General features: G+C 38.3%; 5 protein-coding genes across 5 annotated transcripts; all 5 read right to left on the bottom strand.

Annotated features, from left to right (window-relative positions):
* Nucleotides 1-31371: 31371 nt before the first annotated feature.
* LOC110791660 (cyclic nucleotide-gated ion channel 17) lies at nucleotides 31372-40628 on the bottom strand. Its single transcript, XM_021996426.2, has 7 exons — nucleotides 40257-40628; nucleotides 39557-40127; nucleotides 37627-37839; nucleotides 36621-36922; nucleotides 34724-34835; nucleotides 33172-33408; nucleotides 31372-32481 (listed from the first exon to the last, which is right to left on the bottom strand). Exons 1-7 carry the CDS (start codon nucleotides 40283-40285, stop codon nucleotides 31786-31788), a joined length of 2160 nt encoding a protein of 719 aa, XP_021852118.1. The 5' UTR covers nucleotides 40286-40628; the 3' UTR covers nucleotides 31372-31785.
* A 2424-nt stretch (nucleotides 40629-43052) lies between these two features.
* Nucleotides 43053-46645, bottom strand: LOC110791661 (probable alpha,alpha-trehalose-phosphate synthase [UDP-forming] 11). Its single transcript, XM_021996427.2, has 3 exons — nucleotides 44270-46645; nucleotides 43900-44173; nucleotides 43053-43590 (listed from the first exon to the last, which is right to left on the bottom strand). Exons 1-3 carry the CDS (start codon nucleotides 46246-46248, stop codon nucleotides 43270-43272), a joined length of 2574 nt encoding a protein of 857 aa, XP_021852119.1. The 5' UTR covers nucleotides 46249-46645; the 3' UTR covers nucleotides 43053-43269.
* Nucleotides 46646-48233: 1588 nt separating this feature from the next.
* Nucleotides 48234-55366, bottom strand: LOC130467822 (uncharacterized). Its single transcript, XM_056836719.1, has 10 exons — nucleotides 55241-55366; nucleotides 54544-54692; nucleotides 51701-51977; nucleotides 51514-51616; nucleotides 51308-51435; nucleotides 51149-51227; nucleotides 50957-51068; nucleotides 50088-50263; nucleotides 49886-50006; nucleotides 48234-49438 (listed from the first exon to the last, which is right to left on the bottom strand). Exons 2-10 carry the CDS (start codon nucleotides 54688-54690, stop codon nucleotides 48611-48613), a joined length of 1971 nt encoding a protein of 656 aa, XP_056692697.1. The 5' UTR covers nucleotides 54691-54692; nucleotides 55241-55366; the 3' UTR covers nucleotides 48234-48610.
* Nucleotides 55367-55664: 298 nt separating this feature from the next.
* Nucleotides 55665-62351, bottom strand: LOC130467821 (uncharacterized). The gene is made up of 5 exons (XM_056836718.1): nucleotides 61439-62351; nucleotides 58003-61329; nucleotides 57756-57894; nucleotides 57097-57171; nucleotides 55665-56248 (listed from the first exon to the last, which is right to left on the bottom strand). Exons 1-2 carry the CDS (start codon nucleotides 61857-61859, stop codon nucleotides 58010-58012), a joined length of 3741 nt encoding a protein of 1246 aa, XP_056692696.1. The 5' UTR covers nucleotides 61860-62351; the 3' UTR covers nucleotides 55665-56248; nucleotides 57097-57171; nucleotides 57756-57894; nucleotides 58003-58009.
* A 472-nt stretch (nucleotides 62352-62823) lies between these two features.
* Nucleotides 62824-68007, bottom strand: LOC130467823 (uncharacterized). Its single transcript, XM_056836720.1, has 3 exons — nucleotides 67402-68007; nucleotides 65624-65707; nucleotides 62824-64441 (listed from the first exon to the last, which is right to left on the bottom strand). The coding sequence occupies exon 3, from the start codon at nucleotides 64436-64438 to the stop codon at nucleotides 63458-63460; it is 981 nt and encodes a 326-aa protein (XP_056692698.1). The 5' UTR covers nucleotides 64439-64441; nucleotides 65624-65707; nucleotides 67402-68007; the 3' UTR covers nucleotides 62824-63457.
* Nucleotides 68008-72089: the final 4082 nt, after the last annotated feature.

Below are 72089 nucleotides of genomic sequence, written 5' to 3'. Positions count from 1 at the left end.
AATAATTTTCAAAGACTTTTGCGAACATAATAAAGTGTCGTTGGTTTAAGCTAAGTATGCGTTTATCTCAATTTCGCAAGCTAGTCAAAAGATTTCCAAATATGATTATGGGTAAAGAAAGGCACCTAACTTTTGATCAAGGCACACTTCCACATGTTACTACCTTGACCATGGCGATGTCGCATAATACGACATTTACAAGAGAAGTAGCAGGTCACTACTCGAACGTACCTCGCACTAAACGAGTCTGGTTCAAACTATTCATGATCCCTGTCACCATAAATGCATAAAAACGTATGCAAAGCATTATAGCACCAAGCCAATCCCGTAGCTACAATTGGGGGCTTGAGAAAAACACTCTAAAAATGCTCGAAACGACGATTTTATCGCAAATTCTCGACGCTAATGCTATGCATACATCATAGGGGCACAATCCTAAGCTTTAATCATGTAAAACAAAACCTTAGAATGGCTGCAACCCCTTCCAAATTCTAAGCATCACTTAGAGTATATAAAGTCACCCCACTAACAAGGGTAACTGAAAATCGCGAGTCACCGATCAAGCTACTAAACATAACGCTCGCCCTACAAGCGCCCGTTACACAGTCTACCTCGTTCCAAAGCAAAAGAAAAAAAAATCATCAAAATATACCCAGAAATCAATTTCAACGCCCAGAGCTGGTCGCCGATATCTTTAACGCCCCAGCCTGGGCGCTGAATCTTTCTGCTAGCCAAGTTTTGCCCAGATACAAAAATAAGAAAGAAACACCTATGAATCATCGCATCGAACGAAGTAATAAGCCATGCAAACCCACGCAGAAGGTGCTACACTTGTTCGAGCACCTGAACAAGGCGCGATAAAGTACTCCAATGCAAAAATAATAATGATATCCCAACGCTTGGAGGAATGTTCTAAGACACGCCGTCAGGCCACACAAGCCTACGTTGCACCATAAGTTGAACCATCCCACGGTACAAGTCTAAAAGAGAGAGAGTAAGGCATATTGCACTAACACGGGCACGACCAAGAGCACGTGTAAAAGAGGCAAAGACTACTTATCGCCCAAATTCAAAATGCAAGCCACACGACTTCTACATTAAGGATTAAAGGTAGCAAAATATTACCTACCACGAAAGGGATAGCTCGCACCTACACGAGCGGAACCCCAAGGCATCTTCCTCGAAAGAACCTACAAAATCGTACGCCAAAAGGAAGCATCCCAACATGCATACTTGGGGGCTCCAAGCTACGAAACAACCATGGCAAAATAAAAAATCTCGAAGAAAATGTTTGAACAATCAAAAGGGAACGATGTTTGAGACCACTTCATGAATGGACCTGACCCCTATCAAGCTTCTAAGCAAACTATTCAAAATCAGTCATTGCTCAAAAAAAATGATTCAAGCAAACTGATTAATGGACCGCACACAACGGCCATTCTATGAACGCTCGTTTGCACATACATATCATCATTCACGAACACGTTCAAAAAATATAAGAGCGATCAAATTCTTACACCTCAAGGTATGTTCCTCGGGCCATATAGACTCGCCTGACTATTTCAATAACTGTACACCTTAAGAGCAACAGTTCCTTAAAATAATCGTCCCAAAGCGACAAGCACCGTAGTCCACCAATCGGCTACGGCTTCTCAAGAAAATCATCACGTTCTAAAAACAAAGAAAAAAACAAAAGAAAAGAGAATACATAGAACTTCCAAGTGAAATAAACGAATGAACAAGAGGCCAACTGTGTCATCAAAAGACCAGCCCGAACAACACTTTCAACGCCCCACCTGGGCGTGAATTATTTCAACGCCCAGGCCTGGGCGCCAAAAATGTACCATACTCAAAAAAGGCCCTAACTTCTAGTGGGCCCTGCCATACTCATTCGACTTGAAAATTGCTGAAAGTCGCACCTCACGAATTTGTTAAGAGTAGCACACCACTACAAAGGTCGCTCGCACATACGAGCATGATCCCAAACAGGATTACAAGATGCGAAAAACAACCGACGAGCCCCAGTGCTTGGGGGCTCACGAAAAAAATAGACTCCAACGAGGAGCGCGCGATCAAAATCACATTCCCGGACTGCGCCATGCACCATGTCATGTTTGGATATCTCAAAAAATATATTGTTAAACAAAAATATACACAGTGTGGACCCACTTATAGGACACATCTAAAAATATTACGACCCACCAACAGGTTGTAATCACAAAATCCCTTCTACATAGACAAAATAAGAAATTCAAAATAGGCTCGCCCACCCTCAGCGGGCGGGGTCTGCGTCTCTAAGCCGCGCAGGTCCTCAGTTTTCGAAAAATAAAGTCTTCAAATTTAAAATAGGCTCGGCATCTTCAGCCGGCGGGGTCTACGGCGCAAACCACGTAGGTCCTTATTTTCCAAAAAAAAAGAAAAACAAAATAAAATTTCAAAACAGATTCGTCCACTTCTATCGGACGGGGCGTCCACCCTCAGCGGACAGGTTCGCCATCTTCAGCCGGCAGGGTCTACGTCACAAACCGCGTAGGTCCTTATTTTCAAAAAACATCAAAACAGATTCGTCCACTTCTATTGGACGGGGGGTCCACCCTCAGCGGACAGGCTCGCCCACCTTCAGCGGGCAGGGTCTGCGTCACTAACAGCGCAGGTCCTTAGTCGCTGCAGCGATAACTTTTATCGGTTTTCCCTTTTTCCGAAAATCAAAGGATCGGTTTTCCCTTTTTCCGAAAATCAAAGGATCGGTTTTCCCTTTTTCCGAAAATTAAAGGATCGGTTTTCCCTTTTTTCGAAAATCAAAGGATCGGTTTTCCCTTTTTCCGAAAATTAAAGGATTGGTTTTCCCTTTTTCCAAAAATTAAAGGATTGGTTTTCCGTTTTTCCAAAAAAGAACGATGTGCTGGATTTTCCTTCGTTTTACGTCCTATAAAAACAAGGGGGTTTTCTCGTTTAGCTAGCCCTGAAAATGAGAATCTTTAAAAAAACGTTTTACCTCGTGATTGGGCTTGGCCAGGCCCAATTACACTTTATAGCTTTGATTTCGAAAAACTCTGTAGCTACTCCCAATGACAAAGTGAGGGAGTTTCTACGCATCTTTAGATCCTTCCAATGACAAAGTGAGGAATTTTCTATAGTATCAGTTGACAAATCCCAATGACACGTGAGGGATATGTCGACACTTCAAGTGATGACCCTTAAGTCAAATGTTATCACTCGGGGGCTCGTGAGACCCTCGCAAAACAGGTCACATACACCATGGCTTGTGTGACGCACTCCGTCTAATATTTTGACCATCGTCTTACTCCAAGACTCAGTCAAAGTGGGGGCTAACTGTAGACACCTACTTTTGTCCCCGTTCCCGCAAGGGAAAGGTTCGATGATGAAAGCTTAAAAACTCCACTTGACAACGCATCTCCTATAAAATAAACGAATCTCGATTCCCCATTTCATTTCACCCAAAACCTGCTATTTATGGAAACCTGCTAAAAATAGTAACTGCCGTAAAAGGTAGCTTCTAAAAGTGGCAAATCATAAAAGATAGAAACCTGTCAGAATTAGGTGTTGCACTCCAACATAAATCCTAAATGAGATAGAAAACTGCGAGAATCCTATTCCTAATAGGATTCGGAAATAAGAGTTACGTATTAATTAAAATCCTAACGAACCTAGAGTTCGTAACGGGCCCAGACGCATTCCGTCATGAAATTGATACGCGCTAAAAGACTCGAATTAATCTCAAACTCTCCGGATTCTAGGAATCCGAATCTGACAAAGAAACGGCCCAAACAGCAATTTCAACGCCCAGCCCTGGGCGCTGAAATTGCCTGGATCATATTTTCAACGCCCAGAGCTGGGCGCCGAAATCTTTGGCGCCCAGGCCTGGGCGCTGAAAATACCTGGGTACGTGTTTTTTCCTAATTCTTTGCGGATTAGAACTCTGCAATTCTATCTTTCCACGAACTCTTCCCTATAAATAGGCCCCTAGTTTCGACGTGAAAGAACACACAACAACACATAATATATTCTGAGTATTGACTCTAAACCCCTTAGCCTAAGCCTCTCGCTGCGAAACTGTTCACGCGTTCTGTCGCAATCGATCCATAAATCGAACAGAACGTATCCTGTCCCATAATTGAGATTCGTTAAATAAAAAGGAGAAAGTCAAAGTGGTTAGTTTTCTGAGAACCGTGACGCACCTCTCAAGGGTGCGTCGTAATGTGTCCCTTTTCGATGATTTAACTGCTTTCCTCGCCCTTTTTATGAACTGTTAAACTAACCTAATATGATTGTTCTATCATGCCTAACAAATATAATATTTTTGGGAAATCGGATTATCATGCTAGGTCCCTTAATGCTATATAAATCAGATAATCACGATCGAATTAGTATTATATGTTGCATATTGCTAAAATCAATTCAGATTAGTTTAAAAGTTAACGCATGTCCCTTCAATTATTTATGCTGAGCTAGTAAGGATATCCTGCCTCTGGAGTTATCGACGAGCGATTTACTCCTCTCGGTAGTTACAGTCCCCCGAACCCTCAATCTCTACCTTGCGGGTGTATATTGAGAGATCCCCACACCAGGGATCACAAGGGAACCTACGGTCGTCGTGGTCAAACATAATTGCACTCCCTTTATGTCACGATAACCGGGTTTTGTCAGTTTTTCTCATTGTCGTTAAAAACTGAATGGCGACTCCTATATTACTAGTCAATTGGGTGTATACTCACAGGAAATCCAATTACACTTGATTGAATAAAAAGAATCGTCACACCCACGAGGGATAAGGTCACGCATTAGCCTCGCGCTTTTTCGACCCCCTCACAGGGTTGGCTCTGCAGACACGTATCCACCAACAATTCTCTTCCCCATCTTCTCCATCAACAATAGGAACGATAGCCACCACTCCCAATCCATGTCTCGGGAGGTACAAAATAAATTTCATCCCCAATCATCACCCCCCCCCCCCCCCGGTATACCCACACCCGCCTCAAACCCATCCTTAGGTTCAACTCTTTTTTTTATAAGAGTTTTTTTAAAATATATATAATAATCAATTAGATGAAGATTAACGACGCAGACAGGTCCAATCTAAAATCCACCATCGCCCCGTCGTCACCTGTGACGAATTCATTTTTTAACCCCGTCACCCACCAAACTTTCTTCAACCCCGCCCCACTTGGGAAGGATGCACGAGGGGATCTCCCAAAAAACCCACTGACATCCCCATATTCGATAAATAATCCACTTTTCCTTTCAACTAACTTTTAAATATATTGACATAAGTTTATTACGAAGTATTAAAATTGATTGTTTTAGCTATAATATTGATGAAAATATAAAAAAGTGACATACATAATTAGGAGGTGAGTGTTCTCAAATCCAATCGATTCAAACTCGCTCCATTCGATGCACGATTTATGATATGAATATTAAATTTGCATATCTAAACTATAACTATAGACAATTATCATCGAAATAGAGCTTATAGATAATTTTCTTCTTAAACTAATGATTGCTCGGTATGTTACTGCTCATTCCATGTCTTATTTATTTAACAAATTCAAAAAATTAAAATAAGGGCACGTAGATAGATTTACGTTCTTCCTCTTTCATAACAAACCATGTCAAACATAAATTTATTCGCATCCATTCTTTACTTCGATAGTCATACCCACTTAATTCATAAATCATCTAAATCATTACCCGATCATTTAACACCTACCCCACCATATATTTTATTCAGCTAGAGATATCTTCGAAGCGGGGTGATGCTGGTCCCTCAACACAACCTGAAATTCTCATTCACATGCCCGTCACCACGATAGGTGTCATACTCATCCCAGTCCCAATTCCCGCCTCGTAAGCAAAAAATTAAATTAACCCCGCTTCATCCCCGTCCGTGTATCTACACCCGCCTCAAACCAAGCCCTGGACGGCTTGACCCGACATTATTTTTTGATAAGAGAGCTTTGAATTTTAAAACTCTAAGAGTATTAGACAATTTGGTTGTCTGGTTACATTATACTTTAGACACATATAACTTATAGATATTTTCCTAATTAATTAAAATTAATGATGGATAAATTTTTTATTCACTATTCGGTGTCTTATTTATTTAAAAAAAGAACCAAATAAGGGTACATAGACAAAATTATTTTCCTCCATATTCATCACACGTGTCAAACCTACCCCTAGACGACTGAACCCGACATTATTTTTTGGTAGGAGAGTTTATTTTAAAACTCTATTCTAGAGAATTTGACAATATTGTTGTCTGATTACATTAAAATTTGGACACATATAGCTTATGGACATTCTCCTAATTAAAACTAATGATGGATAAATTTTTATTGCCCATTTGGTCTTACTTATTAAAAAATAAAAACAAATAAAGGTACATAGAACAAATTATTTTCATCCCCACTCATCACATGTGTCAAACCTAGCCCTAAACGGCTGAACTCAACATTATGTTTTGGTAAGAGAGTTTTGAATTTTAAAACTCAAATCTCAATTTGGTTATCTGGTTACACTATACTTTGGACACAACCTTATAGATATTCTCTTAATTAAAAATAATGATGAATTTTTTTTCTATTTCCCCATTCGGTATCTTGTTTATCATAAAAATAAAGTCAAATAAAGGTACATAAACAAAGTTATTTTCATCTTTATTCATCACATGTGTCAATCATAGTGTTATTCTCATCCATCCTTTACTTTGATGGTCACATGTGTCAATCATAGTGTTATTCTCATCCATCTTTACTTTGATAGTCATATTTATATCATTATCCGAGCACTTAACAACTACTCCACTATTTTATTTATTCAGTTAGTCATGACTTTGAAGTTGGTCGGAGTCTCCACACTCGTACTCGTCCAAAATTCTTATCTCTATTCCCGTCACCCACGATGGGAAAAGTACTCACCCCTCCCAATCTCCTTCTAACGGGTTAAAAGTAAAACTCATCCCCAATCTATCACCTACACGTGTATCCACACTATCCTCAAACTCACTCCATTACTCAATTTTTTTTGGTAAGAGAGTTTTGATTTTTAAAATCCTACTACGAGTCTTCTTCAATTGCAGTATCTTATTAGAATAATTGATTAAATAAACAAAACATTATAATATGTACTCTCTCCGTCCGGATTTAATTGTTGTAATAGTATATTCACGGAGTTTTATGCGATAAGTTATTGTAAGATTATATTATATAATCTAATAGGAAAATAGGTATGATGGAATATAGTGAATATTTTTTTTATATAGAATAAAGTATAAGATAGGGAGTTAGAGAGAGAGACATTTTTATATAGAACAATTTCTTTTTTCAATAAGCATCTTTTACAAAACCTTGATAAATACTACTTTGAATATTAAAGGAAAGATAAATATTCGTTATACATATCCACGGTCAATATAAGACACATATTTTAAATAAAAATTGACAATATATACATACAGTTAGTCATTTTATTAAATTTTTATTATGATATGGGTATTAAATTTGTATTATGTAAGTATTATGTAAATATTTAGACAAATCCAACAAAATGATACGGATTACATGACTATGTTCATCATCTATATTAAAATTCACCAAATAACATTAAAATTACAGAGATGTGTGAATTTAGTAGTTAGTGTAAAAACAAAAGAGTTGCAAAATTTTAAAAATTGAGGAGTTACATAGTAGAGTAGTAGATAGATAAGGTTACGCAAGTTTTTCTCGTGTTTAAGGAAGTTACAATACTCCGCACTTTCTTTTTTAAAGTAATAAAATATTACTTATAATTATCAAATTTAGTTGTTAAAATATTATATAGTATTATAGTAACCTTTTTTATACTATATTCATACTTCGTTGTTTTTCTAATTTATTTGTATTCTAATTATGTAAGTACAAATCGGTAGATTACATTAATTATATTTTGTAAATATCCTACTACGTAATCCGTAAAATGGATTAATTTTTTTAATAAAAATATAAGAATATATTGTTATATTTGTTACCAAAATATAAAAACAGATTTTATATAGTATTCCTCATGTATAGAATGATATCTTTTTTTTAAGAAAATAGAATCAAATCTTTATTGGGTAAAAAAGTAACAAAATAATTTACAATCAATTATTTTATTTTTTAATTTTTTTATATCTAAAAGAGAGGTCAATCAATGAGTGACATTTGTCATCACCACATTGATTTCCTCTCTTTTAGTATAATATATAGATTGGACTTGACCTTAATCTTAGGAACAAAATCATTTGTTGGCAACATGCTTGTAACACCCTAATAATTCCTTACTAGAATTAACCCTTTTTCCAACTCCAAATAAGGAATTACTAAAGTATTACCGCCACCTTGTTAACGGTTAAGACTATTTACCAAAGTTACGCAGCGGAATAAATAAACTTTGAAAACAATAAAAGATAGTTAACGGTCTCCATACAAGCTGGAACTATCACGGCCCAAACCAAATACCGCAAAACCAACTCTATTAACTAATTAAAACATTATATTTTAGGCAAATGAAAATAAATATAATTTGAAACGATGCAAGAGAAAATGAAACTCGCTCAACCAGCCCCGTGCAAGATAACTTCTCTTGCAAGTCATCTCTACCAACCTGTTATCAAATTTCTACTCTCCAACAATGCGAATGCAATTGAAGGATAAGCATAGGGTCATTAAGGGATAGGCCATGACCAAACACAAAGCACGTATTCAGCAAAACATGAGTACAAACAAGCTTGAATGAAATCCTATACTAACATGCTTCATTCCAACAATAAATACACCACATGCAAAAGACAATCAATAAACAATTGATCATGATGACAAGACACGACTCTCGACTCGACTCTTGACTTGTAGATTAATTAGAATAAGGTTCGAACGGACCCAAAGAAAATGTCCAAACGATAGGTGTTGGGAGCCAACCCACACCAAAGTAATAAGAAATTGTCGGACCATAAAGAATGAAACAACGTCTTGTATCATTCATAGGAGTATAAGTTTTCCGGCAAGACTCCCCCGATGTTCATACTCGAGCTATATACGATCCAAGAGTTTTGAAGCTTGTTCTGGTTGCACTTTACGTTTATTAATATTTTATTCACAAAGGTGACTCAAGGCACAGTCAAGCAAGGCATTTAATAAACGGACAACCAAACAAAACTCCCCTTTTTAATTCATTAGGACTTGTGATCAATCATTCAAGACGCAAGTGAAATTACTCCCATTGTTCCTTCTCAACACTGTTGAGTATCCACGACATGCACATTAACATGCGGGTTATGCACTAGGCACGAAAGAATCCTTAATTCAATTCGCATCGACTCGAAAGTCTACGCTACATATGCGGTGGCTAACGAGAGCGTACCCTTCATATGTGGTAAATAACAATAGTGCAACTAGGTGATAGAGTATAAAACTAATCGTAGGGTTGAGTTGGTCCTTTGACATAACCAAAATCTTAAGTTGGTCCTTTGACATGGTATTGGAGCCTGTGTGAGGCAAAGGTCACGGGTTTAAATCTCATCCACCCCTCCTTTCAAAGTGGAATATTTTGCGCTAGGTATGAGGAGGCCTATGTTGCATCCACATTTCAAGCTCAAAGGGTTGTTATGTGACGGGGCGTGATAGAGTATAAAACTAATCTTGGTGCTTCAACCATCAGCTTAACCTTTTGGTTGAGTTGGTCCTTTGACACTAGGCACGATAACTTGGCTCAAAACATACCAGACATTACGTACAATAGCATAAACCATTCTTTGCCTGTGAATAATCATACATGCATAATCATACTTGGAAAACATGTATGTTATTAAAATTCAACAAACATAACCAATCATAATATGCTTTTCACTTCAATTCAACAAACATAAACCATAGCCATGACATGCTTGTTCACACAATCAAACATGAATCCACTAATTTCATGCTCAAAACCATTAAAATTTGACACTTTATGTCACAAATCTGAAATTTATAATCGAATACCATAATTAAAATTGTCATCAAATCATGCTAATCAATTAGCCATAAGGTTTAGGGCAAAACCCTAACCCTAAATCATCATTAAAATCATCAAAAATCCATAAAGATTGAAACTTTATTCATAATCAAATATGATAATTACTACTCTTCAATCAAAAATAATCCTCAACATTCTAATCACAAAAATCCTTAACTTTGGTGTTCATAACCAATCCCAAATACAATAATAATCAATATCCATCATCAAACATAATAAAAATCTAAGCTTTAAATAGAGAAGGTTAGGAAGAAGAGAAATATACCAACCGTCCTATAGCACGATACGATTACTAATTTGAGGTAATCGGGCGTAAATGGGAAAGCAACACGAGTAAAGGAGTGCACGAGCAAGAGCAGCGAGCTCCGTGTTTGCTTGCGGGCTTGCGACATCAACTGGGCACGAGGGGAAAAGGGTTGTGCGCGGCTGGGCAAGCGAGGGAGAGAGAGTGAGAGCTGTGCGCGGGGACGGGCAACAACGCCCACGACGAGCGCGGGGACGCGAGGAAACAGCCACGAGATGGAGAGCTAGGCTAGACACGCACGCACACGAGAAAAAGAGAGAAAAAGAGAAATCTTGGAGAGGAAGAAAGAAAATAGGAGAGAGAGAGAGAGAGAGAGAGAAAGAGCTCTCAAAATATGTGGGAAAATGTGGGGTTTCTCAAGGTACTTATAGAGTGGGAATCCTTGAGGATTGGGGTTAAGGAAATTTCCTAGAAGTTTCATTTAACCAAAGTTGGGTTTCCTTGAGTTGAAGGGGAAGCTACCTTGAAGTTTCCCTAATCTTGGGTTAGGTGTTCTTTAGTTTAAGGAAGTTTCCTTGGAATTTCCTACACTTAAGTTGGGCTTCTTCTTGGATTGGGCTTTGAGTTGAGTTTTAATATGCTTCTTGAATTCTTCAAATTGTTTTAATTTCCAAACCCAAATAAATACTCAACTTAAAAACTAAATTCTCTTTATAATTAATTAAAATAATAAATAATTTTAATTAATTAAATACATTTAAATAGCTTATTTAAATGTGATTCAAATTCAAAAAATCCCAAAATGCTTAATGTTGTGGGATCTTTTTCGGTGATGACGTGTCACACGTTCCTCGGAGGCATCGAGTATGCGCTGGCACGATCCTCTGGCAACCTGCAAAACAAGAATATTCCCGTAGGAATATTCCCTCCGATGCTTAAGTAAGTATAAGCTAGAGAGAGGAGTAATTTGTAGAGAGAATGGAGAGCAAAGATAGTTTAAGGTAGGTGGGAATGAATTGAATGCCCCCTTTTACCTTGGGATCTGAACTATTTATAGGGCTATGGTTCCTTGGGAATTGATCCCATAACCCTAGCTGTAAGATGTGATGCCTGTTGGGGATTTGGAACACGTGTCCAGGAGAATAGAACCTGATGGACCCTTTTGGACTTGGGCCTGGCCACGAATCAAGTGGGCTTTGATAAAGAGGACGTCCTTTTATTTCTTAAGTGATGGGGCCTAGGCCATCATTCAGCCCTTGGACCCACGTGCCACCTGCAGGTGGGTTGTACTAATCATTTAGACCTTGGGCCTTTATTGTGGAAGCATCCAAGCCCACATCATTTACCCCTCATGAGGAGTGAAAACGGTTGTTAATTTTTACTACTCTTGGGTTATCTTGTACAGTGATGACGCGTGGCAAGGGTAATCATTTCTTACCCCTCTATAAATAAGTGGCTGATTCAAGTGATTTTCCCCCTCATTTCTAAAAATCGTTTGAGAGCCACAAAGGGAAGGCGATTTCTGGCGTCCATCAACCACCAAGGAGCACTGTTTTAGGTTATGATTCATATGACAAAACATAAATCATGCGGAAAAACCATAAAGCCAGGAAAGCATATTATTTACACATAATCATTTAGCATAGTTTAGATGCATACACTTTGTTGCGTGCCCTCCCTAGCTGCGCCCGAACCAAACAAGAACAAGTCTTTAGGACTCCAAGTGTCGTCCCTCCGTAGATAGTCCACAGCACGTCCGGATCCGCCTTAAGCTTGACCAACTAGAATCGCCCTTAATGTAGCTTAGGAATTTCGGCTATTAGGTGCAAGTGTATGGCTGATTTTTCTTCAAAATCTTACCTTTAGAATACTTCACTTGTTTCTATAAATTATGACCCTAGGCTCCTATTTATAGAGGTATGGAAAAGGAATTATAATCCTAATAGGATTTGGATTTATTAATTAGAATCCAACTTGAACTCTAAATAATAAACTTAATCTATTAGGATTAGGATTTAATCATATATCGAATCCTGATAGCTTTAGGATTCGTATAGCACGCACACGAGCACCGCACACTCGCGCAGGCCTTGCGGCCCACGCTGAGCGCACAACGCTAGGCCCATGCTCGCTGCCTGTATCCGCGCGCGCGCCCAAGGCCTTGGTTGGGCCTGGCCTTGCACTGGGCCTGGTCGAGGCTTGGCGTGTGATGGTGATGCGTGTGGCTTGCTGGGCGATGGCCTGGCTTCGTGCTGGGCCTTCGTCTAGCGAGCCTCGTCCAATGCTAATTCGTACGATACGCTTTCGATTAAATTCCCGATTCCGGAATTCATTTCCGATACGAACAATATTTAATATTTCCGATTCCGAAATTAATTTCCGTTTCGAACAAATATTTAATATTTCCGTTTCCGGAATTATTTTCCGATTCCGATAACATTTCCGATTCTGACAATATTTCCGTTTCCGGCAATATTTCCGATTCCGGTATTATTTCCATTTCCGATAATATTTTCCGACACGTACCATGTTTCCGTTTCCGGCAACATCTACGACTTGGATAATATTTATATTTCCGATACGATCCATATTTCCGTTTCCGGCAATATCATCGTTTCCGGAGTATTCATTTCTTGCTTGTGACGATCTTAGCTCCCACTGAAACCAAGATCCGTCGATTCCGAATATCCATAGATGGAGTATTTAATGCCATTAAATACTTGATCCATTTACGTACTATTTGTGTGACCCTACGGGTTCAGTCAAGAGTAAGCTGTGGATTAATATCATTAATTCCACTTGAACTGAAGCGGCCTCTAGCTAGGCATTCAGCTCACTTGATCTCACTGAATTATTAACTTGTTAATTAATACTGAACCGCATTTATTAGACTTAATATTATATGCATAATTGGACCAAGGGCATTATTTCCTTCACACTGTAGAACCACCGTGGTCTTCAAACCCTTGTTCTTGAAGTTCTTCATCTTTGGGAATTGAATTTCTTTGGAAGTTCCCTTTGTCATCCAACAGGTAATATTTATTTTGGGGGAATTTGTTTGTTGATTTATGTTAATTTTGTTCTCCTTTCCTGTCTATGGTATGTTGATCTAGTCAAATTTTGAGGACGGCGACCTGTTATTTTGACGTCTTCATTTCCCAAGTTATGCCCCCATCTTGAGCCAATTCTTAAGCCTGTGCAGGATATATGGTGCAGATAGAAGAAGTCTCCAATGGAGTCGAATATCTCCAATGGAGTCTTTCGTGTTTGATTTAGTAAATGCCATTACTTAATCCAAAACATTAATATAAGATCTTTGTAAATAAATCTTAATACCCAGTATGTACTAAGTTTCTCCTTGGTCCATCATTGATGAATAATTTGAAATCTAAGTCATTAGCATTTGAATGTTATTTCACAATAGAGAGATATGTGTGTGATACACATAGGACCAATTAAGTTTTTATGTACTCCCACTAAACTTCTTATACATCTATAAGAATCATGTACATTTTATGAAATTAAAATGCTTATTAGCTTCACTAAAATACAGTTCCAATTCCCAATTGCTTGCTTAAATCTGTACTTAGATTTCATAAGCTAGCCTTCATTTTCAAGCATTTATTTGGATCCACAAATCCTATTACATGCCATGTACATAGTTTTCTTCCAACATTTGATTGAGGAATACGTTTTGTCATCCAATTTCCATATGTACCAATATGCAATCATTGCTTGAATTATAGACTTAAGCATTACGATTTTGCATGAGGCTTCAACACAATCTACGTCGTGAATTTGCTTGTAACCTTTAGCAATTAATCTAGCTTTGTGTGTGAACACAATTCCATGTTTGATGGTTTTTATCCTTAAAACAAACTTGCAACCAATAGGTGTGAAACTATTCTTGCAAATCAACAAAATTTCAGTTTTGTCATCAAAACATTGAGTATGTTTTATGGCCTCTAACCATTTAAAACATTTGAGTCTATATATGGCCTCTAACCTTTTTAGGGAATCTGGGTTTCGTCATAGCTTTCTCACAGGTCACAAACTCACGATAATAGTTTGACTGCAAGTTGTAGGTTTCTTCACTATCTAATAGAAGAATCGCATAGCTTCAGTGACTTGAACTCCATGTTTCTTCACTATCTAATAGAAGAATCTCATAGTTTTAGTGACTTTAACTCTATGCCTACATGGGTATAGAACATCAAACAATAGAATATCAATAGCCACTTGAAAGTCCTTTGAATATTTGTTCTCCTTGAAGCACTTGTAAAGTCTTCTAAGAGATGTCTATTCTTTAAAAGCCACTTCTAAAGTCCTTAAAGAATAAGTTCGGATTTTCTGAAGCACTTCAAAAAGCCTCCGGAATGTCCGTTTATGTTTGTTGTTCGCCTCGAAGACTTTTGAGGTCTATTTTCTCCCACTTGTGATTTTGGAAAGAATCTCCAAAAGGACATTATTTCGAGCAAACAAACATTATGTTCTCAAAATTCGTGGTAGAAACAATACCCTTGTGTCTCATTTGAATAAATCACAATAAAACATATATCTATACTTGGGCCTTAGTTTGTTGAATAACAAACACTAAGCTCCCACTGAGTTTAGCAACTCTTTAGATATATATAATTGAAAAGATATCCTGAAATTACTTTTCAATAGCTTTGACGAATTTGGTTTAGTTTGGTGGTAGTTGAGCATTTTGTTTTAGAAATCATAGGAAAAGTCTTTATGATTCATCATTGATCGAATCAAGTACTAATTGACTTCGATCATTCCACTTAGATATGCCATATCTCATGGAGCTAGATTGTGAAATTACAACATACAACCATTGATGATCATTTTTGGTCTCAAGCAATCATTAACATGATCTATCCTAGATCTTTATGATTTCTTACCAAGTGGGATTTATACTTTTGAATCTTTGAACTAGCCAAACAGATTCAAACTTATATCACATTGAGTAAATAAACCTATATTCACTCAAATCTGTGTGAAATAATAAAGTCATAAAACCTTTCTTTAGCTTTAAACTCTATTGTCTAGGCGTTCTAACAATAGTTCATATCTTTTGTTACTTTCAACAAGTAAGACTAGTTGTCTTAAATTGATTTAGAAATCAATGAACTTTCAAAAGTCCATCAAAATAGAGCTTTTGAATGTTAACTTGTTGATATGGTCTAAGCAACAATGCTAAAGGTTAGTGGAACTCAAATCAAGAGATTGATTTGAACCTAGTAAAGTTTTATTGTTAAAGATTTGTTTGTTTTAATCAAGCATATTGACTCAACCCGTAAATGACCATTTCATTCAAATAAACAAACAAACAAACATTGTTTTTGTTCTTCTGAATGTGAGTCTTTCTGTGTTTGAAAACAGAAATTTAGGTATGCTGATTATGGAACAAAATAGTCATTAAGTTCCAGCCTTTGAAAGGACTTAAAACAAACCAGATGACCCTACAACTAATGTAGCATTGCCATGCTTCATTTCCCACTTGTAGGCCATTAGTGTAGCCTAGCTTCCATTGTTTGAGTTATTACCGAAGTAAGAACCTCAAGCTGTATATGATACCAAGGAAGTTTGATTGCTAGGTCACTTTTCTTTAAACATAAACTTTAAGGTAGAAACGGAACTGTAAATTCCTTTCATTTGTTCCTTGTTTTCCTATTTCTTGTACCCTTTCTTATAGCCTTAAGAATTGAATTCTCTAGTGTCGACTTTTATACTTTGTTTAGACATGTTCAATGTCACTCCAACAAGGTTCTTACCATTTTATTTATGTTGAATGTTTTGCTTCAACTAGATGATCTTACCAGAAGCTTCTAAAGTTCTCTAAGCATCAATCTATTCGAATGTCTAGGGACTAGAGTCATTCGAGAATTAAATGGACAAAGATATTAGGTTGTTAACCACTGGTAAAGCTGAGCGTTTAAACTTAATGCTTTATGATCTCAAAACTACATTGTATTTTGAATTCACAAGCACCAATCGGTTCGCCATTCGACTTTGATACTCGAAAACAACCATAAAAGTCGCTAAAAGAAACGTACATTTTAAATTGCTCACATCTCTCATTTCCGTGAATCGTTCTTGGATTCACTACCAATTGAGGAAATTTATTGTTACCTTTCTAAAAGGATTTACTGCAGTGCAAGATATTTAATTATAAACAATAATTAAAACATACATTGAAGCATGCAAAGTCTAAACATTTATCATGAGTAATAACTTGAAAATTAAAGCAATCATGCAATTCAAACAAGTTATTAGCATTTTATTCGATTTTATTGTTCCGGCACGTGTGAATAAAATGATTCCAAGACCCTAAAACCATTGAAGAATTAAGCACATTATGTATTTTGACTCAATTCTAAAACATTTTAGGTAAGCAAAAACCTTTTGCTAATAGTCTAGAAACTACTCTTGGTTGATAGGTACGTCTAAGAACTTATTAGGTAAACCTATCGATTTTTCCACGACATAAAAGGACTCCTTACTTATATCGTTGAGTTTCACCAAAACTAACATGTACTCACAATTATTTGTGTACCTTACCCCTTTAGGACCAATAAGTAACACCTCGCTGAGCGAAAACTATTACTAGATTGATGTAAAGGATATCCAAGCAAGTGTTTATTTTGGCATGGCACCTTTTAACTCAATTTTTAAGTTTGGAACTTAAGGCTCTTACTATGTTGGTTAGATTTTAAGTGAACTAAAATCCTTAATCATGCAACATAATCAAGCCACAATCTCATGCATAATTAAGACATATTTAAAGCAATAAATAACTTAAAGCATGCATAAGATAAATGTGATCTAGTATGGCCCGACTTCTTCTTGAAGCTTCAACTTCAAAGTCCGTCTCGAAAATGGTAACTTCGTCTTGAATTTCACCGTGGGAGGCGCCATTTTCTTCAAATAGGATAAGCTATAATTAAACTAATTACAACTATTTGATGGTACGCAGACCATATTCAAATTGAAAAACAAATTTGGTGCATTAGACCAATTACATTCAAATTAATGGTGCGCAGACCATATTTTCTATCCTATTTGGGCCATAATAGTCACTCCATAACCTGCAAAACAGTACATATACAATATATACCATTCACCCATTCATTATCATGAATGACCCACATAGCTGGTTAGTAAAACACGTTATGCATCACATAAATATTTGCAGAAATTAATTAAGGGCACCAATAATCTACCAATTATTCAGTCCTTATTAATTCTAATCAAGTTGTTTAACCTTAAGGGATTTATAGACCTAATCAAGAGTTTATGACTAAAAATGCTCCCACTTAAACCAATAAATTCATATGCTTTACTAATTTTAAACATAAAAATGTATTTCTAGTCTAACCGGAAACATACAAATTTAATTAAAATTTAAAGCTCATATAAATTTATAATTGAATCCACTTATTTAATTTATTTTCAGTCGAATTTAAATTAATTCAAGGTTTTTAATTTTAGTAAAATAATTAGAATACATTAAAATTTATAATAATTATAATATTCAAAATTAAAATCCAAGAAAACAATTTAAAATATTAATTTTAAATTTAATTAAAATTACATGAACTGAAAATCTCAAATTAAAATTTAAAACTCGACAATCGTAACATGACGAGCACTTGGGCTTGCGCCCAAGCCCCGTCATGCGCACGACCTATCGCTGGCCCATGGCTCATCGCAGCAGCAGCCACGCGCAAACGCAGCAAGCCAAGCCACACTTGCGCGCAGCCTGCTTGCTTGCATGCATCGCAGCAGCTACGATGGGAGCGCTCGCTCGCTCGCGCGCAAGCAAGCCCTCGAGGCCACGCGTGTTGGTGCGCGGAGCAGCGATCGCTGGGCGACCAGCTCTCGCCCTCGCGCGCGCGCGCCCCTCTCCTCGTGCCACGCCTTCGCCCTTCGCCCATCGCCACAGCACACACGCACACACGCACAGGCTCCCTTGCCTCGTGCGCTCGCCATGCGCTAGGTTGCTCGCTGCATTCGTACCGCACGGCCGACGAGCTACCTTGCTCGTTGTCGCGTGCCCGCACTATACAACACCCCTTAAGGGTAACACGTAGCTTCCATTGCTTTGTGCGTGCAACATTAATGAGCGTTTTCATAAAAAATTAAAATTTTTAATTCAAAATTAATGACAAATTAATAAAACATATTAATTTCATAATTTTAGGGCGAAAAATCAAAAATTTATTAATCAATTAATTTCCGATTAACATGGATTCAAATCTAGGTCATAAAAATTAAAATTTTAACATAAATTAACAATTTTTATGGTGGATTTTAATCATGGAAACCTAATTAAATTATTAATTAATCATGAAAATCAAATCAATTCTAAATTATTCGAATTTCAACAAATTAATCATAATTACAAATTAGGTTGTATAATTAACAAGTCTAGGCATTCATAATTGTTAAATATATACAGTAGGTCAATCAAAAACTCAAGATTTATCAACAAGAATCGCAAATACTTAATTTAACATCTTAAATTTACAAACTTTTGCGTTCGAAAAACTAAAACCTCCGAAACGTCATAGTTAAGCTTCGAATTTGGGAATTCTGGGTTTCAGCGAAAAATAACTATTTTTGTCAAAATTTTAGAATGCCTTTTACATGCGGAATTGACACAAAAATCACTCGATTTGGATGAGTAACGAAGAAATTGCCGAAAAACTGCGTACATATAATTAAATAAACGCAATTTGCAATTAATTAACAATTACGAAAATTAATCACCCCTTTTAATTCCTTGCAAATTTGTAATATTTAACCATGTTTATGCAATTTAGATTATGAAAATAATAAGAGGCTCGTGATACCACTTTTAGGTTATGATTCATATGACAAAACATAAATCATGCGGAAAAACCATAAAGCCAGGAAAGCATATTATTTACACATAATCATTTAACATAGTTTAGATGCATACACTTTGTTGCGTGCCCTCCCTAGCTGCGCCCGAACCGAACAAGAACAAGTCTTTAGGACCCCAAGTGTCGTCCCTCCGTAGATAGTCCACAGCACGTCCGGATCCGCCTTAAGCTTGACCAACTAGAATCGCCCTTAAGGTAGCTTAGGAATTTCGGCTATTAGGTGCAAGTGTATGGCTGATTTTTCTTCAAAATCTTACCTTTAGAATACTTAAATTGTTTCTATAAATTATGACCCTAGGCTCCTATTTATAGAGGTATGGAAAAGGAATTATAATCCTACTAGGATTTGGATTTATTAATTAGAATCCAACTTGAACTCTAAATAATAAACTTAATCTATTAGGATTAGGATTTAATCATATATCGAATCCTAATAGCTTTAGGATTCGTATAGCACGCACACGAGCATCGCACGAGCACCGCACACTCGCGCAGGCCTTGCGGCCCACGCTGAGCGCACAGCGCTAGGCCCATGCTCGCTGCCTGTGTCCGCACGCGCGCCTAAGGCCTTGGTTGGGCCTGGCCTTGCACTGGGCCTGGTCGAGGCTTGGCGTGTGATGGTGATGCGTGTGGCTTGCTGGGCGATGGCCTGGCTTCGTGCTGGGCCTTCGTCTAGCGAGCCTCGTCCGATGCTAATTCGTACGATACGCTTTCGATTAAATTCCCGATTCCGGAATTCATTTCCGATACGAACAATATTTAATATTTCCGATTCCGAAATTAATTTCCGTTTCGAACAAATATTTAATATTTCCGTTTCCGGAATTATTTTCCGATTCCGATAACATTTCCGATTCTGACAATATTTCCGTTTCCGGCAATATTTCCGATTCCGGTAATATTTCCATTTCCGATAATATTTTCCAACACGTACCATGTTTCCGTTTCCGGCAACATCTACGGCTTGGATAATATTTATATTTCCGATACGATCCATATTTCCGTTTCCGGAGTATTCATTTCTTGCTTGTGACGATCTTAGCTCCCACTGAAACCAAGATCCGTCGATTCCGAATATCCATAGATGGAGTATTTAATGCCATTAAATACTTGATCCGTTTATATACTATTTGTGTGACCCTACGGGTTCAGTCAAGAGTAAGCTGTGGATTAATATCATTAATTCCACTTGAACTGAAGCGGCCTCTAGCTAGGCATTCAGCTCACTTGATCTCACTGAATTATTAACTTGTTAATTAATACTGAACCGCATTTATTAGACTTAATATTATATGCATACTTGGACCAAGGGCATTATTTCCTTCACACTGTAGAACCACCGTGGTCTTCAAACCCTTGTTCTTGAAGTTCTTCATCTTTGGGAATTGAATTTCTTTGGAAGTTCCCTTTTTCATCCAACAGGTAATATTTATTTTGGGGGAATTTGTTTGTTGATTTATGTTAATTTTGTTCTCCTTTCCTTTCTATGGTATGTTGATCTAGTCAAATTTTGAGGACGGCGACCTGTTATTTTGACGTCTTCATTTCCCAAGTTATGCCCCCATCTTGAGCCAATTCTTAAGCCTGTGCAGGATATATGGTGCAGATAGAAGAAGATCCATGTTTCGAGGGGGAATCTTCTTCTCCCATGGAGGAGGACACCCCCATAAACGAGCGTGTAGAGGGTGCACCAGCGGGCCCGTCCAAGAGTAGTGAAGAAGGCCACCTTCACCCCTGCGATATTTTCCCCCTTCAGACGTGGCTACACTATCTGACTGGGCAAGGGGCTGACTATGGCGCGTCCCTAAACTTGGGCCCTGGATAGAAGTTCTGTAGGCCAGGAGGCATGGACTGCACCAGTTATGGCTTAGTGAAAGGGAGTTCGCCGTGTACAGTTCCTTTTTGAAACATGGGCATGAGGTTTCCTCCGCACCCGTTTGTGGTGGAGCTGCTGGACGGTTTCAACATAGGGTTGAACCAAATGTCTCCCAATTCTTGGGCCGGCGTGTTTGGGTACATTGCTAGGTGTGAACTCAGCTCCAAGGCATCACCCCTTCTTTCCCGGCGTTTCTACGGATAGCATCGCTGTCAAAAGTTCCCCAGGCCGCCGAGGGTTGGCTAGCCTTGAGCTACAAGGGAGCATACAGGACGGTCATGGGTAAGGCGTCCAAATGGCACCTTTGGCGGAAGAAGTGGGTTATGCTCCAGACTACTGACTGGAGATGTGTGAACGAATGAGGCGGTGGACGATTCAACCTAACTTTGTTGGGAGAAGTGGTTCCTTTCCTCCTGTTTCTGCCGCCCTCTGGAAACGGGTTTGGTCTATTTTCAAGGCCAAGCCGCTCATAGTTGGAACCAAGACGACTTTTAAAAACATAATTAATGAAATATCGAGGCCTCCTACAATTTGGAACCATAATGGCCCAAAACCCAAAGTGTAAATAATTCAAACATTTCAAACATAATTAAAGTAAAGTTAAATAGTTCAAAATACAAAAACATGCAACTCTCTCGATCATCCCAAGCCACATGATTCCGATCTACCAACCTGCTATATGATTCTACTCCCCATCAATGCAAGTGAAAATGATAGATCATCATAGGGTCATTAAGGCAAAGGCCATGACCAAAACACGCAAAGCACGTAGTCAGCAAAAGCTGAGTACTTACAAGAATAGAGTGAACTGAAACTAAAACATGCATCACTCACTAAGTATTAATCAACATGCAAAGGCCATATAATAATAAACAATCAATCATGAATACAAGACTCGACTTTTGACTCGACTCTTGACTCACAATTTAATTAGAATAAGCTTCGAACGGGCCAAAAGAATATTCCATAAAGGAAAAAGGTGATGGGAGCCAACCATACACCAAGTAATAAATAATAAATTCGGGCCATACCGAGTGTCGGGCCATACCGACGGAATTCCTGCGCATATTATAAATGAAACAACGTCTTCTATCATTAGTAGGAGTACGAGCTTTCCGGCAAGACTCCCCCCATAGTTCATACTCAAGGTATATACGTTCCAAGAGTTTTGAAGCTTTTTCTGGTTGCACTTTACGTTTATTAATATTTTATTAAAGGTGAACTCAAGACTCAACAACGTACATTCATTCAATTAATAAACAACAACAAAAACAATCTTATTTTAAATGCTTTAGGACTTGTGATCAACAAGGCAAGACACTTGTGAAATTACTACCATGTTCCTCCTCACCAAAGTGAGACTCCACATCATGCACATTAACATGAGGGTTGTGCCCTTGCACGACAAATCCTAATTCATTTCATACATAATATTCCCAACTGAACCCTACATGTGCGGTGGCTTACGTGAGCTAACCCTTCCCATGTGGTAAAATAAGTAGTACAACGAGGTACGAATAATTGGCTCAAAGTATGCTAGACATCCCGTACAATATCATACAAATAAATAATCCATCCCTTGCATGTAAAACAAACCATACATGCATAAATATTGAACAACATGATTGACAATGAAATCCATACTCATAATAATTCCAACATGCTTGTTCAACAATTAATCCAATAAATCCAACATCACAAATCACATGCTCGTTCACCAAAATAAACATGATTCCACATAACATAATTCACATCATCAACAATCATGTAATGTCATTGACAAAAGGTGTGGTCGCCCTAGACTTGTACGTACCTTGAATACCTAAGCGTAGGGGCCACTTTGCAATAACGAGCACTCAACTAGAAATCACCTCCTATCATCAAAATAATGAAACTTAAATTGTTTCCATGTTCATTAAATTTCCAGCAACTTTATAAAATTTAAAACCTCCTTTAAACTTTAGAATTCAATCGTTTTTCAATAATATAATCGTCTCGATTTGCAAAATCAATCCCTAGTACAAAAACATACTTTCTCCGCCTTTAAAATCAATAAAAATCAACACTTTAAGACTTTATTCAAATCTGAAAATATAATTGATTATCATAATTAAAATCATCACCTAATTATGCTAATCAATTGACTCATTAGGTCTAGGTTAAAACCCTAACTTGAAAATCCCAATAAAACTAGTTTATTATCATAAAAATCAATGCTTTATTCAATAAACAAATCTGAAAATTCATCCTTTAATAATTAAAACAAACCTAATGAATCACAACACGCAAATCCTCAAACCACGGTATTCATAACCGGTTCCCAGCATTTTAATTACTCAAAACAATATTAATATTATAATTTAAAATACGGAATTTAAATAGAATAGGCAAGGAAGAAGAGAATTATACCAATCCGGCCTATAGCATGGAACAACCACGAATTAGACTGATTGGGAAAAAAAGATATTGAATTGCGAACATGAACAACACACACACACGCACGCGGTGTGCGCGCAGGGACGAAGGGACGCAGCAGCGCTTGCGCGCGGGACAAGGCACACGGCACGCTGGGGCGCGCGCGCGAGAGGAGGGGCAAGAGAGCGGGGGTGTGCGCTGAGCACACGAGCAACAACAAGGCACAGCAGCAGCGCAGGCACGAGGGCACGCTGCGGGCTGCGGGCGAGAGACGAGAGGGAGTGTGGGCGCTGGCGCGCGAGGGGCGAGAGAGGGAGTGTGGGCGCTGGCGCGCGAGGGCACAAGGGAGAGCACCAGCGACGCAACAGCACGAGGCTCGTGCTTGCGGGCCGAGTGAGCTGGTCGAACAAAGGGAGAGAGAAAGAGGAGTGTGGGGCAAGAAAGAGAGAAAAGGGTTTATGACAAAATAGGGGGTCATTTAATGATGAGGAGTCCTATTTATAGGCTCCTTATTGTTAATGGGCTAGGCTTAGGAAATTAGAATTGGGCTTAGGGGATTAAATGATTTGGCTAGCTTAGGACTTGAATTAAATTCTTTTGATTGGGCTCATTAAATAAAACGAATTGGACTTTTCATTTAAAACCCGAAGCCTTTAAAAATCATTTGCAACCCATTTAATTTCCCGACTCAAGAATTAAATTCGTTTCGTAATTAATTAAAATAATACATATTCTAATTAATTAAAATACATTAAATAAAATACATTTAAATATTATTTAAATGATAATAAATCGTAAAATGCTTTATAAATATAATAAAATATACTTATAAATATTATAAAAATACGAGGTATTACATTCATCATTTCCCAATTGGCATTTTCATCAAATAACATGACGCGAAGAGTTGGTTCGCACATTTCTATTGGTATGACGGCTTCATCTCCATATGCTAATAAGAATGGTGTTTCTCCTGTGGAGTTTTTTGCCGTGGTCCATATAGACCACAAAACATTGGGTAACTCGTTGGCCCACAACCCTTTTGCTTCATCAAGCTTCTTTTTCATCCCTTCAGAGATGATTTTGTTGAATGCCTAACTTGTCCGTTTGCTTGAGGGCGGCCAACTGATGCAAAGCATGCCGTGACGCTATGTTCAGCTAACCAGCTTTCTAACTTGGGTGTCTTGAATTATGGCCCATAATCAAAGACAATAGATTGAGGCACACCGAATCTTGTAATGATGTTTTTCCAGATGAAGGCTCTCACGTCCTGTGCCTTGGTGTTTTTAAGGGCTTCAGTTTTTACCCATTTGGTGAAATAGTCGAGAGGGACTATCACATAGCACACTCCTCCTGGGGCCGTCGTGTAAGGGCCTAGTAAGTCCATCCCCCATTTGGCAAATGGTATGGGGCTTGTAATGGGTGTTAGCTTCTGAGCTGGTCGTCGAATTAGATGAGCAAACAGTTGACATTTATCACATCGTTTCACTAAGTCAAGTGCGTCTTGCTTGAGAGTGGGCCAATAATACCCAGTTCTTAGAGCTTTTTCTGCCAAGGCCCTCCTCCCTATGTGAGAGCTGCATAATCCCTGATGTAGATCTTCCAGTACTTCATGCCCCTTTTCTGGGGTTACGCAGCGGAGAAGAGGCCCTGAGAAGGCTTTTTTGTATAAGGTCCCATTCTACATCTCGAACCAGGTACATTTCTTTTGAAACCTTTCTGCCTGCTTGGGATCTTCAGGGAGTACACCATTCATTTTGAAATTGACTATGTCGTCCATCCAGGTGGTCGTCCGATCTAGGATGGTTGTTCCCGCGACATCAATGCTCTTAGTTTGCTTTACCTCCCAAAATACATGACGGGGGGTGTTGCAAGACGCAGAGCTGGCCAACTTGGATAAGGCGTTTGCCTTGTTATTTTCAGACCGCGGTATATGTTGTATTTCGAAGCTAGTCAATTGTTGTATTTCCTAGCGGACTATTTCCATGTATCTCATCATGGCGTCGTCGTTAGCTTCGTATTCTCCCTTTACTTGGCTGACAATTAGCTGTGAGTCAGATAAGACCAGGATTTTTGCTGCTCCCGCTGCTTTGCTCATTTGAATTCCACATATTTAAGCCTCGTACTCAGCTTCATTGTTTGACGCCTGAAAGTTGAAGCGTATTGCATAATCATAGACATCCCCCTCTGATGATTCGCAGATGATGCCGGCTCCACACCCATTTTGGGTGGCGGACCCATCTACATGGACTACCCATTGTGTCTTATCATTTTTTAAGTGGGTCGGCCTAGTCATTTTTTCCACAATAAAATCAGCAAATGCCTGCCCCTTTATTGCCTTCCGAGGTTCATATGAAATGTCGAATGCATTGAGTTCGATTGCCCAATTGAGCATTCTTCCGGACGCTTCCAGATTGGTGAATGGTTGTTTAAGAGGTTGATTTGTGTATACTATCAGTCGATGAGCCAAGAAGTAAGGACGGATCTTCTTGCTGGCCAAAAACAAGGCTAAGCCAAATTTTTCAACAGTCGGGTACTTAAGCTCCGCATTCTGTAGCATGTGGCTGATGAAGTAGCCAGGTAACTGTACTCCATCTCTTTCTGTGAGTAAGACGGCACTTAGAGCGTGATCTGAGATGGCATGATATAGGCATAAAACCTCTCCTTGGAGAGGGCTAACTAGGCGCGGCAGAGTGTGCAGATGCTCCTTCAGACGAAGGAAGGCAGCTTCTGCCCGTGGCGTCCATTCGAACTGGGTCCCCTTTTTGATGGTGCTGAAGAAGTAATGACACTTATCTCCATCTCTGGACAGAAAACGTCATAAGGCGGCTAGACAACCAGTCAGACGTTGCACATCTTTAACTGTCTTTGGGGACGTCATAGTGATGACTGCTTGTACTTTGTCAGGATTAGCCTCAATGCCCCTTCGTCAATTAGAAAACCGAGGAACTTGCCGGAAGTGACTCCAAAAATGCATTTCTTTGGATTCAGTCTCATTTGGTATGCCCGAAGGGTCTCGAAGGTCTCTCGCAAGTCCCCAAGGTGGTCTGTCTTTTGATTGCTTTTTACAATCATGTCATCAATATAGGATTCTATATTCCTTCCAAGCTGTTTTGCAAAAACTGTGTTTACTAAGCGTTGTAAGGTGGCTGGTGCATTCTTTAGGCCGAACGGCATCTCCTTGTAACAGTACAAACCCTGCTCTGTGACAAACGATGTCTTCTCCTGATCTTCAGGCCACAAGGGAATCTGATGAAATCAAGGGTAGGCGTCCATAAAGCTCATCATGGCATGTACCGCCGTCGAATCGACAAGGCGATCTATCTTTGGTAATGGGAAGTTGTCCTTGGGGGCAGGACTTGTTTAGATCTGTATAATCGACGCACATTCTCCACGTCCCATTGGGCTTGGGCACTGGCACTACATTGGCCACCCAGTCCGGGTACTGACATGGGCGTATAAAGCCAGCGTCCATCAATTTTTGCACCTCAGCGGCGGAGGCTAAGTTTCTTGCCTCCTCGTGATTCCTTTTCTTCTGTCGTACTGGTTTCATGGCACTATCTACATTCAATTTGTGCACTGCTACTGCTGGATCAATACCTGGCATTTCTTCCACTGTGAAGGCAAATATTTCTTTGTATTCTCTCAGCAATTGTACCAGTGCCGCTGCCATGGGATCATCAAGTGGGATTCCAATAGGAACAGTTCAAGATGGATCTTCTAGGTCCAGGACTATATCATAGTGTGCTCCCACTGGCTCGGGTCGTCTGTCCGCACTATGAGCCATGGGCATCTCTTTGAGTCTTCGCTCTTTTTTCTCCTTTTTCAACTGTTCTCTCTTTTTCGGAGAAGCTCCCCAAGTTGCCGGTTCCAACGTAGATAGGTAACAGTCTCTGGCCAATTGTTGGTTTCCGTAGAGGGCTCCAATGCTACCATTGCTTCCCACAAATTTAACCAACAGTAAGTGGGGGACAATCACTGCTTTTAGATCATTGAGGGCTGGGCGGCCTAGTATGATATTAAAGGAGGTGAGGCTTGCTACAATCGTGAATCGGACGGCACCTTCTTTAGTTACTGGAGGGGTACCAATGGAGACGGGAAGCAGGATGGAACCAATAGGACGGACGACACTTCCCCCGAAACCTACAAGGGGCTTGGATACTTTTTCTATCGTTCCAGGGTCATGCTTCAATTTCTGTAGGCATTGCAAAATGATTATGTCGGACGAGCTCCCTGTGTCTACCAATAATCTTTTCACCCTGAGATTGGCCACTTTAATTTCCAAGACCAAAGGGTCATCATCATATGGTGCTGCCGTCTTGCGGTAATCGTCTTTGGAAATTTCCATAGGGGGAAAATCTATTTTCTTGGTGCAGAGATGAGATGAACTGTATTGCCTTCCTTCTCTAGACGGTGCTCCTGCCGCAATCCCTCCTGATATTACCGCTATGAACCCTTCGTCTGAATAACTGCCGCTGTTGTCAGAAATGGGAGAGGCACTCGACTCCTCGCCGGTTTTCTTGCTGGCTTTATTTGCATCTATCACACATAGGTACTGATGTAGGTATCCTTTAGCCGCGTAACCATCCAGTATCTTCCTCAGCATCCGATAGCTTTGGGTGTCATGCCCATCCTCCTTGTGAAAGGCACAGAACGGGGTGTTCTGCTTCGATGCAAGCGGCCTTTTGGGGGACCACTGTTCTATTCCCAGATTATGTCCCTCGGCTAGGAGAATATTTTCAAGAGTCGTGTTGTAGATAAACAGATTTCCCGTTGGCGGCTTCTTTCGTTTCCTTCTCACTTCATTGTCTCGGCCAGTTTCTTTTCGTGTGAGGTTTGCTTGCGGCCTTCTAGAGGTCATGGTGAGCCTACTTGTGAAGTGACTATCCTGAGGCTTGTAAGTTGGCCTTCGTGGTGTCAGGCTCGTCCGCCGTCCTGGACGTTCTTCTCTTACATGGTGACTTTCCTCCTTCAGAGGCCGTCTTTCCAGGGGTGGGCCACGTCCATCTGCAACCGATTCCGCCGTCCTGCCGCTTCCTTGCACTGGGTTGGTTTCGCTGAAGGACTTGGTGATTTTTTCTTGGAGGACGTGCTGAAATCTTTCTTGCCATTCATCTGTGATGTTCTGATGGAGACCATGCAACAGGTGCCGCAGGGATCTCACAGAGGTTGTACGGCTTGCTGAGGCGTCACAATGCTTGTCAGCCTTGCCTCTAACAGGGGGCTGCCCTTTGTTGATAGCAGACCGTGCTCCTTCTGCGCTTTCTTCAGATTGCTATTTGGCCATGATACTATACCTCCCCACAGACGGCGTCAAATGTTGTGGGATCTTTTTCGGTGATGACGTGTCACGCGTTCCTCCGAGGTATCAAGTATGCGCTGGCACGATCCTTTGGCAACCTGCAAAACAAGAATATTCCGGTAGGAATATTTCCTCCGATGCTTAAGTATAAGCTGGAGAGAGAAGTAATTTGTAGAGGAGAGGGAGAGCAAAGATAGTTTAAGGTAGGTGGGAATGAATTGAATGCCCCCTTTAACCTTGGGATCTGAACTATTTATAGGGCTAGGGTTCCTTGGGAATTGATTCCATAACCCTAGCTGTAAGATGTGATGCCTGCTGGGGATTTGGAACACGTGTCCAGGAGAATAGAACTTGATGGAACCTTTTGGACTTGGGCCTGGCCACGAATCAAGTGGGCTTTGATAAAGAGGACGTCCTTTTATTGCTTAAGTGATGGGGCTTGGGCCATCATTCAGCCCTTGGACCCACGTGCCACCTGCTGGTGGGTTATACTCATCATTTAGACCTTGGGCCTTTATTGTGGAAGCATCCAAGCCCACATCACTTAATAAATATAATAAAATATATTTGTAATTACTTTAAAAATACGAGGTATTACAATGCTGCTCTTGAGATCGGCCATGGTTGTAAGGAGCTCACTCTTAGTAGGGTGAAAGCTGTTTTTTCATGGAAAGGTTTGACTAAAGATGTCAGACAATTTATTAGGCATTGTGTCACTTGTCAGGCTTCTATATAGGATTTTATGGCTTTCTCTCACCCCTACACTGTTGTGTCAGTAGCTCTGTGCTACTTAGATAATGTATTTAAACACCATGGTTGGCCAAGAACCATTGTGAGTGATTCTGTTTTTCTGAGCAATTTCTGGAAGGGTTTTTTTCTCTTTGCATGGAACTGAATTTCTGTTGTCTAGTGGCTATAATCCACAAACAAATGGGAAAACTGAGGTAGTCAATAGATGTACGTGTGGAGAACTGCCTAAGATGTATGATTGGTGAGCATCCTAGTGACTGGCATATGTGGTTGCCATTGGCTGAATGATGGTACAACATCCACTTTCACACCTCATGTCAGTTCACTCCATATGAAGTGGGGTACAATCAAACACCTCCTCTACATCTTCCATACTTGCCTCAAGAATCTAGCAATGTTGAAGTAGACAAAAGTATGTTGAGAAGGGAAGCTATGATTAGCACTCTCAAGTTCCATTTTGCTAAAGCTCAAGAAATGATGAAAGTTCAAGCTGATAAGCACAGGTCTGAAAGAGTGTTTACTGTGGGAGATTGGGTTTGGCTTAAGCTACAAGCCTACAAACAACACACTGTCCAGAAGAGAACAAACTAGAAGCTTGCTCATCGGTATTATGGTCCTTTTCAGGTGTTAGCACTCATTGGTAAGGTAGCTAAGTTAAAGTGGCTAGTTGATGCTAAGATACATGATGCTTTTCATGTCTCAATTTAAGAAGTTTAGAGGGTCACTTCCTATTGCTGCTCACAATCTAGACTAGTTTCAAGGGTCTTATCCCGCTAACAATTCAATTCAGCCAGCTGTTATTCTCCAAAAGAGGGTGCTCAAGTTTCAGAATGCTCCACAAGTCCAATACCTTGTCAGTTGGGTTGGTTTAAGAGGATCATGAGGCAACTTGGGAAGTTGTTGCTTATTTATAAGCTAGAATTCCTTCTTTTATTGTCCAGACTCAAGGACAAGTCTTTTAAGGGGGGAAGCTATGATATAGGAGATTGTTCCTTGTAATCAAATGATCAAATTTTAGTGGTTTTGATCAACTTGGTTAAGTCTAGCTTTGGGCGGGAAAGCTAGTTGCAGTCAGTTAGCTAGTTGTTAAGAATAATTCCCTTAAAATCATGAAGGTTGTTAAAATTTGTTAGTTGGTTTTGTCAGCTTATAAAACAAATCATACATTGTAATTTGGAATCCAATGAATACAAACAACTTATTCCTCTACTCTTCTGCATTCTCTCTCTTCTTTTCTCATTCTCTTCTTCTTCTTATCTCTTTCTCTCGTCTGAAATCACCAGTGATCACCATTGAAGGTGGGTTCAGAGAGCTCATTTATCATACATACAACCCAAATAGGAGAATTTAACAAGTCATACAAAACGGAGTGAATAATAATGCTATCTTATACCAAGCAAGCTCCTAGTAGTAAATGTCAAACCTCACTAAGAGCCACCTGCAAAGATGGCTGGAAATACTTGGGCGAGGTACCAGTAGGGTCCTTCATCTTGCCCTAAATAAATGGTACCTTATACTATACTTACTTAACTAAATCTTTTCTATCTTTTAGAAAGAAATATACTCATCTGAGTCATAATCCGTAATAACTAAACAACCACTAAGTATTTACCATGTAGCATGGTTTGGTTTAAGTAGTGTCATTGGTTTTGCACTATGCCTGGTTAAACTGGAAAGATTGAACTTCATCCCAAACCCAAAAGGCCACTCCAAAAAAAATTTGGTTAGGAGGAAAAAAGATACAGACCATATACAGCACACCAATATTCATTCAGTTGCTAAACTGGTCTATTGAAAAGAAATCACATGAATATAATAAAATTATCATCTACTTATATCGAACAAAAAGCAGTGACCTGTATTTATATCGTCAGTGGTATTAGTGTACAGTACATGTATATATGATCAACATTTCATCGACAAATATAGGTTCGAATTTCAAATTACATTTCCTCAAGTTCCATATTGCGATCCAGTATACAATTCCAGTAACAAAATTCAATGAATTGCTTGTCCACATTTTCACTTTGTTGCACTCTGCACTTCATGAAAACAATTCATTCTCCTGTGTGCACCAGCAGATAAGCAAAACAATGCAGGCACATGCAGATGACGGCAGAGTAAGAGAAATTTCCAGCAATTCTGTGCACCGCCAATCATTGGCTTCCACTTTCATGAACCTTTAAGCTAATAATAAACCTTTTCTGTACAGATATTAAGTATGTGATCAATCATCATCAGGATCAGCAGAAAAATCGGGCTCTTCTGGTTTCTGCAACTTAATCTTCTGAGCACCTCTCCGGGTATTTGCTGCAAACTTTGAAGCTAATAATGTCACTGCTAGGTTTGATATTGCCCGAGGAGTAACACATAGAGGTTCTTCATCCTCCCTTGTTTCATCATCATCTCTTTCAGATGTGAAAGAATCCAAGGAAGAGAGACTTTTAGCCAACCTTCTCCTCTTATACCGCCGCCAAGCAGCCTGTATAAAGCAGGCAGCCCATGTCCTCCAATGATGAGAGTAAAACCTGAATGTATGTTGAAGCTTCTTGCTATGAAGTCGTCTGAATTGGTTGGCTACAAACTTGAGATCTTCTGCTCTAAGGGCAAAGGCTTCTACTTCAACAAGGGCTCTCACAGTTCTGGTTGATGACGGAAGATTTAGAGAGGATTTTGGATGAAGAGCCCAACCCAGTAACTCTTCACCACAAAAGTCACCAGGTTTCAAAGTAATCGAGTTAAAAAATCCAGTTCGACCCCCGTTTGTGGTGGAGCTCTCTAATCTCCCTCTAATTATGAAAAGCATCTCTGTTACAGGATCACCCTCCCGAACAATATATGTGCCCTCCGTACATAATGAGGATACAAGACGTTCACAGATTGCATCTAGTAGCTGATCATCCATCTGTGAGAAGAAAGGAACCTGCATAGTATAGAGTAGCTGGTTGGCTATATGGCATAAAAACAAAGCATCTAGGGAAGGTTCAGTCAATGACCAAGAAATATTATGGAAATCTAATGTTATACTATATGAAAAGGGAGATAATTAAATTTATGGGTTATGTGTTGTGCACAGAACCCAAATGTAAGTAATAATCACTTGAGGGGCCTGTGCAGAAAACAAAGAAAATGAGTGAAGAATATGACACAAGAACAATCAAAATTAATAGTTCCATCCTTTCTCAGAATAGGAGAGAGCATGTTTGGCAAAACTCACTCATCATAGTTATGAGTACAACCAGGTATTCTCAGTTTCCTTTCACATCACTTTCATTCGTGCATAGTTGTGTGTTTTTATTTTTTTACCACTTGACTTTTCAATCTTTTTCTGATTACTACTAAAACTACAAACATTACAATTTGGAAAAGAAAACCTCGCTCTTTCACTTCCTTCTTCAGAAAATACTGTCATGGGGTTGGTCAGATCCTTCCACCAGTTCAAACTCCAGGCTGTTATTATTGTTTTGTCGTATCTCATTGGTGACTGAACATTTTTAGAATGTGAGCATTCAACAATCTTCCTAGCTGGTTGAATTTGAAAAATCAAAAATAAAAGGAAAGAAATATGAAAAAAGCACTCTAGACCAATAAAATTGGGGGACAAAAAGCATACCCTTCGAACAAGGTCCAAGCACAGGTGACTCTGAATGTCTCTGCGTAGGTCAACAGGTAAGCTAGTCAGAATTGTTTCTTCATCCACCCCTCGAGTTGCAAGCCATTTATACTGTACAAAACGTCGGACACGCTGTTTCAGATCTTCAGGGAGTTGCCGATGCTTCATCCATTCTTCAGTATCTCTTCGCTTGAGTCTCCACTCTTCAAGCCTCACAGTGATAGATTGAAGATAAGTCTACATAAAACACATTTAAATTAAGGAATGATTCATATACAATCTGCGTAACTTCTAAACTAACGGACAGGAAAAACACAAGCATTAAAAAAGGAGCGTAAGATAATTTTCATCACTAAAACTCTGCTGCTTTTAGATGTAGATGAGATAAATTTTGGGACTGGGACATCAAAATTGAAAATTCTACACAAATGGTTCTCCTTCCTCTAATACACGGAGCTTAGAGAATGGTAGAAACATTAATATGCACCAGCTGCAGTCCTGCCAGAAATGACTCAAGAAAAGGGATAGATATATCTGTTCAATGAATAAACTTAAAGATATTGTCCAACTTCCTGCTGCAAATTCAAACAGTCCGCTGAAAAGATCTTTAATAATATCTTGTCACAACCATATTGACTTGGGGAATGACAGGTGAGATGCAGGTAGCCACCACTTGTAAGGCGTTACTTAATTACTCACTGTTGTCAATGCTTGAGGTATTCACAACTTGGTGCGATAACACCTTTCACAGTTTTGAGTACACATCTTAAACTCTTGATGCGTGAACATCAATCCCAAGTTTCAGGCTAAACTGTACGAGATCTAATCTCATAGCAAAATTCAAGGCTCCTATGGCTCATTTAAGTATCTTTTAATGTGTACAAGAATTGGATGGCCAAGAAGACAATCATGTCAAAAAGGAGCTACTGAAGAGTGGTCATTGCAAAAGGAGAAAGAATCATAAAAATGTCACCTTTATAGTCAAATATGTGAAAATGTGAAATATTGTCACTACAACTTTTTTGTTTATAAAGAAAAACCCCTTCAAGGACCCTCACAGACTCAGTAAGTCCACGCACACAATTGTACTTCACAGTCATTAGCCTCAAAAAAAAGAAGCATAGGACGCTAGAGTAAAATGAAGAAAAAAAATGTGACACTCAGACCAATCCACATACAGAATTCGTGCATATGCTGCACTTACAGATACACTGAGCAGAAAAGGCAAAGATCGTAAAGAAGACACTTTTTTTTTTACAATACTAGGGAGCAAACATCATATATTTGAAATAGAGAAAGAGAAAAGATCGCAAATTCACAATGGATGTGAAGAAAGACCACACTTCCAGAACTCTAATGCAGCAAGCAAGAACAGTAAAGTTTAATAGATTTTTACAAGCTGGAACTTTAATCACGAACAGCACAGATTTGGAGATGATAACCAAACACATCCCCAACGTTTAAAAGCAAAAACATTGAAGTTATTATTTTCCACCACGAGGAATACTTCAAAATACAAGCAGAAAAAAACGTTAAAGGATAATGGAATTACCTGCATATTCCCAATCAAATGTGCGAATAAGACAAGACCCAAGATTGCAATGAGTATGGCAAATGATGTCTCCCCAATAAATGTGCTTGTATTTAGATTCTGGCCATATGAACTGTAGGAGAAATATAAAAAGGTATATTAACATCTTGAAGCATATCATATCCAGATAGCATCTAGACCTTTGAGCTATGAAGAGCCTTATTTTTCAGCAATGTTTACTAAGAGAATTTAGCACATTGTGTCTAATTTGCTCAAACTACCCTTTACCATGTTATGGTTCCTGTAGAATGAGTCAAGGTTGATAGAGAAAAAGATTATGGATGTTGGGAAGGATTGAAGAAGGAAAGTCTTGTTGTTCTACTTCCTAAGATACTAAAGATTATTTAATGTATCTCCTAACTAAATCAACATCCTTCAGCTGCAAACATAATCCCCAATTTCTCTTCCAACCTTGCACACATTTCATTATATTGAAAATGTCTCATCATCCTCCAAAACCTTTCACAGGCAAATCGTACACAACTATTGCCTTCCCATTCTAAAACATTCTGGAAACATAAAAGGCAGCCCCGCAGACCTCTCCATAGCCATTAACCCCTCAAGGCTCAAGGCCCTCACTTTGCTTTACTAATTTACTTACCAAATCCCACACAAAAAAGGCATGTTTCTGACAAAGAAAACGACAAAGGAAACTAGAAATATATATAGATGTTTTTGCCTAAATATATCTACACACTTCTTTTGTATGTAATTTATTTTATCTTATAAACTGATTCTGACAATTGACTCGAATTTTGGCTTCTCGTTTCCAAACCCTTTGTCCTATATCATCAGAAATACATTTGCTTGTGAAATAGCAAATAACATTTAAAAAATGGCATACTGAAAATAAATATTGAGAATAATGGTTTCTTCTTTCTTTCTTTTTTTTGTCTTTAGGTAAATTGGGTAATCAGGTACCAACACTTACAAAAAAAAAAAAAAAGACATCTACTACACCAAGGCTACCATGATTAAGATACCATTTAGACTCCTTTAAGGTCTCTAACACATGACGGCTTCCAAAGCCAATATAGTACTTATTGTCTAGTCATCTTCCAGTAATTTTCTATTAAAACTTCTTATTGCTTTCCCTTCCACTACTTTCCACAAACCAACCCCTGATTTCTTAAGTGAAAGTATACATTCCAACACAGTGCTCCCAACCAATAATATGTTAGTATCGTGGAATAGAGAAAGTCATTGGATGAATATGCACTTACTAACTAAAAGGACGATGTATTTGGACCAGCGAATATAATAGGTGAAGCACAGAGGGATGAAGGTCGGTACTTTGTATAACCATTGAGATCTAAAGAAAATAAACTAACTCAATAAATCAATAAAATACAACCTTCTAACAGCTAACCACTTATTTTGCCACGAATTGCAAGCACAGAAATGGAAAAACTTAAACAATTACACCACTATAGAACTGCGAGGATAAAACAAGCAAACATCTATGGAGTAACATATCTAAATGAATGAAAACCCAATTTCTACCTTGGATGCAATTATGATAACAAGGGTCTGATCAACCTATGACATCGTAGTTTGTTGATTACTGATTTGCATAAATGAGGAGCGTTATATTTGCAAGCACTTTCTATAGTGTTCCCCCGATTATTTAAGTATATTTATTTACTCATGACATACTTCATTTGTTTATCATCTTTTTGGGAGGACACCCTATTTCAAAAATTTGAAAGGGGACAAAAGACATCCATCTCTATTGCTACTTTAAACTACGTGGTCTAATTCTCAATCAGTGAACTCAAGAAAGCTGAATACATGGATACACCAGCTATTACACTAGTACATCGAAAAAATGTCTATCAAAGATGGTTTGAGGGTCTACCTTAATTGTTGCAAGCCCCACCATAAACAATAGAAGTACTTCCGGATGAAATTAGAGGAGACAACATTCTTCTTCACTGCGTCCTCAAAAATTCCATAAGGGAAGCTCTTACTTCGTTTTGGATCGCAGTTGCTGAACACACTAGTTCCATTGGCCCAAGCCACACGATTTAAATTCTTGAACATATCACAATCTAAAAAATGAAGCTCGCATTTTGGAGGGCCTTTTTCAAGTCTGCAGCTGGACTTCCAACAGTGTGTGTACCTCTCAATTGATAGTAAATACCATGCTGCCCCCAGAACCTGTAAAACAGCAGCATAGCACAGGAAGTTCAGTTGAACCAGGTGAACTGGACAGAAAAGAGAACAAAGAGGATAGCAACAGAAGGAAGTCTATTGATCCCAATTTCATTAGTAAATGTGTTATTCTGATGTTTTTAGTTTATTTATCATCTTCTATCCATTACACGGCCATCTAGTAGGTTCAAGTACATACTCAACTCACTTCAGAGCATATAAGCTGTCGCTAATGATACATAGGTGCTACAATCCTTTAAATACGTTTTTGTGGGAGGGAGGAAAATATCCAATAATACGGAGTAAAAAAAATACTCTGTAGGAAACAAAAAAAATACAAACTTTAACAAATTTTCTAGTTCATATTAATATTTTATAACATATGTAATCTTTTTTTCCCTGAGATAAACTACTTTTTCCCAGTTTTTATTATAAAACAAACAAAACACTTGAAGGGGGGGGGGGGGAATAAAAAGTATTTGGAAAGCAACTCCTTACTGCATTAAAAAAAATTAAAAAAAAATAACTCCACAGCTGAGGCTAAAGCAAACAAGCAAAAGTTTTAGCTTTTGTACTTGATTATTATTCTATACCAAATGGCTTCTAAGATATCGAATTGCAATTATGTAGTTCATTAGAGGTGAATTTGTGTGCATTAGTAGCAGATTGTACTGTTCAGCTTTTAAAAACAAACAATAAGACATACATACATGGCTAGCCAAGATATATAATAGCAGATTGTATGCTGCACCAGCCCATGCAGTCTTTGTGACAACTCCAGTGGCCTTGATGATTTCAGAACTCAAGGGGAAAATCACATATAAGCGAGGAATATACTGAAGCAAAACAATGAGCGCAAGAGCATTGTTATTGTGATCAGTTCTCGGACTTCTCGATGCAGGTATGATGAACCAGATTACAATCTGCAAAGATATTATGAGAAAAACAAGATAAATAATGTTGAAAAACGGCCATAAATTATCAAATTAGTATGAAGTTTTCCAGGGAAATCTTCCCTTGAATAAAATATTAAAAACTTGTAAGCTTTGAATTTTCTTTTTTCAAAGAAATAAAAAATCCAATTATTAAAGGTGAACTTATTGTTCAAAGAAATAAAAAATCCAATGGACGACTATGACTCCAGGAGTCCATAGAAAAAAATGAACATAGAAAATAAGCCTTATTGTTCAATTCATCTTTGACTATCATTGTGAATTACTAATGTACAGTACATCAAGGGCGGATCTTCCCTTTAGCGGGAGTGGGCCTCCCCCCCCCGGCCGAAATATTTCGTACTGTTTTGGTTTCGGCCCCCCTAAATTTTGAATATAATTGTATATATTTTGTATTACATGCTTAAAATTTTTACGGCCCCCTACAAAAACGGTTCAAGATCCGCCACTGAGTACATAACCCTGAAACTCCTTTTAATCACTTAAATTAACCCAAGTCCCAGTAGGACCATTTTTTCCATTTTGCAACTATACAAGTACAGGAATACTTAACTACTTGCGGAGAAATAGTTGCATCATAGGTGAAGGTGCAGTAGTTTCATATGAGGAAAGCATAACAAACAATGGATTTAGTTTCTGAGATTCTTCTTTCCTGGTAAGTCAAAATATTATGCGGCTGCTTTTGTATCCTATTCAAAGTCTTTTGATCTAATAACATAGTTTTGGTTTCACGCACTCCAATCAGTGTTAGCAGTGGCATACATTTCTTAATTGCTAAAGTTGACATCCTTGCATTCTCAGAATACTAGAGATAAAGCTAAGGCAATTATGTTTAGCTGACAATATCTCCAGTTATTGCCAGTACTTATAAAAGGCCCATCAATATTCATAGGTTTTAGATGACAAATCAGGCCTGAAAGAGGCTACTGTGTGTTATGCTGCTTTCAAGTCTTTGAGAGACTGAGACAACCATTTTCTTTAGCATATCTGACGGGTAGGATGGTGTTACTTTTGAAATTAGTCATTCCTGCACTCTGAAAGCCTTTTCTGCAATTGACTTCTTGAACTGAATAAATCTGGGAGTACGTCAAAGAGATTGACAGCTTTTAACAGGAAGTTCAATAGATTATTTTTACCGTTCAGATTCCTCTAGCAGAAAATTACAAGGGAAAAAGTCTGCAGTCCTAAAGAAAAAAAGTGTATGGACAAACCTGTCTTCTGAATTCTGAGGAAACAAATGCAATAGCAAGTGATGGAGTTAACTTCACTGTTAGTCCCCAAAGCTGATATTATGATCAAAGATTCATGGAACTTAAGGATAACTTATTCCTAGGGCTTGAAGAAGAATTTCGACACCTAGAAATTTGGCTATTGATTGAGTAGAATGGATCATAGATGATGGCGTTTCAAGAGGAATGCTTCCATTTCCATATAACTGTATAGTTTTATAGGATGGATGATTTTAAACTTGACACTGCATACATGATACTCGGAGTCTCAGACTTTTAATACCAAATCACTCATATTTCTGTTAAGTGAATCAAAGAGGGGCAGAAGACTGATAAACCTTTCACATAAACCAAAATGATCATAAACCATAACAAAAATTATGCAGGAACTTTTAAGCTTACTTTTACGATCATAAACTTCATAAAAATATAAGTAAATGCTTAAGAACCTATCATACCTGTGGCAGAGGCAATGTGGCAATAACATCAACGAAGAAATCGGATTTTAAGTACCTCCTTGCAATCATCTTGGGGTCCCTCACAAGCTCACCCCTTCCAAAAACCCGAGAACTAGGAGCAACATAAGCTGTTCTGAATTTGATAAACAAGTGCAGAAGGTAAAAGAGATCCGCAATCGTCCGGCACAAGGTAACAAAAATTTGCAAATGTAAGTCTGTTTTCACACAAGAAGTCTTATTATCCCCAGCTATCCCAGGTAGATAAAAGTATAACGGGTCAATGAACAGCGCTAGCAAACACGCAACAATGAATATCTTGTTCCATCTTAGCACAATATCACCTCCAGGATCTAGTATCTTCTTCCTCCATGATTCCTCCTCCTCTTCTGGTGGGGAAACCTTAGTCTTACCATACTTATATGCTTCTCCTATTCTACCACTAACCCCTAAATTCCCACTACCATTGAAATAGATTGATGAATGCTTATAAGCAGATGCTGACTTATCTAATCTCGTAGGGTCTGATTTTGGCAATACAATATCTGGGTCCTTTTTCCCAGTAGAGTAAAACCTATAATTGATTGAAGAATAAACATAATTAACACTAAATTTCAGCAATTAAACCAATAAACATCAAATTAAACAGCAGCAGAAATATAAACAAAATTAAATTGAAGAAAAGAGTTACTTGTAAGCTAACCTTACTGTCTTTTGTTTCTTCAACTCCATGCTAAAACCCTAACATACCCAGTTCAGAGTAACAACCCAGATCACTGACGAAACTTCCAATCAACAAAGATCTCTTAAAATAATAGAAAAGTTACAAGAAACCCAGTAAAATTTATGAAGCAATTGCACCAAAAACAAGCAGGATTTGGTGGGAATTCAATACATTTTTTACCCAATTAAGATCTTTATTTAGGGAAACTTTGAACAGTAGAAAATGGGTATTGCAGCCTCTATTTCGAGTGGAAAATTCTTCACTGTTGGTGTGATTAGCAGACACGGAGGAGAGAGAAAAAAGGGGGATTATAGAAATCAGAAATGAGACTATATAGAGGGAAGAGGAAGATAAGTCAAGGAAGTTGACTGAAGAGAAGAACAAAGTGATGTAATTATTCCCAAATTCACACTGGACACTTGTAAAATAGCTGTCTAGTTTGAGGAAGTACAAATACATATCAGATATGTATGGGGAAATACATATCAGAACACAAGACAAAATAGGAAAAAGGACAAAAAAATAATTAAATGGTACTTTTTTAAACACAAATGGTACTTTTTTTTACAGAATGGAACTTTTTTTTTTACAGAATGGTACTTTTTTTACATAAATGGTACTTCCTTTTTTGTCTTTTAGTTGATTTCCACACATATCAGATATGCGAAAAAATGAACCCGTCTAGTTTTGGTCATATTTCAATGTTTTGATTGGATGAAATGTTACTCTACTCCATTGTTCTTGGGTGAAATAATTTTGCTAATATTTTTTAATATCTAGACCCTTTGCTTACTATAAAAGCTAAATTGATCTTTGTTATTTCGAGAAATATTGATATTGAAAGAATATCTTGTCTTACATGCCCTAGCCCCATGTGGTTGGGTAGGGGTGTCAAGGAGTTGAGTTTGTTCGTGAACTATTCGATATTTGGTTTTACAAAGTTCGGGTCGCGGTCAAAGTTCGACCCAGCTCAAGTTCGACTCGAGATTTTAACGAGCGAAGCCTAAACTATCAATGGTTCGGCTCGAAAGCTCGATTTTTTATAATACGTGTATTTTTTAAAATAATTTTACATAAAATATTTTTTAATAGATATTTATTTTGAACATATATAACTTGGAAATTTTGATAAACATGTTTCTTAATTAAATGTTTGATGATCAACCTCGGTAGAGCCTATCGAACTTCGAGCCGAACGAGCTCGGTTTTAATGTTTCGAGATCGCTCAATTTTCCAGGCTCGACGAGCTTCGCAGAGCTTGAGCTCATGAACTTTCGAGGTTGAGCCAAGCCTGTAAAGGCCTCGGTCTCGGCTCGGCTCGGCTCATTAACACCCCACGTCGGGTGCATTACAAAAGTTTTGTTTAGTGTTTATGAGTAAATAGATTGGGAACTTAGAAAGGCATGAATAACGGTGATATTAACGGGAATCAGTCCCAAATTTTAGGTATTAGCTCTCAAAAGATTAATATTTCTATTTTGCGCAACGCAATTATTTTATAAAAGATCATTTTAAGTGTGCATTCGGAATATTTATTTATGGTGCTTTTGAGTGATGAAGAGATTCACTTAAAATGAATTTCTTGTGGGACTTTTTTATATAGATAAGGGAAAAATATATTATGTGGCCCTCGCGCAATTAAGGCTGGACACGAACAGAACTGTTCGTGAACAACTCGAAATTGGTTTGATAAAAGCCCAACTCAAGCTAGATTCGTTTGTAAATGAACCAAGCTTGAGCTTAAATTTATGGTTTGATAACTAATCGATCCAAACTCAAACTCAACTCAATGATGTTCGGCCTGAAAGCTCGCTAACTCGTTAATTTAAGAATAATAATGCATATTTATGAGATTTTAATATATCGTTTAATACGATTGTCTAAACTATCAATTAAATGATAAATAAAGGATAATATTTAACATAACTTGTCCAAGAAAAATACTATTATAATGTTAGATTAAGAAAATTATTAGTAATATTATTGTACCTCTTAGTAGAATATGGTTTATAAGTTTATCGAATCAAGGCTCGAACAAGCTCAAAACACAGTTCCAACTTGAAAATTCTTATCAAGCCTAGCTCGATAAGGATTTTCAAGCTCGAGGTAAGTTCGAGCTCGAGTTCAAACTCGGAAAAAATTAACAAAACCAAGCCGAGCCTATTAAAGTTAGGCACGGTCGGCTCGTATCCACCCCTACGCGCGAGGGAAATTCCTAAATCATCATTGTTTAAGATCGAAAGTAACAGTTAACTATTACAAGGTTAACTAAATGTCTTAACATATATTGGTTATCCAATCTATTACTCTATATGCTTTTCTATAGACGTGTTGATATACCGAAGTGAAACGCTGAAGAAGATATTTGATGTCGTTGATGATGGTGAGAAGTTTCCATGGAATTTTAGATGCCTTTAAGCGCATTGATTCGGTATAAATTTAAGTGGTGCCGATATTGAAAGTGAGTGTTCAAGAAGTTGTGCCCGTATGGTCGTATTAACCCAAATGATAATGCCTAATATTGCTGATGTAACACTCGCATGAACTGTCAGAAGTTGAGTTTAGTAAACACGTGCCATTGCTGAACTGAGACACCAAATTCAAGTGACGAGCAGTCGAGCAAAGCAGCTAGACATTATACGAATGAAACATCTTAATGAAAAGAAATATTACTTGATAATTTCGTTTTGAGTGAACGACCACTGTTATGAATCGAAAAAACCCAGAATCAAATGGCGAGCATAGATAGAATATGCAAGCAGGTAGACATTATAATGAAACAACTAACTAAAAGAATCGATAACTTGCAAAAAATGTCTTACATCTACCAAGATTGAAGAAGACTGTATCAGCTTATGCTGCAAAATAACCTATTCACTTGTATCTCCTAAAAATGTATCCTAAATGATTGACCAAAAACCCCATATACTTTGCTGTACAAAGTTTTTTTTTTCCCTACCCTTTTCTCTCTTAATATGTTTGTAAATCTAAACTAGACAACGTTGCTATCATCACTAGCAATCTGAGAATCAGACGCCTTTTGTAGCTGCAACTCAGCAAGTCCCTCGATCAGGGTGATGACTTCAGAACTATCATCGAGATAATATTTTGCCATACTTGGTTTCTGACCAACTGTGCAGGCGTACACTTCAGGGATTGGTGGCAGTGATGGGTTCGAGGTGGCACGACCTATACCCTCAAACATATCTTCATCAGAACGGTCATCTCCTATGCACATTACAAAATCTGTTGGTTTACCCATGTTCTTCATTGTTGCAATGAGATTTTCCACCACAATACCTTTGCTCACGCCCTTCAATTCAAATTCAAATTCAAAAACATCAATCAGATCCAGAGTTAACCATACAACACAGAATATTAAGTTCCCATAAAATACCAGTGATCAAGTTTAAGAAGAAACAGAAATTACAGCAATGAAAACCTTGACAGTGGAATTCTATTATCATTAGGAGTTAGCCGAATTCAAAGTAAAGCTGAAAGAGTTATATCAGTAGCTTATAGTGTATAACTCATGACAATATGATTTGACCAGAGAACAATATTGAGTAGTTTTATCAGTCAACGAAGATAAAACTCAACAACAGAATTGAAGTATTGTTACCTGTGGTTTCACTTCGACTATATGCTTGCCACGTTTAACAACAACAGGTTCATTAGCAAGCACATTTTCCAAATGATCAAGCAATTCTTTAGACTGACATGCCCCAAAATCATAGTCAGAATCTTGGTAATGCCACACCAATGCACTTTCCTTGTACTCTATGGAAGACCCGTCAGTCGCTTCTGCATAAAGCTCCATTACTGGTCCTACAATTTTCTTCCACTCAAAATCTAATCCCAGCATACTAGATTCCCATGGAGAGTGCTTATTCCACCTACATAAATAAAGATGAAAAGTCATTCAATTTTGGCATAATCACATACGAAACAGCAACATCATCAATAAGAAACAGTTAGTGTAGTGTAGTTACCGAGTAAAATAACCATGCTCAGCTGAAATCCCAAGCTTTTCGCAAGAGGAAAACCACTTGCTGAGAGTCTCTCTGCTTCTTCCACTCACAATGAAGACAGTATTTTTCGGATCATCACATAAACTGTTCAAAAGAGATAAAGCTTCAGAAGTAGGTGCAATGTCAACAGATGACTGTGGTGTCATAGTTCCATCATAGTCCAGCAAGATCAGCCTACTGTTGGAACCCAAATACGGGGCTCTAATATGATCAACTGAGAGTTTCCTGAAGTCAGGAGGCAAGGCAATAAGCCTAAACTTCAAACCAAAACCAACACCCCAACACCTCTTAGAAAAGGGATCACCACAAGCTCTCACAAGATCTTGGTCAAAACTCTTAGCCCAATACGCAATATCATGAGAACTTATATATTTGTAATGTTTTTCATGCCTCAACTCTTTCTCACTGTCGGACATTGCGATTGCCACAAGCATTTTTTCAGCTAATTCCTCCACATTCCATGGATTGACTCTTATCGCACCACTAAGAGAAGGCGAGCACCCAACAAACTCCGAGACAATGATGACACTCTTTTTAGGGGCAGAAGAGTCAATCCCCAATGCAGCATCTAACTCCGGACTACCTTGGCGAGAAACAGTGTATTTGTAAGGTACAAGATTCATCCCATCCCTCACCGCGTTCAATAAGCAACAGTCAGAAATTGCATAGTACGCGACCTTTTCTAGGGTAGAAACTGATTCATGGATAAAAACAATTGGATCATACCCTGGTTTTCCATATTTCTCATTAATATCTTTGGCAATCTGATGTGTTTCATCTTCAACCTCTTGCACATCAATCCCTCTGCTCCTTGCCGGGTTTGCAATCTGAATAAGAACCACTTCCCCCCTAAACTTTGGCTGCGTTTGCAAGAGATATCCGAATGCCATAAACTTGAAACTAATCCCTTTTAAAACATCCATATCATCCACACCGACCATGACAAATTTCCCTTCATATTTCTCCTTCAATTCTTTAACCCTCTTAGCAGTCTCATCCATTGATACCAAAGACTGAAGCTGACCCATATGAATCCCAACAGGCAAAATCTTAATACTAACAGTTCTACCAGAGTAATCAACCCCTAAATGGCCTCGTTTCGACATATAATCCAACCCCATCATCCTACTACAACATGACAAGAAATGCCTTGCATAATCAAAAGTCTGAAACCCAACAAGATCAGCATTCAATAAACCCCTCAAAATCTCTTCCCTGACAGGTATAACCCTAAAAATCTCAGATGATGGGAAAGGACTATGCAAGAAAAACCCCAATTTAACCCTAAAAACCCTCCTCCTCAAAAGTGTAGGCACCACCATAAGATGATAGTCATGCAACCACACGAAATCCTCCCCTCCTCTATACCTAAACACCTCAATAATCTTGTGCGCAAACATCATATTAGCACTAATATAAGCACGCCAACAAGATTGATCATAAGCAGCACCATGATTAGATGTAATTGGCAATTTATAATGAAATAAAGGCCATAAATAATGCTTACAGAATCCATGGTAAAACTTGTTTTGAATCTCTGGTGGTAAGAACACTGGCAAACACTTGAATTTCTCCATCAAAAACTGTGAAATTTCTTCCTGTTCTTTCACATCAACAATCTCAACTTTCAAACAGCCTATGTAAACAACATCAATTTTGGGGTTTAACCCATCTTTCAGCTGCAACGAAAGCGCATCTTCATCGTATTCAAACCTCCATTTCTCACCATCTTTGAAGCTTTTCAATGGCAGTTGGTTTGCAACGATGATTGTTCTCTGTTCCATCGCACGAGCCGTGAGATCAGACTCCGACCCACCATCACATTCAGGGATGATCCCGGGTTTTGTTATCACTGATGGAATTCTTCCCATCTTTTGGTCAATCTCCGGTGGCATTTCATCCCAGCAATTTAGGAGATTCTTGCACGGCCGTTCAAGCATGATTTCTTGATTCTTTTGAGGGTTTTTTTTTTGGATTAAATCTTCAAACAATAGGGAAAATGGAAAATCAAAGAACACACAGAAACGATAAAGGATTGGAATTTTAATGGGTATTTATTATTTATATAATTTTCTTGAAATTTTTAATCGGTGGGTGTTGAAGATTAGGATGAGAGCAATGAGCTTCATATGGGCAATATTAATTTTAATTTATAGTAGTATTAAAATGAAACTTATATAGTAAAAATTATAAGTGTGAGAATTGGGGAAATTTGGGGAGCTAATAAAGGAAAGAAGTACAGGATAAGGAAGAAAGAAATATTTTGGAGGATATTTTTCTTGGTTTTGGAAGATCAAAGGTGATTTTTTTCTAAGAAAAAAAAAGGAAGAATATATATTTATATGGAAAGAGATCTTGTAGATTATGTGGATGATGATGATGTTAGCTGCTTTTTTTTTTGGGTAATTTTGACAAGTTTGTGATTTAGATAAGAACAAAGAGACCGACTTTGGGTAACCAAGAGATGAGTAACCCCAAGAGATTATCAACTACGTGACCTTTTTTTTCTTTTTTCTTTTTTTTCATATAGGAAGAACGTTTTTGTTAATGTGGACGGTTTAATAGGGGTCTATTTTTCGTTTAATTTTTTATGCGAATGTGCTATAAGGGATTACATACAAATGGGGGCGAGAATTGAATATAAGATTTAACGTAAGTAAGCTTTCAGTCTTAATCATTAGGCCAAGATTTCGTTAGTATATTGAATCTGAGACCTATTTTCATTCATTTAAACTCTCTTCATCTATGTTAACAACATAATTGACATAGGGTACGATGTACTCGGATGCACATCGTACTCGGGTGCACTGCGTGCACCGACCTTAGATATGCTGCTTACTTAGAAATATTAGCAACCAAAGTTCTGCGTTTAGAAACGTTTAAAATCAAACTAATTGGAGTATGCACTTTGTATCTAACAGAAGAAAAATATACTCGGCAGTTGTATTGTTTATACTCGAATATCATTTTGTATAATAATCAAAATTGTGTATATGATCATGCAAGTCAAAGTGTTATAATTTCGTATACGGGTATAAAAAAATCTTTAAAAATCAAATTTTACTCTCGAAAAAGTCAAAACACAAGAAATAATAAAAATTAACTAAAATAAAGACTTGTGTAGTCGGATCATCCGATAGAAGATGAACTGGATCTTTATTTTGTCAAATAAATTATTTCCCATAGCTAAACCTATATATGTAAACACTTACAAATATGAAAATTGAAAATTTCCGCTACATAAAGAGGACGAAATTTGGAATATATATGCACCATTCCTTTTGGCTTTGTATGGAGGAGGAAAAAGAAATTGTGACTAGATAATACAATAAGCATTTGCCGTGCGTGTGATAGATTGTCCTAAATGCCTATTTTTATTTATGGATATAAACAATTTTGTGAATTCCCTCAAAATATTACAATAATATTTACCATTATCAATCAGCAATATTACGTAGGTTTTTCAGATCAATAATTAAAATTAGTTAAGTTGGCATATTCGGAGTATAATAATAAAAAGGAGTAAAAGATTTTAATAAATTAAAGTTGGTAGCACTTTTGGTAAATGAGATTATCTAATGTGTTTGTCCATTATCACAATTCACAAATATTACAGTTGTTCGAAAAGATTCGTTCAATTCCACATTTAATAAACACTAGTTGTTGGACCGCGCGCTACCGCGCGCGGTCCCCCAAGATATTAGAATCGGTTTGGTATATTTAATTAGCGTGCTTCAAACACCGAGCTAACCATTAAGCTCAAAACAATTGCAAATGGTAAAAGATGACACAAACAATCACGAAGTTATGGAACCGTACGAATTGGCGACCATCATAATTTTGTCTATGGAAGATAGATACAAAGTACTCGTGCAAATTAGAACATAAGGTACTCGGCATAGTGCCCGAGTTATAATGGAATATAGATACAAAGCACTCGTGCAAATTAGAATATAAGGTACTCGGCATAGTGCCCGAGTTAGAATAGAACAAGAGTTCTTATGTTTATATTACAAAATATGTAAGGGGTTCTAGATAGTGAGGCTTCATTCCCACCTTCTATACGATCGCAACAGAAGCTATTTCTGTTGGCATGAAGTGTAGGACTCGTTGATTCCAGGCTAAGTAGAGACTACCTATATCTTACAAGTTTCCAAGGTAGATCAACTACAATACTAATTATTTTACAAGACATTAATCTTAGCTAAGCAAAAGGGTGGATGACTGATTGACTTGAATTACATACCAGAGGATCTGGCTTCTTCATCCTAAGCAAAAGGGACAACTAATGATGCACTTGAATTACTTACCAGAGGAGTCATCCTCCTCTTCGTCTGATTGTCTTGCAATACTCCCCTGTGCAGCATGGAGCTCAGCTATGAATTCCTGCTTCAGTTTCTTTTGAGGAATGGCTCCTTGCTCTGGCTGCTTCCCAGTAACCATTGCTTGCTCAGGGTTCTTCCTACGAAGTGTTGGTTGTTCAAGCTGCTGCCTAGCAATTGTTGCTTGTGCAAGCACCTGGCTGGCACTCGGACCCTGTTCAGCCTGCTGATCAGCAAAGTGATGCTCAACATTTTCTGCTTGGGCCTGCTTCAGTTTCTTTTGAGGAATGGCTCCTTGCTCTGGCTGCTTCCCAGTAACCATTGCTTGCTCAGGGTTCTTCCTACGAAGCGTTGGTTGTTCAAGCTGCTGCCTAGCAATCGTTGCTTGTGCAAGCACCTGGCTGGCACTCGGACCCTGTTCAGCCTGCTGATCAGCAAAGCGATGCTCAACATTTTCTGCTTGGGCCTGCTTCAGTTTCTTTTGAGGAATGGCTCCTTGCTCTGGCTGCTTCCCAGTAACCATTGCTTGCTCAGGGTTCTTCCTACGAAGCGTTGGTTGTTCAAGCTGCTGCCTAGCAATCGTTGCTTGTGCAAGCACCTGGCTGGCACTCGGACCCTGTTCAGCCTGCTGATCAGCAAAGTGATGCTCAACATTTTCTGCTTGGGCCTCCCCAGATTCCAAATCAATCGATTTCAAGCACCATTCAAGCACGCCGTTCTTTGAAAGACCCATTGTTGGACCGACTTCCAGCAGAAAGTGGTTGGACTTGAGCATTTCCTGGAGCTGTTCAAAGGTCGCTGCATCATTCTGGAAACACAGGTGTTTGTTAAGCTTAGGAAACGTTTTCCAGCCTATGTATGGTAGAAGAAACAACTGACACCGAAGGATTAATAAAGGCAACACAAACTGCAATAAGCTCCTAATTTCATATGCAAGTATATGGCTGATTGTTTAATAAGTTATCTACCTACTAAGTTTTTGATAGTCCACTGTAAGAATTTAAATGTCATCAGGGAAGTGTGTATAACAAGTTCGAATGCCCTTTGTGTGGTCTCTGTTTGTCTTTCATTTCTTATGTAATTTGCAGTTTTAACCTGATAAATTTAAAGTTGATTTTTTACAGTGGTCGCCTAATTTTATAACAATGTGCAGTGTTGCGTTCTTTTCTTTCTAAATTTGTATATGTGTACATTCTAATGGGTTTTGCAACATTCTTCCATGGTTGACTTGTTAGTCTAAGGGAGATAGGCTTACGCTGTTCTTCATCCTGAACGTGTCTGCAGCCGTCATCCTGAACAACTTTTCAGAATCTTCAGTGAACGAGGTGCATTCCATTGTGCCAGTCCCATCAGATGCCACGAAATTGTAGGTAATCCTGCAATGATCATTTGCAAAAGTGTGACACAGCATTACATGTATTCGTCTGTAACAAAGCATTCTAAAGTTTGCAGCTTACTTTGGAGTAGACACGGTATCTGCCTTACATCTGGTGCAAGTGTAGGATGTCCCTGCTGGAATGTCTCCACGCCGTCCACAAGCAGAGCACCCCAGGTATGCATTGATCGTGCTCATTTGAGGGTTGGGTATTGTAACCCTGAGCCAATGGCGTTGCTCTTGCAAGGTGTTGTAAGGCTAGGGAAAAAATCCGACAGGTTCACAAGTCAGGCACACTTCTTTATATTCTGAAGTGCATCTACATTACCGGAACAATAAGACATACATTATTTGTGTATCACTTTTTCGCATATGAGTGTGGGTTTCCAACAGGTTTAAGCTCAGTTACCCCGGGCCACTTTCTTGAGGCCGTCACTTTTTCGCATATGATCGCTTTATTATGAAGCAACATTATAACAGCTCTAATCAGACAAAAACTACCTGTGTATTCTGTTCTCACTGAATGTAAAGTTAGCGTAGTTGATTGGATGGTATTTTGTCGTTACTTAGTTTAGCAGTTATGCAATGCAATATAGTTTAGGTTATGCAATGCAATGTAAACACAATGATGATGTTGTAGCAGTCCTTAAATTCCCTATCTATTTTTAGTAGCTATGCAACGCAATTTAGTTTAGGCTATGTAATATCTTTGATGTTCCTTCCATTATCCGTTTTTTTTTTCTTTTTACTGACATTTTTTCCTTACTTAGCTTAGCTTAGCTTAGCAGTTATGCAATGCAAACATAGTCCAACACTGATATGGCAGCCTAGAAATATTAGTTTTTTGTTGTTGGGAATATGAAATCATCTGAGATTATTGTGTCATTGACTGGAGTTTTAATAATTGTAGACGATAATCAAGGTACATAGGACAAAAGCAAAGGTTTATACCCTTTTTAGCTTCAGGGAGTCCAGTGTGATGATCACCTTCTCTTTCGTAGGGTTCCTGACATCCAATACCCTTGCTTGCCTGTCACTCAGCCAGTCGGTGCGATTTTTGACCCTACAAAACATATCGAGGTTAGTTGCCAGGTATTTTATGTTGTGTTTTTAAAGGATAAGGAATGACATGTGCTGTCTTACCATTCCCTCAATGCGTCTGCTCTTTCTCCTTTTGGATCAGTAATGATTCTAGTAGACATGGTGGAACCAAGGGAAAATCCTGTACATTTCGCAGCGTCTTTTGTAAGATAATTGAAACTGTGTATTCAGACACTAATGGAGGATTAAGGTAATCAAAACCTTTATGAAAGCTGCCTCTCAAAGCCGTGAATCCAAAAACAGTGAACTGTTCTGCCCATGAGGAGAGCGGTTTGCAATGTTCTCCAGTCAGCTCGTTCCAAACAGTAATTGTGATTGGCTGCTCATTGCTGCAAAAGTGGCGAAGGTTTGGCACTGATGATTAAAGCGCAAGATGTTTAGATTTTTAAATAGAGTATGAGTCGTACCTATGGTCTGTCACCACAATTTCACGAACTAAGTATTCGCGTTGTTCAAATCCAGTGACTTTCCGTGCTTCTTCTTCGAGGTATAGAACAACAGCAACAATATCTGCAAATAAAAGGAGCATAGAAATAAGTATTGGCGCATGTGTATAGTATCACAACATAGTAGGGAAGAGGGTAGGTTCTTTACCAAATCTGTCAGTTGGATCATACACTCTTGGGATGGTGGCTAGGCATTGGTATTCCGGTAATACTGGCCCTGACTCAGCATTCATTCGTTGGATTACCGCCTGTGAGCCAAAGCTCATCTGGTATCCAAGCAGACCGTATTTCGCGTCTTTGGCTTTCCAATATTCATCGCTGGCTTTAATCGTAGCATTAGCTATCTCATAACTCCCTAAGTGTTCAATAGCTTCCTTGTAGACATCAATTTGATTTCCAAAAAGTGCAGCACGCATTCGATTTCCCTGCATAAAGCAATAGCATACAACAGCTTAAATAAGTAACTACCACCAGTACATGTGTGCATATTTGATAAATAAAACCGTAACTATACATGGTCAACAATATGGGAGCATAAGGCAACGGGTTTAGGCAGAACTGAATCCTTTCTAGATAGCAGCTATGCATTGGGAATGAAGCAACAGAAGAAAGCCTAACACCTGTGGGGGAACATTGATGTATAGGACTGACATAGAAAACATGCATTTTGGGAATAGCTGATTCTGGTCAATATTACATTTAAATCACTAATCTGGGTGGCCTAAAACTGCTGATTTTACTGCATAAATCAGACTGATACACATGGCATCCAACCTTATTCATGGTTGGGCCTCCCTGCCCTCCACTGTGTGAATAGATAAAGCTCACCAATGACTTTGCATCATAATTTAATATAAACTAACAACTGTATGGGCATACTCCCCTATAAAAAGCAACCTTCTCCAACTCACTCTCTCACCTATCCTCTATTCAGGTATACTGTTTTCTGAAGGGAAATAAAGCACATGCTCTTATTATACGTTAGACGATTCCACCCCCTAACTCTTCTTTAGCTCCCTATTCACCTAAAAGCCTCAAAACTAAACGCTCCTCAAATGGCAAGTGATGTGAAGATCGAGTCGTCTGTTGTACCCTTTGGTACACAACATATCATGTTCAGCATGCTTAGATGGTGTATGAATACCTGGATACTTACAGAAATATCACAATTAACATGAATGTTCTGATGTATTGTCGATACTAAGTACCATGGTCTGATGTATTGTCGATACTAACACGACATACAGTTAAATTACCAGGCCATGTGTAGGTTTGATGAGATGAAGGTTTATGAAACTGAGGGTTGACACCACGAATGTCTGGTTCGGTTGGTTGTCCCCCCAGGGTATGCGCCTTCAGAATTACAAACCACCTAAGGACCAGCACTATATGAGCAACAAGAGGTAACCGCTGGACAGCTCTATTATGAGCCTGTCCTGGTTGCATTGGTTGCCCTGTGGCTGGCCCTCCCCGGGCACAGGCTTGATCAGACCGTCCGTCATGTCTTGCCCCCATAATGTATAGAGAGCTACCTTCGATCCAATGTATCCTAATGTTAGACCTATTAATGAAGCAGTGTTATTCATGTCCCCTAAATTTGCAAGTGTTGTATGTATTTATCTATTTGCTTTTACATTATAGTTTTATGCCTTATGACGGTGCTATTCCGTTAACTTATTTAAGGTATCTATTAATGCTAAATAAGTTAACGGAATAGCATCTTCAATAGCAAGCCATATGCAAAAAACACAAACAGGCCAAGGAAATAAGACTATACCAGATTTTTTTTTAAAAACAGCAGTTGCATGCATACAATTCGATATAAAACATTGATGATTAAAGAGTTATTACCAGAAACCTAATTCCAGTGGTGACCACGTGCGACTAAATATGCAGTCGTATCCAGGAAATCCAATAATTTGATAGATGACGTACGCTGGCCAGCAGTTCTTATGTTTTTTGAAGAGTAAGAAGGTAGGATGTTTATGTTTTTCAACTAAGTGTAAGGAGTTCATATGTTTTTTAAAGAGCGAGGAGGTACAACTTTACGAGTTATTCTTCTGAATGGACAACTAAGTGAAAGGAGTTCCAGAAATTCTAATCGTTTATTATGGAACGAGGTAAATAGAATAGGTAGATATTCTAATCATTGATTACGGAATGAAAAATTCTAATCACTGGACGGTATTTATAATGGGAACTCTAATCACTGGACGGTATTTATAATGGGAAAAATTCTAATCACTGGACGGTATTTATAATGGGAAAAATTCTAATCACTGGACGGTATTACGGAATGAAAAATTCTAATCACTGGACGATGCTACTATGTTAACGTATCTAACGTATCTATCAATACTAAATAAGTTAACAGAATGGCAGCGTGAATAGGAAACCATATGCATAGACCACAAACAGGGAAGGAAATGAGAGTACACCAGGGGAAAAAAATGTAAACATAGCAGTTGCATGCATACAATTCGACATAAAACATGTATGATTACAGAGTAACATGGAACCCCATATACCTATTCGGGAAATCATTATTGTTTACAGGAAAAAAAACTCCTGGACGATATTCATAATGTAAACTCTTTTTCAGATCTGAAGTGGCTGTGATACTCATATTTGTTATACTACTATGTGTTCAACATTTCCAGGTTGACAGATTAGCAGGGATTTCCTTTTTCCCAATATATTATGTGTTGACAGATTATTAGCATTCTAGTACTGAGTGTGTAAAGGAGATATTAGGAATTTCCTTTTTAAAAAATTACTATGTGTTGACAGATTCAGAGGAAAAATCAACACCAACTGCTGCTTGAGAAATAAGCAGCATCTTAGAACTAACTCTAAAAGATAGAACACTCAGTAGGCAACTAAAAGTCAGCAGCTTAGTAAAGGCATGGGGACAAAACAGATGGAAATAAACTTGGCAGAGAACATGTAAGCAAGCATGAAAAAAAGGGAAACGAAATGAAACAATTATACCTTGTCATCTTCCATCACAAGTCCTTGGAATAGGATTCCCTTTGAAGGAGAGTTCCTTTCCGGTCCTTTCTCTACGACCTTGACCTTAACCTTGTAGCCCTTGCTTTTTTCGGTTAGCTGATCCAGATACACGCGTTCAGGCTTCATTTCTTAGAGTTTGTACACATGGTAAGAAAAAGAAATATGATTAATCCCACAGAAATAATCATGAATTCTGTTTTAGCTAACATAACAACATCATCTTATTTTGTAACTGTGTAACTTTGAATTATCAATTATGCAGAGAATACAAAGAAAAGAAATATGATTAATCCCACAGAAATAATCATGAATTCTGTTTTAGCTAACATAACAACATCATCTTTTTTTGTAACTGTATAACTTTGAATTATCAGTTATGCAGAGAATACAAACCTAGTAAAACAAATCTATATTCAATTGGCAGGCATTTGAAAAACAATAATGCAAACATTTATGATCTTATACATCAAAGCAAAATAATCATGAATTCTGTTTTAGCTAACATAACAACATCATCTTTTTTTGTAACTGTATAACTTTGAATTATCAGTTATGCAGAGAATACAAACCTAGTAAAACAAATCTATATTCAATTGGCAGGCATTTGAAAAACAATAATGCAAACATTTATGATCTTATACATCAAAGCAATAAATTCCATTTGATTTGGTCATACCTGACAAACTGCAGATTCTGATTGTGGAGAGGAAGCTGTAAAATTCTGCGTAGGTTGTAAAAGATTGGGACTGAATAGAGGGTGCTACATCTTCATATATAGAGGGAAGGAAAACCTGTGGTTCAAAAGAAAGGCACAGCAGTAAGCAAAGAGGCATGGGCAAAACAGCAAATCAACTATTCAGAATAGTGTTTTATTGTCCTTGTAGCAGGTGAAGGCTTGTATTACCATGTCCTAACACTATTTAAACCATACTTTGCTATGTAAAAACGTGTTGCCTTAAACTTTAAGAGGGAAATCTTTACCACGTACAGCTGATTTTAAGGACTACAATATAAAAGGATACATACCTCTCTAATGGGTATGACCATGTACTGTGGTCTGCTGGTTTTTTATTTCCTGAGAAAAAAACAAACACCTTTGGAAGAGGCTGAAGTATTAATAACATTATATAATGTTAGGCTGGAAAAATTAGTGTGAAGTATTAATATCATGATGAAAGTTTAGTGCTTCATAGATTTCTGCGAGATTTTTTATTTAAAGGGTTACGGAACATCCTATATTACGGTGAGCAACATCTGTAGAACCATGATGGTTACATTCGTATAACCAGTTTCCGAGTGTATATTTCAAAAGAAGTTAGTAATAGATAAGTTGCAAGCGTCTAAAGTGATATTCTCAAGCTAAGTTGACAGGGGAAAAAACGCCTTAATTAGGAATACTCGAGTAGGGAAGTGGGTAAAAGTGGTGATACAAAACCGGCTCGATTAGGAAACTTGCTAAAATTGGTGGTTAACCTTTTGAAGATTGACCAAGAGAACGGCTACATTTAATAGGATGCTTACTATACAGAAACAAATGCATGTTCACGACATTATAACAGTTTAGAACACAAATCTCAAAACCAAATTCAGCAGTCTATTCTTACAACTTGATCGCACTAAATTATGCATACACCATTGGAACTGTGGGCAAAATGAGGGGATACGTCATGAACCTCGCTCATACCTGCAAGCAACGACAGTCTAACTTTCAGTTTACATTTGGTTCACTCTCAAAATAAAGAAAGATGAGGTTTTTTTATGTTCACATGTAGTTCATATTACTTTGAAACAAGAATCCAATGACAGTCCGTATTATTTCGTTGTAGTTTTTTGATTCTCTGTAATGCACTGTACTGCTTGAATTAGACAAGTGTGCACTTTATTTTCTTTCACCTGGAAGTGGTGATTAATATGTCTCACCTACAATGGATGTGTTAAGTAAGCTACAATATGAATGTATTTCATAATACCGGTTTAATCAGCAAACGTGTGCAATTTGGTTGTTCTGAATCTGAACTACAATGACCAAACAGGCAAGCAAAAGAGCCCACATAAATCTAAGCGGGCTGGTTATAAATACTAATATCCTACAGAAAGAACCTTTGACAACAGTTACTGGAACCCGGGGTCTGTGCACAAAAAAAGGAGGTTATCTCTGGTGTACAAGCTATAATTCAGTTAAGCATAGCAGGAAGATACTAATTGAAAGTACTCTGTCAGGATATGCATTTCTATTTTGGAAAACCAAAAAGGAGAAGGATTAACGAAGAGGGAGCAACACAGAAAAATATAGAATCTCTTTGGCTATTATAATAACTCCATGTTAAAGTTTAAGGACTTGCATTTAAACGACCTAATAACACTGGTTTTAGTGTCACCCAATCGCTTGAGCTTAGGTGCTTTAATAATGAGAGTAGAACACAAAGGGACTCACAAAATACTACCAAAATAGCACATATGCAAACGTGTTTATCAGTTAGCTACTTCCAATGTGCAAGTTGATATTTAAGCAGATGGGTGTAATGAACTTACAGAAAGAATAATATGAGGTTGTATGAGCTATCAGAGCCCTCACTTGGCATATATGAACACCAAAAATTTCTTGATCTGCATCAAAACAAAGCTTAAAGCTTAGTATTAGAGGATGGACATCTACCTGGCACATTATTTGGCATGACACCATTGGATCATAGGTACAAAATCCGGAATAAAGGGACACACCAGGTTTCCAATGTGTCTATGAGTTTTTGCCAGTTTTTGAGAGAAGAGCTAGTCAAAATTTGAATTAAATAAACCAAACAGTTAAGTCTATTAGGAATCAGAAGGAAACCGAGAATTATAATTTCAACTCCTATATATGATGCGCACAGCAAAACAGTGTGTATTAACTGCTAGCAGTTGAATGGAAGAACAAATAAGAGCATGTATATATATACTTGACGATAGCAACATTGAAATGCGGGGTGAATACTTTTGAAAGATCCTATGCCAAACTTGTTCAATTTCTTGTAGCTAAAAGTTTTCTGTCTCTATACATAAGCTAGCCTTATTGACTGGTGAAAATAAGGGGTGATGCTAGATTACTTAGTCGCACTAAAACAACGAATGTTCACCAAAGATGTATTCAATTAAAATAAATCAGAATCAAAGGCAGCAAAGTAAGGGCATACAGAACTGAAGAGGGTATATACCTTATTTATCATTTCCTCTGCAACAGGAACCTGTAGATGACATTAGAATGCATGTGCTTGCATGATTTTCTACACAGGTGGGCTGTTTTTCACGGGCATATTTGCAGCACAAACCAAAAGGCACAAAAAGGAGCAACAACTGCATGGCATGAACATGTTTGGTTACAGTAAGCCGTACAAGAATAATAACAAAGCAAGCTGTAAATGCACAATCAGGAAGCAGATAAAAAGGTTTGTGATAGATTACCTGTATATCATATGATACCGGCTAATCTGAGCACATCATAAGAGATGACATTTCTAACATGGTGCTCAGGTTGGTGTCCCGGAGATTGTTTTGAAACAACTTTGACGTTACATGCTTTTCTAGCACGAGACAATGCCACATAAAGCTGACCATGGGAGAAACACGGCTGGGGAAGATAGATGGAGACTTGGCTTAGTGTTTGCCCTTGTGACTTGTTTATCGTCATTGCAAAGCTTAGTTTTATAGGGAATTGTTTCCTCTGAAATTGGAAAGGATAATTGGAAGATGCAGACGGCCGAAGCCTAATTCGGGGTATAAAAACATGGCTTCCGCTGTGCTGCCCAGTCGTGATCATGCATTCAATCAGATTCGGGTAGAAATTCTTGCATATCATACGTGTCCCATTGCACAGGCCAGACGAAGGCAGGATATTGCGAAGCAGAAGAACTGGACAATTTTTCTTCAAGACGAGCTTGTATGGGCTCATTCCACCTGGGCAGAGGGTGTGTATAAATTCAGGAGGATAGATCGCGCTATTATCATCAAGAACTGTATCAAAACTCCTGTACATAACAGATTCTCCAGGGAATTTGTCTATCAGGGTAGCATTGATATCATCAACATCTTCATTCAGGGGGGTCAGTATAGCCGTTGTTGTGAAATTGCCTGGGGTGGACCTGCAAACATCTACCTCGGGAAATGCAATTGCAGTCAGTTCGGCAATAGGATCAGAAGCGACCTCAGATGGGTGTACTATCTGCATTGGCAATTGCACAAGGTCATTCTCGCCGGTTTGCAGCTCACCATTTCCAAGAGAAAGCAAAAACGCAGAAAAGTAGGGATCTTCTCTTGCCCGAACATTTTCAGTGAGATTGAACCTAATGAACCGAGGCCAAAGAACAGAACTCACTAAGCTAGCAGCAACAGCTTCTCGCTGTGTTTTGCGGGGTAGGACGGGCAGGACCTGACGGAAGTCGCCACCAAAAACCACAAGCTTGCCACCAAAAAGGGTATTCTCATCACACAAGTCTCGTAGAAGCATGTCTAATGACTCAACATTTTCTTTCCTTGCCATTGAAGCTTCGTCCCAAATAATCAACGATGTCTCTTTTAGTAAACATGCAAGACTGCCCTGTTTAGGAACATCGCAAGCAAGGGAAGCATCAGAATCTATCGGTATTTTAAACCGAGAGTGAGCAGTCCTCCCAGAAGGTATATTTGATGCTGCAATTCCAGATGTCGCAGTTGGTAGGACAATCTTGTTCATCAAACGAACCTCTGCATAGAGAGCATTGTATAGGAAGGTTTTACCTGTTCCTCCGGGCCCGTCTATGAAGAATGCACCAGGTTTCCCTTTAAGAACGTGGTCAATAATGCTGTCAAATGCCTCCTGCTGTGCTTGGTTTAATGTGTTACGGGCATCAATACAGTCCCGAGGTATCGGTGCATCAAGTGCATCGATAATGTCTTTTGTTCGCCTGAACTCTTCATCTTGAAAATCATTTAAATGTTGTAGGCCAAAGTCTCTAAATGATTTCCCCATTGCTTCAAGAGATTGCTCAACAGATCTAACAGTGAGCTCCCTTGACCTGCTATCAGAACTCGGATACTGGTGCCTATAATCTTCAGAGAGAGCGTCGTAGTATTTTAACCAAAGGGCATTGGGGTCACTTGGCTGGCAGAAGATCAGCACTGTTGAAAAGAGCTGTCGGAATGCAGTCGGCATTTGCACTTCACACGCTTCAGCTAAGCACAAGTCGACAGCGTTGTCTTCCTCTAGCAATTTCAGCCGCAGAGCTGTCTCCTGAAAAGTGGCACACTTATATCCATCAACAGTTCGGAGATGATCAAAGGATCGCGGGCTATCCACATGCATCAGTAATAATCTGAGGAAGTAACGTTCCCCTTCAGCAGGTGCTACAAAAGTGAGCCTGCCAACAACAACGGTCTTGTTGCTTCTTTTTTTCCATTCTTTACCCTCCCACTTATAATGCTCTGGAAATTCTGCATATGTATAGCCCGTTCCATCAGGTGTGGCAGCATTCATCCTAAAGAATTCTGTAAGTTGAGTTCGAGATCTTTTATCATTTAAAATGATCTCGTCTAAATTCTCATGAGGCATTACCTGGATTGTCTGCAAGTTAGGCAGATGTATTTGCAGAGGCAACACCGATGGAAACATCTCAAACAGATCGAACCCGAAAATTCTCCATGCTGCCTCACACGGGGAAACCCACCTCCCAGCCTGGTACTGTTGTATCTCATCAACAATAGCAGTGCTACCATCCTGCACGTTGAATGAGATCCTGTCATGGCCCTTGTACACATATTTGTACAGGTATTTGACTGCCATTATGGTCGAACAAACCTCAACGTTTAAGTGGCAATCAAAAAGTGATGATAGGTACGGGTTATACGGAATAACTGACCTGTTATCCATATTAACCCTGCGAATACAAACACTTTCTCCAGTATCTATCCTTTTATAAAGTGGGTATCCATCGCTGCTGTTAGTTGTCTCGGCAGCAAAATTTTTCGGATATCCATACTTGCAGTGCCCCTCATTACCTTTCCGTTTCATGCACGCACAATCAGGGTTCAGTTGTCCACATGGGCCATGCATCATGTGTTGAAGAACAATCTTCCTCAAGTGAGGGTTGGCAAGAGGAGGGATCTCAGCAGAAACAAACTTATCAAAGTCAGCAGGGCTTCTAATCTTAGAATTGGGTTTAAGGATAACAAGGAAATGAGCGTGCGGCAACCCCCGTTTCTGGAACTCAACAACATATATCATAGCAGCAACTTCACCAAATATTTTTTTTTTCATGATATGGTGTTTTAGCGCTATCAGTTTAGCACGGAAAATCCTTGAAACTAAATCTGGCCGGTTTTGTGCCTCCTCTCCGACAGCCAACTCTTGTTTAATCTCTGGCCAATTAGGATTGCACGTCATTGTAAGGAACAAATCAGGCTTCCCATACTTCTTAACTAAGGACATCGCATTCAAATACCTCTTTTTCATATCCCTAGGCCCCCCCAGAAAACTTGGTGGTAACACAACTCGATGCCCCACATTAGCTGCACTGTTTTCACCGCTCTCGACAGTGTCGAGTATACCTTGGTACAAATCTGCCCTGATAGTTTGCTGGTTCTTTCGGAAAAAGTCCAAGCGAGTGTTTTCAATCTTCACGTACATGTCAACAATGTACTGTTGGAAGCACCTCCCTGCCCTTAGCAGCATGTTACAAGGGCGTATCTGAAGCTTATAAGCATAATACTCTCTGCAAGAGATATGCTTAGCTGATCCTTCCCGACCTTGATGAGCAACTGGTAAGCAAAACAATAGGCCATATGTTATTACAGATGCAAAAGAGATATGCTAAAAAAAGAATGTAGCCATGGGTAGAACAGAGTAAATGAAATTAGTAAGGCATACGGTTATCTTCTTGAGCCAAGAAGTCTTCAACAGTGTGGACAGCACACGATAAGACAGGATCCTGATGAGTGGCAAGCTGTTGTTGCCCACCCGTTGACATCTTTTTAAGCCCTTGATGCCATCCACAATCTCCAAATGGAAATAAGAGCGGATACTGAAGTGCATCATAACAACCATAATAATGCATTATTCTATGGGAACTGTTTGATTTTCCGGAAACCAATATATGTGGACTTCTACTTGTACTGGAAGATGTGCTTTCAGACCAAATGACTGCAACTTCATCGGATGTAGGAGCGTTATAGACATTCTGATTTAGCACAGTGTTTTTGTTAAGTAAAATCTGGGTATCTTCATGGACCTCCATTTCTTGTAAGGATCTAAAAAATCTAGCATATGGGTTTCTTTGCATGACATTCATTAGGATAGCGATAATTTCTGGCTTTAATTCTGGGAAACAGCCTACCCGATTTTCAGCCTCGTGTTGGCCATCATAAAAGTATAGTTGCAAATATTTAGGGTTGTCATTAGTGGGAAGCAAATTAGGGAGATAGTGATATATTTGCCCATGTAGCTTAAATACATATATGCCTTTTTCGGTCTTCGAACTTAAGTCCCCCCCAAGGGAGCTAAAAGCAAATAGATTATTGTAAAGCCGTGCATATGTTCTGAAATGCACAGCATCACTGTCTCGGGAATCAAATAGCTTTACAAGCTCATCTGGGTATGCATTGGAAGCTAGTTTAATTTCTCCATTGCCGCAACAAAAGTGCAGCGACTCAAATTGGAACTTCTTTGCAGAACATTTTGGGCAATATTCAGGTGGAGATAGTGCAAGAGGTGCAGCCGGTAATGGCTGTCCAATCACTGCAGCAGGCACCTCTGGTTCACAGGGTATACATATTAGCGATGGATATTTAACCAGGTGTTAATAATTAAGATGATTTAAGGACATGTTTAAAAGTACTTGGTGGTTTTGGCCTAGTATTCTTTGCCCTCGGTTTCTTGGGTGGTTGTGTTCTAACCTCAGGCAACTCACTGTAAAACAACGAATAAGCCTGTTTATAAACATGCAAAGTAACTATGGAACATGGCTTTGTTATATACCATTACCTGCATGAACCTGTAGGCTCAGCCATGGCCTGCACACTCCTCATGCGCTTGCTGCATCTTGGACGGCTTACATACGAACTACTCAAGAATTGATCTATGTTTAACAGAATTCATAGCAGGCTATGTGTAAGACACTTAATAAAAAAAACCACACGCATGAAAAGGCGGAGGAACTTACTCATCACATAAGTTGGCACGCTACCTATTTCCAAATGTTCAGTTCCCTGCACAAACCATCAGCTGTTTAATCTGCAAACACAAAATAAGCTAAGTCGACAAACAAAGGCACAAAGAACACGCTGTGTACAAAACGAACAACACAAGTGAGAGCCTCTCCTCAACCAAAACCCAACATTCAATAACTGTGAACACAACCTACAGACCTGAATAGACATACATGTTAGTCTGGTGTGTCCACCAACTTACATTTACATATCAAACAACCCTAGGTAAATTTAGAATGCAATTAACAACAAGAAACATGAGCAGGAGGCAGCATCAGGGAAGTGAGACACGATACATCAAGGAAAGGGAAAAGCACTGTAAAGCAGGATACAAAGAAGAGTGCTCCAAAACAAACTGAATTTCATTTAAACATAAGGATTCAATACAAAGTTGACTGCTATTAAAAGCATACATATGATCGCCATATACGACGAACCAGAATTTCTAAACATAGCACCATTACAACTTGAACTACCTAACAAGCTTGACAGCTAACAAAAGAGAAACTGTATGGCGATACAGCAAGAGGGAACCAAAAGAGAACCATCACCCCTAATATTACATATACAAGCCACCTAAATTATAGGAATACATCTAGGCTTGTCCCATCAAAAGAGGAGGCAGTTTCACGAAACAGAGCACGGTGTGCTCACACCCCAAAGGTTGAACTATTTCGGTAGGTTAAACAGTCTTCCGGCGTTTGAACACAGTGTCAAGTTCAGGTGGAACAAAGAAGACCGGGGTTGCAGAAGTAGAACCAGGAACAGATGGCCTGACAAAAGAGGGTCTGGACATGCGCTTTTTGGGGGGGAGAGGAGCAGTAATCATAGAGGGTATCTGAAATGGACAACCACGGGGAGTCAAGCAGTCTTGCTCAATCACAAGGGCGCTAGGCTGAATAGTTTCTTTAACCCCGGACATGCGCTCCCTCACAGTCGAGCAACTTTCTTGTTCAAGAGAATACACAACAGCAGCGTATTTCCCAGACCCATAGTTCGCGTCTACAAGTTCAAAAGCATAGAGGCGCATCAAGCAATAGATGGCCTTCTTTGCTACACTTTGCTTAGCATCCTCAAGAGTCTCTGTATAATCCCCAACAACAGACTCCATAGCATTACTCTTGTGCGGACTTGTGAATGTCAACCAACAAACCCAAGTGTGAGGCCCAAACTGGAGATGCTCAATAGGAGCAAGCAAGACTTGAGTCTGGGCAACCACGGTGCGCAATACTCCTATATAATCCAGACGCACGTGTTTCACAGAAACTCGAATGTCCATACAATGATGTTCTGGAGGCAGGACCTGTGGATGTCCGCTTTCAATACCCTCTAACTCAACTCTCTTGAGACGATACAACCTCGCACATCTTTCAAGGGCCCTATTGCTAGCAGAAGTAAAATCCTCAACAACAACATCATATTTTTTTATAAGGCTACGGACAGCCTTCTCAGCAGCTCTCTCGCAAGACTCCTCCAGTGTAGGAGCTTCTCCGCCAATGTACACATAAGCAATTGCACTCGTTCCCGGCCTCACCGCCACGCAAACATTATTTTTATCTATATCTAACATATCGTACATTGGCTTTGGAAAGTGCAAGCACTCTACAACCTGCCTCAAAAGAGGCTGAAAAGGAATACGGATTTGTGCGGGCGGCACTGCCATAACCTGTGATGGGAAAAGGCTAAATTAAGGGGATTTTAGGCACATAAGCAAGCAAACAGTCTGAGACTGGGCACGTATATGGTTAGGCACACCGAGCAAAGCAAGAAGTACAAGAACTCGCTGTTGGACTTAAAATCAGGATTGCAGATGACCATGCAAAATGAACAAGGCAATTAGCTTGTTAGCCCACTGTACAACTGCTCTACAGGCAGCAACAAAAACTAAAACACTCAAATGTTGGCTAACCACCCTAGCACAAACCTAGACCTAACACTGGATTTTTTAAAATATTGGGATGTAAGTGTATGATAAACATAAAGGGGGGAAACCTTGCTGGGCTCACCACTATTAGCTGTGTGTACGTGTTGTCAGTTAGGACCAATTGAAAAAGGTGAGTCGGTTCCAAAAGACTTAGGTTCTCGTTAACTCTTGTAGCCAACCACACTATAGGTCACAGTCTGATTCAAGTAAGCACACTATAGGTAGCTATTCAGTCAGGCAAACTACATGGAGACAGTGACTCCGTCAGCCATACTTACTTATAGTATTAGGATTCGATTGATATTGAGCTATCCTATATGTTTGGGATTTTAGTGGCACTGTATATCCAGGGACAGTTGAACTCTCTTCAGTGTGTAAACCTTAAACACTACCAACAAACACACAATACACGATACTCCATCTATATTACGACTAAACATACCAATAGCAACAGATTGATACCCCGAATCACCCCGTAGTAATTAGTGCGTGACTGCTGAAAATTGCAATGCTATGTTAACTTCCACCCAATTGTCCCATTTCAGTATGCTATCACAACAAGCCAAAGACAAATATATAATCAGGTCAATGGACAAAACATCACCACACACATGGATGCACACCTAGGGCTTACACTATAAGCATAAAAGGATAAGGCTAGAGGGCGGTTGAAGGGTTGACTACCTCTAATGTTGTGACCCAAATATTACAGGGAAAAAGAGGAATCTCGGACGGAAATGAATGCTTTGGTAACCCCCAAGAGAGTTAATAAACCAGCAGGCAATGGCAAAACATGTATATGCATACAACTAAGCAACAAGAACACAATCTATTCAAACCAACGCTGCCTGTATTGCAGGCCAGGACGGAAAAACTATAATAACCGGCACAATGAACAGCAGGCAGAATAGTTCGGGCACTCACCTAACGCACTCAAGAGGCAAAGCAAGGATAGCCGGAAACACTCGGAACCAAACCGAGCAATGATGCTTGCAACACCTGTCCTGCCTATGCAACAACAGACAAGAACAAATGACTAAATTAGTTGTCCCCAGATAAAAACACGGATCCAAAATGCAAAACTTAGACAGTAACAAACGGCAGTTACACATCAGTTTACGTAAATTAGCTAGCTAACTACTCTATCAAATATATGCCAAACAACAACTGGATAAAACATGCCTAATTACAAAAATTGGAAACAGAGGCACGTGTTCGCTCCAAACTACACTGATAAAAATTAGCATCAAAGGGAAGTTATGCATAGACAAAATAGTTCTATATTGTGTATGTGCGCACACACACACACAAGTGACAGGGAAAAAGTGCAGTAAAAGGCAACACGACGACCTAGCCAACACAAAGACCATGTTACAGCATTGAACCTCGAAATTCAGGGACGTTACCAATAAAGACGGCAAACTGAATTAGGGATCTCAATGCATAAACATCTCAATATTTCATCACAGCTTAGGGATATGACTACATAACTACCTTAGTGCATAATGATCCTCATCTTGTATTATATAGAAACTTGTGTTAACTGAAAGAATGGCACCCCAGAAGAACGGACAATAAATTTACAAGTATGTGCACAGAGTATACAAAATAACACTAAACAAATGGGGAAAAAACGGATGTTCTTTTTTAAAAACACCAGCAAAGGACCAAGGAGTGCACATTCAGTATTCACCGATACATGTCCATAGATCGTAGGAGGATTTCCGTCAAGGGTAGACAAAATTTCTGGTAGATCATATGGCCTGGGATTTTAAATAGGCAGATTACATTAGATTGACAACAAACGAGCATCAAGAAGCAACATTACAACCACTCTAATTATGTGAGTTAACATGAACACATAGCTAATCTTAACCTTGTTATTAGTATGAGTAATAAAAGGGAGCAAAGCTGATTGCACCACCTTTCCAAACAAAGGAAAACAACTGGTAAAAGGGAGCAAAGTTGATTGCACTACCTTTCCAAACAAAGTAAAACAACCGGTGAAGCAAAACCCTAAAAAGGAAAGAGAACCCCCCTCCCTTTATATATAGGTGTCTACTTTTGGAAACCAGCAGTTCTAGAAATTGGAAAAAGGACAACTGATAAAGCCCTCTAACACACACAGCCACAAAAAAAAGGGATAATAAAAAAAGGCAGCATGGTGTGATTTTGAGTACAAGGAAGGTTGTACTATCCCAGGAAAAGAGGGATGTGCACAAGCCGAACCCAAGAGTAAGGGGAAGGTTGTACTATCCCAGGAAAAAGAGGGATGTGCACAAGTTGAACCCAAAAAACAGGGTTGTCTTAGAAATCTAAGTGTGAAGCTAAAACACCATAAGTAATACTGTAGAGTATGAATTAACATGTAATGAAGAGGATTAATTCCAGAACCCAAAATCAAGAGAAAAAGGATTAATGCACCACAGTTAAGGGGAGAAAACACCACAGTTAACACTCCAACCTACGAATGAACATGTAATCAAGAGAATTAATGGAAGCAACAAAAAATAACATAAGGCTGAAGATGATTAATGCACCAGAATCAACAATTTACAGATGCAATCGAAAAAGAGGTAAATTGCAAAAGAAAACCCCCAAAATTACTCTGAATCAACAATTTCCAGATTCAAGATTTAATCGAAAAAACCCTAAATCGCAAAAAAAACTCAAAATTAGTAGATGATAAATATAGAACATACCTGTTAACAACCTATCAAGTTGTTAATCAAACCACCATCCTAACCAGTAACCAAAGGCGGAAAGATTTCAAGCATGTGGGAAGCAATGAACTATTTACCAATCGAATGATCATCTAGGAATGAAGGTTTGCCTAACTAACCAATTCAATTGCGTCAGGTAATGAATTCAATGCTTCCCACAGGCTGGAAGAGTTCCGATCGTCGTAGAAGAATAGCGCCGCCGCACAAGATAAGACGAACTGCGAAGAAGCAACAAGCTGGATCAAAGGGAGCAAAGCGAAGAAGGAGACACAGGTGGAGAAGGTGAGGCAAAAGGGGAAACAGAGGAGAGAAAAATGGAAGGAAGAAACAGAAAGAAAAGAGAACCGCCAGAAAAGAGAAACAGAAAGAAAAAAGAAAGCAGGAAATAAAGAAGGAAAAATAAAGAAAGGAAAAGGAATTTGGGAAAATGCTTGAATCAAGGTTTGAACCTTGGGTGGCTTAGCAAATAGCATAGAGCAAACAAAGGGAAGGGATGTAGGGAAAATTCCTTATGAATAGTGAAAATCAAGGATATAAGACTCATAACACTATGCATAAGCATAGTGTTTCCATCCCACACATTTTAAAGGTTTGGGATATACCGTATATTTTACGATAATTATTTTCTTTAAGGTTTATTCCGTATAAAAAAATTATTTTGTTTTAAAGTCACGTAGTACTAGCTACATAAAGTCTTTTAACCATTAAAGTCAAAGAAGGTCTTCTTTAAACAGTTTGATAAAATATTTTGCTACACTATACTCCCTCCGTATTTATTTAAGAGATACACTTGGTCGGATATGGGTATTAAGAAGAATAATTGAATGAAATAAAATAATAAAGCAAGTGGGATTGAGTAGATATTTTAATAAATAAACAAGTGGGGGACCATGCCATTTTGGGGGGGTCATAGAGTACATTAGATGTATTATTTAATTAGATGGTGGAATTGATAAGTTACTAAAAATGGCAAGTGTATCTCTTAAATAAATACGGCCGAAAAAGGGAAGTTTATCCCTTAAACAAATACAGAGGGAGTATCAACTTAATCTTTTAGCTTCACTAAATATGACATTAGTTTGATTATGATTTACATTGCACGCGCCCATGCATGGTTAGACCTAGGTAGTGGTTATTGGACAGAGTAGTCGGTGCCATTTATGGGTAAAGAGTTAGGGTCAACGATTTCTATTGGACAGGGTCATTAGTTGACATGACTATTATTGGATATGTCAAGTCGATGCAATGTCAGAATGTTAGCCTAATAATTTAGTAAATGAAAATAGATAACGTAAAATAAACATATAAATAGAGTGTTCCCTCCGTCCCTTTTTGTTCTTAGTTTGTTATCATGCACACGATTTAGCGAATAATTAATGTTAGATTAAGATTCTTTCTATTTTTTATTTAAACAAAAATTGCGTCTAGTTTGTTTTCACTTTTATCCAAAATCTCACATTTGGAAAGTGCGAAAGATTTAATGCCTGATGAAAATGTGTAAGAGATTAAATGCCCCAGTGAACTTAATTGGTTAAAATAATCACTTTGCATAATTTTTGACAGAATATTAATGGCATTTATGTAATAATATAAAAGGAAAGATTCTCAATGTAATGAACAAAATTAGACACTCTAAATGAACAAAATGGGACACTCTAAACGGAATACGTAAAGAACAAAAAGATGTGGAAGGAGTAGTATTTTCACGGATTTTCTATTGGTTGTCTTTTCCATCCCTTTTCCTTGCAAATTTATTGACCTGATCGTTATGGACCTGCTATTGATCCTTATCCCACATCAACCCGACCCACGTTGAGCCTTTAAAAAGTGATGCTCTAATAAACCGACCCGCTACTGACTTGTGCCGATTTTGATTTGACCCGTCCGATAAGTAGGTCTATGCATGATGAGCAAATGACAAGAGAAAGTGTTTTATTTGACAAATATTTTATAAAAGATTCGGTTCTTTTCACATTTGAGAAAAAATTAGGTTTAATAAGTCAATTCCACTTGTATGGACCCGGTCCACGTTATAATTAGCGTGAACCAGGGTGTTTTAGTAAATTAGCAGTGGTGGATTAGGAAATCGAAACCCTCGTCATCTCCCTAACCAAATCCATCCTCGGTGGAAATGGCTTCTCCTTCAGAGTCCCCTCTCGCGCGTCCTCTAACCACCTCTACATTCCGAGCTCGACCACATTGTTCTCAAAGACAAGTCCTCCTCCCGCCTCTTCGCCGTGGTTGGATTTGTCCGTAAAGCAACCATCGTCGCCGTAAGATTTGTCCGTAAAGCAACCATCACCGCCGTAGGATCTATTCGTAAAGCCACCATCACCGCCGTAGGATCTGGTTGAGAAGGATGCGGCGTTTATGAGGTTGGATGAATATCGATTTTACAATCGAATGTTGCGACAAGGTTGTTTCTATGAAAGTTGAAGCTTGAGAGACATTTTAATTTATTAATTGCTGAATTTTTGCTTTCGATTGCCGAATAAAGAAGAAGGAACGAAGAAGGTGAATAGGCCCAATAATTGGTTTCACCGTTTGACGATTGTTGTAGAACCCTAAATCCAGTATCCACCAAAGCTAACACAAGGCAATCGTCATTTTCGAATAAAGAAGAAGGAACGAAGAAGGTGAATATGAAAAATATGTCATATGATGTGGACAAGTATAAGATACCATATAGTAATTATTTATATTCCATAGTTACTTATATCATGTAGTTAATGTTATCAAAAAAAAGTAACTATATAAAAAATAAGAGGAATTATATATTCATTCTTGCAGACAAAAAGAGAAAATTATAGAAACTATATGTTTTGTAAAGTAACTATATCTTCAGAATAGTAATTATGAAAATAAAATAATATACTCCGTAATATAGGCATTTCGATAAGAATAATCATTCTATTCAAAGAGTAACTATATCATATAGAAAAGTAATTTTAACTGTAAAACAATTACTACAAAAATAAGAATAATTGTATATTCATTTTTGCAGACAAAAAAAGTAAAATGTAGAAACTATAGGTTCTGTAAAGTAACTATATCTTCATAATAATAACTATGAAAAAACAATATAGTCATTTCGATAAGAATAACTATTCTATCCAAAGAGTAACTATATCATATAGAAAAATAATTTTAACCGTAAAACAATTACTATAAAAAATAAGAATAATTAAATATCCATTCTTGCAGACAAAAAGAGTATATGGTTCTATAAAGTAACTATATCTTTAGAATAGTAACTATGAAATAATAATAATAATAATAATAATAATAATACTAATAATAATAATAATAATAATAATAATAATAATAATAATAATAATAATAATAATAATAATAATAATAATATAGTCATTTCGATAAGAATAATTATTCTGTCCAAAGAGTAACTATATTATATAGAAAAGTAACTTTAGCTGTAGAACAATTACTATAAAAATAAGAATAATTATATATTCTTTCTTGGAGACAAAAAGAGTAAATTATAGAAACTATAGGTTCTGTAAAGTAACTATATCTTCAGAATAGTAACTATGAAAAAATAATAATAATAATATAGTCATTTCGATAAGAATAATTATTCTATCCAAAGAGTAACTATATTAAATAGAAAAGTAACTTTAGCTATAGAACAATTACTATAATAACAAGAATAATTATATATTCATTCTTGCAGACAAAAAGAGTAAATTATAGAAACTATAGGTTCTGTAAAGTAACTATATCTTCATAATAGTAACTATGAAGAAAAAAAAAATATAGTCATTTTCGATAAGAATAATTATTCTATCCAAAGAGTAACTATATTATATAGAAAAGTAACTTTCACTAGTGGAAAAAGGGTCATTTGCATCGCACTTTTAAGCACATTTGCGTCGCACATCGTGCGTGGCAAAAGCTCTCGACGCAAATGACTAAAAGTCATTTGCGAAATGAACCTCATTTGCAACGCACATTTAGCAAATGTGCGTTGCAAATGACTTTTCAGCACCATGCCTGAAAAGTCATTTGCAACGCACATTAGCTAAATGTGCGACGCAAATGACTTTTCAGCACCATGCCTGAAAAGTCATTTGCAACGCACATTAGCTAAATGTGCGACGCAAATGACTTTTAGGCGAAAAAAAAAAGTCATTTGCCACGCACATTAGCTAAATGTGCGTTGCAAATGACTTTTTTTTTTAAAAAAAAAATTCGTTTTTTAATATTTTAGTTACAACCCAATAAAAGGCAAAATCACCATAGATCACCCAACATGTTGATAACCTAACTACACTTTTAACATAAAAGTTTAAGTGAACCATAAACGAATGAGGCCCAAGATATCATTCAAGCAGATGAAAAAGAAAGTGGAGATGGAAACAATAGCCATGAGATGAGTAACTTGAATATGGAGCTGAGTAAAAACAACAACAATCTCTAGGAAGTTGATGACCAAGTTGCAAAGACAGAGAAACTTGGACTGCAACAGACTGCAGCCATAAAGTTAGTACAAGAAGCACTTAATGCAATCCTACAATATGATGCAGAGTCATTTCATCAACAGCCAAATCCAGTCCAAGAAATGGCTACCCAGCAACCTGATTTCCTACACAGCAATCTGACATAAAAGGTAAGGACCGCAACCATACAGAACAACTCAGCTACCCAGC

This window comes from Spinacia oleracea, chromosome 2 (genome assembly GCF_020520425.1).
Source record: "Spinacia oleracea cultivar Varoflay chromosome 2, BTI_SOV_V1, whole genome shotgun sequence".
Classification (NCBI taxonomy): domain Eukaryota; kingdom Viridiplantae; phylum Streptophyta; class Magnoliopsida; order Caryophyllales; family Amaranthaceae; genus Spinacia; species Spinacia oleracea.
Note: the sequence above shows the minus strand (reverse complement) of the source record. Positions and strands in the feature narration are given on the sequence as shown.

Bases quoted from the DNA above. Each gene is read 5' to 3' on its own strand.
- LOC110791660 (XM_021996426.2), bottom strand. From the start codon at position 40,285: ATGGAGTTGAAGAAACAAAAGACAGTAAG. The intron at 40,128-40,256 runs GTTAGCTTACAA...AATCAATTATAG, and splicing joins AAGAAACAAAAGACAGTAAG to GTTTTACTCTACTGGGAAAA. The intron at 37,840-39,556 runs GTATGATAGGTT...ATATCTTTGCAG, and splicing joins CCACATTGCCTCTGCCACAG to ATTGTAATCTGGTTCATCAT.
- LOC130467822 (XM_056836719.1), bottom strand. From the start codon at position 54,690: ATGAAGCCTGAACGCGTGTATCTGGATCAGCTAACCGAAAAAAGCAAG. The intron at 51,978-54,543 runs GTATAATTGTTT...TGCTTTATGCAG, and splicing joins TTGTGATGGAAGATGACAAG to GGAAATCGAATGCGTGCTGC. The intron at 50,264-50,956 runs GTATAAACCTTT...TTTTTTCCCTAG, and splicing joins ACTCCCTGAAGCTAAAAAGG to CCTTACAACACCTTGCAAGA.
- LOC130467821 (XM_056836718.1), bottom strand. From the start codon at position 61,859: ATGAATGTCATGCAAAGAAACCCATATGCTAGATTTTTTAGATCCTTA. The intron at 61,330-61,438 runs GTATGCCTTACT...TTTGCTTACCAG, and splicing joins CTTGGCTCAAGAAGATAACC to TTGCTCATCAAGGTCGGGAA.
- LOC110791661 (XM_021996427.2), bottom strand. From the start codon at position 46,248: ATGCTTGAACGGCCGTGCAAGAATCTCCTAAATTGCTGGGATGAAATG. The intron at 44,174-44,269 runs GTAACTACACTA...TTATTTATGTAG, and splicing joins GAGCATGGTTATTTTACTCG to GTGGAATAAGCACTCTCCAT. The intron at 43,591-43,899 runs GTAACAATACTT...TTTGAATTGAAG, and splicing joins TAGTCGAAGTGAAACCACAG to GGCGTGAGCAAAGGTATTGT.
- LOC130467823 (XM_056836720.1), bottom strand. From the start codon at position 64,438: ATGGCAGTGCCGCCCGCACAAATCCGTATTCCTTTTCAGCCTCTTTTG.